General features: G+C 43.2%; 2 protein-coding genes across 5 annotated transcripts in view; one reads left to right on the top strand and one right to left on the bottom strand.

The window, feature by feature from the left end:
• Positions 1-2469: 2469 nt before the first annotated feature.
• On the bottom strand, positions 2470-11452 carry LOC117871455 (dystroglycan-like). The gene is made up of 5 exons (XM_034759343.1): positions 11141-11452; positions 10022-10263; positions 7386-9235; positions 5716-6156; positions 2470-3656 (listed from the first exon to the last, which is right to left on the bottom strand). The coding sequence occupies exons 1-5, from the start codon at positions 11414-11416 to the stop codon at positions 2470-2472; spliced, it is 3996 nt and encodes a 1331-aa protein (XP_034615234.1). The 5' UTR covers positions 11417-11452.
• Positions 11453-48650: 37198 nt separating this feature from the next.
• ITPR2 (inositol 1,4,5-trisphosphate receptor type 2) overlaps positions 48651-60948 on the top strand; it is a 341154-nt gene continuing 328856 nt past the window's right edge. For 2 of the 4 annotated variants that reach the window (XM_034782924.1, XM_034782916.1), the window contains exon 1: positions 48651-49222. In XM_034782924.1, the coding sequence (XP_034638815.1) occupies positions 49131-49222 (92 nt within the window). In that variant the 5' untranslated portion in view covers positions 48651-49130. The remainder of the gene's footprint in view (positions 49223-60948) is intronic. The other 2 variants (XM_034782942.1, XM_034782933.1) reach the window with 1 other exon arrangement.

Raw genomic sequence — 60948 nt, 5'->3', positions numbered from 1 at the left:
ATCGGGGATCGATTTTATCGCCTCTACACTAGATGCGATAAATCGATCCGCGATAGATCGATCGCTACCTGCCGATCCGGCGGGTAGTGAAGACATGCCCTGAGATGAGTGAGTAACAGGTAAAATTTTCAAAAGCACCTAAGTCCCATTTTCAAAAATAACAGGCATTCAGGAGCCTTTGTTCTATTGACTTTAAGTGAGACTTAGGCTCTAGGGCCTGGATCCTCAAAGGTATTTAGGCTCCTAAATTCTAGGAGCCAAAGTACATTTGAGGATCTAGGACAGGGTCGGCAACCTACGGCACGCATGCCAAACATGGCACGCAAGCTGATTCTGAGTGGCACGTGACGCGGTCCCGGCCCCCAGCCCCACTCAGCCCCCCCGCCCACCGCTCTCCCCTGCGGGGGCAGGAGGCAAAAGCTTGGTTCTGCGGCAGCCAAGCTTCCCTCCTCCCCCGCTTCTTCCCCCAGTGGTGCTTTCCTGCTCCACCTCCTCTCCGTCCCTGGCCAATCAGCTGCTGGCCCTAGCGAGGGGGAGGGGAAAGAGCGGCAGCGTGCACACAGCTCCGTAGAGGAGGCAGAGAGAGGTAGGGACGGAGCCTGGGGGAAGCAGGTGGAACAGGGCATATCCCTCCCAGCCCCCTGCCCTGAGCGGCTCAGGGCAGGGGGCTGGGAGCACCCTCACGAGCCGAGCACTCCAGCCCTCTGCCCTGCACCCCCCACATCCCAACACACACCCAGCCTTCTGCCCTGCACCTCCACAGCCCCAGCCCTCTGCCCTGAACCCCCACACACCAGCCTTCTGCCCTGAACCCCCCACACCCCAACACACACCCAGATTTCTGCCCTGATCCCTGAAACACCCACCCCCAGATTTGGGGTCCCGGCCGCAGGCCCTACTCAGCCTGCTGCCGGTCTAGGTGAACAGAACCCCAGGCTGGCAGCGAGCTGAGCAGGCTGGTGGCGTAAGATCAGCATTTTAATTTAATTTAATTTTAAACATTTTGAAAACCTTGTTTACTTTACATACAATAGTTTAGTTATATAATATAGACTTATAGAAAGAGACCTTCTAAAAATGTTAAAATGTATTACTGGCACGCGAAACCTTAAATTAGAGTGAATAAATGAAGACTCGGCACACCACTTCTGAAAGGTTGCCTACCCCTGATCTAGGACAATGTCACTTATGTGCTTTTGAAAAACTTAGCCAATATCTAGAAAAATGTCTGATTACGACCTAATGGTTAGAGAAAGAGACTTGGGTTCTTTTCCTCACTGCCATCACCAACTTGCTGTGTGACTCTGGGGAAGTTATTTAAGCACTCTGTAAAATAGGTTGATATTTCCACTCCAGTTTTCCAAAATGTTCTGAGGTTTGACATTTAAAATATATTCAGATCCTCAGATAAAAGGTGTGAAAGTGAAATATTTGTTATTAATAAAGAGGGAGAAATATTTCATAGAGTTGTAGAAATGCTATTCTGACCTGAAGAGGTCATTTAAATCAAGATATATATTTCTCGGTGTTGTAATTGTAGGGAGTTTGGGGTGGGGGTCGCAAGTCTGTTGTGTGTGTGGGGGGGGGGGGGGGGTGGTACTGCCACCCTTCTGCAGCGCTGCTGGCAGCAGCACTGCCTTCAGCGCTAGGCATCTAGAGAGCAGTGGCTGTTGGTTGGGAGCCCACCTCTGAAGGCAGTGCCACCACGAGCTGCAGGACAGAAGTAAGGGTGGTAATACCATACTTCTGCACTGCTGCCTGCAGAGCTGGGCCCTCAGTCAGCCTCTGCCACTCTCCGGCCACCCAGCTCTGAAGGAAGCAGTGCAGAAGTAAGGATGGCCTGGGATGGTATTGTCACCCTTACTTCTGTGCTGCTGCTGGGGGGACGCTGCCTTCACAGCTGGGTGCCCGGCCAACAGCCACCATTCTCCGGCTGCCCAGCTCTGAAGGCAGCGCAGAAGTGAGAGTGGCAGTGTCACAACGCCACCCTAAAATAACCTTGTGACACCCCCCTGCAACTCCCTTTTGGATCAGGACCCCCAATTTGAGAAACACTGGACTCCTCCATGAAATCTGAATAGTATAGGGTAAAAGCACACAAAAGACCAGATTTCACAGGGGGAAACCAGATTTCATGGTCCGTGACACATTTTTCATGGCCATGAATTTGGTAGGGCCCTATATATAGGCACTGTCTGAGCTGTGTCAGTACTCGCTTCTTGGCAATCCTTCCATATCAACCTGTTGCTACGAAACAAACCACTAACCTTTTGGTTTTGTAACTAAATCTGTTTCTTTTGGCATCTTGCATTAATTGTTAGTTCCAGAATTCTATATTGTGATATCATGTTAACTTTTAGGGTTTAACATCTTTTTCAAATTTAAAACAGAATACAAAGTTAAGACGCTTATCATTTGTGCATTTTCTTCCTGAGTAATAGACAAATGTTCCTCTTTTGAGACAGATTCTTAGTATAATCCAGATTTAGGGTAATCTCTTCTGTGAATATTGCCTTGATCACTGCGGCTAGTAATATCTACTTTGTAATGAGGTGGGAGTTGATATTTTGGAGGCTGGAAAGGCGGTAGAGACTGAGGCAGTCTTGAGGCAACAAAAGTTACATTGGGCCTGCAAGGTTGCTGTTGGGAAGAAGGTGGCACGGGTATCCATAAATGTGGCGAGGGTGAAACCTCCCGTTGAAGTACAGGCGCTTTGCGGGGTTTCAGCATGTCCATTTCCAGGTCAACGTAGTCAAATAAGGGTCTTCCCTGAAAAGTCATAGACCGTGATTCAAGAATATTCTTGTGATATTTACAACGGTGGGCAACAATTATCAGAGCCACCATGATGGTTGCACATAAGCTAATTAGCAAGACATTTCTAATCCAGGAATTGCTCTCTTCATTATATGTAGGGAAGGTACTGTTTAAAGTCAAGGATCCATTAAATGGCTTTGTAGTGGGCAAGCAGATTCCTCCATATGAAACATTCTCAACTATGTCAATTTTGTATTCTGGCAACATTGCCTCAGCAAAGTATGGGCTGACATTCCCATCAGGTACTCTTAGTTTATTCAGCACTTCCTGGATTTCATCTCTTGAGCACAGGCTCAGTGATCTGTTGGTGCTTGTACACAGAGACCTATTGTACCATGAGATTACAGTGGATCCAGGTCTGAGGGCAGTCAGTGTGATGCTCTTAAGACTGCTGGAGTTTAAATATTTAAAAAGCTTGTCAAGGAATAAACCAACCCTTTCTCTCTCTCTCAAGAATGAGTGGTAACTATTTTTCATTCTGATGGTATAAATATGGCATGGAATGTTGGTGGGCCTCAAAAGCTCAATGATGAGAGGTTCCCAAACAGTCAGACCCCCTGAATCTGTGGCAGATAGTACAAACTCCTGAGGTGAATATTGAAAATCAATACTGAGTGGATAGCCATACATGGCTTGGAGAGACGCATTAAACTGAAGCCAGCTTTCTGGCCCTGATGGTGAGCCGTCGACTGGGTTTATTCCAAGGGTCAACTGAGTTGAGTTGCCATCTTCCTGATCATAAAATGTGTCAGCGGGTACTGAAAAATGGAACTTGCATCCAATAGTTGCTGTTATGAATTTAATGGAGTTAACAACTTTAGGGAAAGTGTTTGTTTGACCTACAAAGGATGAAATAATGGGGAGGGAAAGTTACAAGAAACAAACAGCCTGGCTGACAGTGAATGATGATAAAGAAACCATGTAAAACTTATGGCAACTAAGTAGTTTCATAGATTTTTTTATCTGGGGTAAGTATGCCCCTACCCCCTCTCCAGTGCATCCCTTGACCCATCCTTTCTTGAGCACCACAAATGACTCTTTCTTATGAAATAGGTAACTTCTACCACATGCAAAATGATGCTTGTACCTATGCTGAAGATAGCTTGAAGTCCCTTCAGTCACTTCCCCTCTTATTGATTCATCAGGAAGCTATAGCGTTGCACTTGGGTTTCTATAATATCTGTAACAACTACCTTCCCCTTAACTAGGAGGGTCACTTAATCTTACATGGCAAGGTATGATTCAACCTCAAATATCTTCTTAGATGAAGAATGGCTCATGTCCATTAAAGCAATATCAATTTCTGAAAGATCTGGGCATCACATACAGCCTTCATTAAAGATCCCAGACTTGAACTACTTTTCATTGCTTTGAGTCTTCTCTAATTGCTTCTTATTGGTTTCAAGTTTGACTTTTTTTGGTCTACATTCTTTGTTTCCTTTACACTAATGACAGTAGTTCCTCAGATTTTCAACAGGAAAAGAACTATTTCACTTTTTTTAATCTGCGTTACATTGGGTGGCTATACAGGCTGACAACCACCTTGCAGGGCCTTTTGAACTTCCCTTCTGGGATATATGTCCTTGGTGGTTCTCTTTTGGTCAGCAACATAGGGACCAACAACAACTGGAGGCTTTCACTGAGGAAAGGACTTACCTCATTTATGGGTTGATTTGACTGATGCTATAACTTTGATCTGTAATGACACTGAAATTTTGTCGGTAGTATACTTCAGCTAGAATTTTGCATGTGTGTTTTGCCATGTATTTGCATGTAATTTTAAAACCACATCTCTCTCTCCCCCTCTCTCTCCATATATATACATATATAATATAAAATAATTATATGTAGTATATAAATTACTGTTACTTTCTAGTCAATATTACTACCTGGCTACTACAATAAAATGTGTTTTTGTATGAAAGTAGAAGCTGAGTATTGCCACAGTATGCTTTGCAGTGATACCTACATAAGGGATCATCACCAATATGAAGCCCCATTTCTGCAACCATTTTACTCCCATGGTTTCCAGTGCAATTTTGTTTGACCTTTAAGACATTGCCTCTACTAGGTAACCAATTTTGGCTGTTCTCACATATGACTGCTTAGGATAGGTTTCATTTAAATACAATTATGTGACTTCAATATTGTATGCAAGTAGAAGCTAAAGCTATAGTGGGGTACCTAGGGCATGTTGTAGGTGGGATTCTTGTGGATTTGGGCATTTATCAGTGCCAGGGTTAGGCATAAAAAAAAATCAGTGAGTTATGAGCAGAAAGGCCATGAGGTGCTTCCAAATGGTGGGTACAAATGGGAGAAGGGAAGAGGAGGTGGAAAACTGTGTAACACTCCGAGAGGGCAGGGAAGGAAATGGAGATAATATTCCCTTTTCTCCAGCAGTGCAAGTAGGGCACTATGGTTCGGTATGCCGTACCAGCAAGATATTTATAGCTGGTACGACGTACTGGAAAGAGGAGCAGCAGAACATGGAGCCATTGGGCGGCCCCACACCTGCAACTCCTCCGGTGCAGCTGTACCGCCTCCAGCCCTTCCATGCAGGGTCTCCTCCATCTGTACAGCAGCCACACCGGATGACAGGACTGGGGGTAGTACAGCTGTGTCGGAGGAGCTGCGGGCCTGGGGCCGCCCGGTGGCCCCATGTTCTGCTCCTTTCCCCGCTGCGGTTCCTGGGAGAATCCTATGGGGACGGAGCTGGGGTGGTACAGCCACCGGAGGAGCTACTGGCATTCTGCTCCTTTCCCACTACAGTTCCCGGGAGAGCCCTGAACTACAGGGCTCTCCCGGGAACTGCAGCAGGGAAATGAGCAGAACATGGAGCCACCAGGTGACCCCATGCAGGCAGCTCCTCTGGCGCAGCTGTACCGCCCCTAGTCCTACCCCCAGCCTTGTCCTCGAGCGGGACTGCTGTACAGATGGAGGAGACCCTGCATGGGGAAGAGTCAGAGATTAGATCAGAGGGGCAAGAGATTTTAAATTCCATGGTGGAGCATGAAGAAGTAGGAAGGAGATGTCTGAATTCTGGAAAGTGCAGGGAGGCCGAGAGATCTTGCAAGACTAGAAAACTATGTTCCAACTTCTGACTATGGCTGACATTAGAAGGGAGGAACCACTCTGCATTTGGGAGAGACTGAAGTTTGTTATGCTTGTGCTTTCCAAAGTAATTGTGTATATTACCTGGAGTTATGTCCTGAGGCACCTGTGACACAGAAAACAGAGGACGAACCCATGCAACGTGTGTAGATTGCAGTGATTCATATGTGGAGAATGGCAAGCTGCTTGTATCTTGGTAGACCAATGAAGATGACATCTGTACCAGCTCTGTGAAAATGAAATGATTAATATTTATTACCGTATTAGATGAGAGATTCTGGCTTTAAAAAAAATTGTTTTAATAAGTTCCAGTGTTAGTAACACAGAGAAGACTTTTTTTAGCCATGTGATTACAAAAAAAAAAAAAAAAAATAGAGTGGAAAAAGTGTGTGTGAGAGAGGTAGACGCCACAGAAGAATGGAATGTGAATTTCCCCATTTATGAGTGGCATCTACCTGATTCTGCCATTGATTCATTGTGTGGTCTTGGTCAAGTTACTTAACCTCTCCATCTTGATTTCCCATCCTTAAAATGCAGGTGATGCCAAGTGGCAACAGTGGCGTTAAGAATCAAATAATTAGTTAACATTGAATGTGTAAAGCCTTTAGATGTGAGGCATTAATTAATTTTATTATGCAGTGAGTTGATATTAAAGGTCCCTTTGGTCTCAAGTTGAAAATATGTATAGCCAAGCGTTCAATGGGAAGAGGGTAATGGAAGATTTTCTTGACTCCGGAGCACATGCCCTCTCTCCATCTTCCCCCCCCCCCCCCACCCCCCATAAAAACTACTGACTGAACCAGGCACCAGGATGACTGCTATCATTGGATTAGAAAGATACTTTTGAAAAGCACCGAATGGCATATCCTTTCAAACATATTGGCGGAAAAATCTCCCTAGGGTTGTGTTGCTCCCCTGTGGCCTTTGATAAATGACTGAACACTGGCAACCTCAATAGTTAGAGCTACAAATTTTCACTCCTAGTGCATCAAAATAGGGACTGAGCTTTACAAAAACCCTTTTGTGAAGGTCAGTTACTGGGTGGTACATTGAAAATGGCCAGACTGGCATAGGCACACAATTCATTCCCAAATCTATAAATATTTTGACAACCAAAATGCTTCACTTAATTTTTCTAGTATTTAAGATCTGCCACAATTACCACTTGTAGTTTTTTTTACAGACAAATGATTATCCACAAAGGAAGCTGCATGAGCTGTGGCAGTGCAAGCTTCTTCAAATGGCCTCAGAAATGTACCACCTCAAGATCCAAGGTATAGAAGAGTCTGAATCCATTCAATTGCTATTCCCTCTCCTCAGGTTGCTACAGTTAGGTGTTTTGATGGTGGATGTGGGCTTATGTCCGCTAGTATCAGGAAAGAATCCACCAACCCCCTTCACATTAGTCAGCATTTCCATAAATACCATGAATGACAAGACACAAACCTTAAATGTACCTTGTGCATTGTTGTACAGATGAGAAGTAGCATTAAATATAGTTCTCACAGATATTTCTGCAGTGTAGGATGGGATGGTTGACATTTTAGTCAACTCCAGGGTAAACACTGTGACGTTTGGCAAAATCATTCTGGTTCCAAGAGATTTGTCTGAATTTAAATCCTTTGTGCCACTAGGTAAAGCGCTTGGAAAATGATTTTGTGTTCTGAGCTTGCTGCTGTCATAAGAAGTAAATATCTTTGTTGGTCTGGACAGCTCAGAGCTGTCAAAGCCAGCAAAATCTGTAGGCAGAGTAAGCAATGGAGCATTATCAGGATAGGACTGCGCTGTCAGACTTGTTTCATGAGAAGGTCCAGCATCACTGGGGAAAGTGCTACTTAAAATAGAAGAATCCAATATTGAGGTAACATAGCTTAAGTTGGATTCTCTATCCCAAATCAATGTGTCCATGTGGATTATAGAAGGAACTGAGGTTTCTTCTTCAGTAAATGGAAGTCTGTCTGTCTGTGGGATAGTCATAAAAGAATTAGACATGTATTCATAGCCATTAAATAGCTCTTGACTCAGATGGCTACCACCTGACAAAAGTAGAAACATGTCATCAATGGGAGGCGTAAAACCAAATAACGTAGTCAGTTGTCCTGAAGTCAATATGGATGTTGAAGACAGCTTTTCTGGAGAGATGATTGCACTAGATGGTATTCCAAATTCAGGAAAATGGGGATAACCAAAGATGCCATCCTCCTGACGGCTATAAACCGATGTCATTAATATTTCTTCTGGAGAATGTGTTTGAGGTGCTGTCTTAACAAGAGATACTTCTGGAGAGATTAGAGGCCATTCATAATGTGTTTCTGTCATTAAAGTGTAAATGGGTCTTGAAAATTGGCCTTTACCAGTTGGCTCAGTGATGTCAAAAGAAAGGACAGATAGAAAATGATGCCTTGATGGCTCTGATTTGCCAGACTGCAAGAATGCATCCAACTCTTGCACGTGAGATTGTGGTTGCTCTAAGAAGAGTGGCATACTGGAAACTGTATTCTGCAGCCCCTTAAATTCTGTTGAAAGAGAGGTTGCTGTAATTATCAAAGAAGGTGAAAGTTCAGGAAAAGCAAAAGCAGAAAGGTCTTGAAAAATAGTCCTAGACATTGGTCTTTTACTCAGAAAGTTCTGTGATGGGCCCATTTCTAAGGCTTCTAAACTCACTTGGCTTGTTACAAAAAGTGGAATGAGATCAATGTAACTGGTGACAGCTGTGCTTGCTTTGTGGAAGGAAAACCAAGTCTGAATAGGTGATACCACAGTGTCTGTGTGTAAGTAAACAAGTGAATTTGGTGGCAAAGTAGTGAAGACCTCTTCTCCAGTTGGTTTCGCCATGATTTCAGTCATTTTCAGTGTAGGTGTTGGTGTAACCATTAACTGTCTGCGTTGTCTTCCTGAACGTTTTCTTTCAAATCCTTCTCTTTTAATTATTCTCCAGCCTGCAATTTCATATCCTAAGAGCTGTGAGAGATGGTGTGAATCAACATTGTGTCTTAGAACTTGAATTAATTCATAGAGCATTGCAAAAACTCCACATCCAACGGGCCAGTAGAGTCCTATGTAATGGCTTTCCATGAAGCTGACGTGTCTAATATCTTCAGCCAGTATTGTTAGGTTCCTTCCTCTTCTGTGTATCAAACCCTGATATGGATTTAGGGCCAATGAGGTAGGATCCAGATGGAGATATTCTGCCATGGTGCATACCAGAGAGAGACGTTGTTGAACATCCAGCAATTCAGCCGCAGCATGGATGATGATCTCGGCAGAGGTGAGAGAGCTGTCCCTTGTACATCTTTCAGAACTGATACTGAAAGTCCAAAAACGTAGACAGTAAAACTCCTTTTATCTGACCCCCTTTTATGTGAAAAAGCCTAAATTCAAACAACAGGAAATGTCCCCTGACATACATCAATTACATGAGAAAACTCTACCTCTTAGCCAAGCTCCCTCTTATCTGAATAAATGTCAGGTCCCCATTCCATTCAGGCAGTATTTGTATATAATTACAGTTGTTTATATTTAGCTTCATGATCCCCTATTCTGATCTCACAATAGACAGTTTATCAACCATATTTGTCCTTTCCCCCCCCCCCTCCCCGGGTCAGAACAGGTCCTGGCTCCTTTCTGGTCCTACAACAATGTGGTACTCATTTAGTCACCATTTCCTCTCCTCCCTCCCTTCCCTTCCCTTCCCCCCCCCCCCGCCCCCGTATTTGCTGTTTGTTTATCTGTAGGTTAGGAAATGAAAATCTGACAAGTATTTCTTCCCTTCCCACCTCTTAGCTCTCCACCCTGGTGTTGACTTTTTTAGACACTCCTCACCCCATATGTTCCTCTTAGACCCCAGCTTCCTTGATGATTACAGCCCCCAATCCAGTGCCCACTAAAGTCAATGGAAAGACTCCTTTAACTTCAGTGGGTACTAAATCTGGCCCTATGTCTGCCTCCTTCCATTCAACCCACACTTCCTCACCCTTTTCTTCAGTTTCATGTTTCCTTAATAAACAAATCCTGCATCAGGTAGATGCATCCACATTTTTTTGGTGCTTTTGGCCAAATGCATTTGTAAGTTGCTGACATTAAGGATACTCACATATTGCGCTTGGGCGTGTGACTTAAGCCAGTCTTCTTTTCTGGGATCAGAATGCTGTCCTGAACACGAAGGGTAAAATTTACATTGGCTCTTGGTGTTTTCTGAACACACCCATCTTCATGGGCGGCTACATTCAAGTGGTAGTCTCCATTCTCCTCATTCACTGGCAGTCCTTGCAGTGTACTTGTGTTAGGATTGAACTCCAACCATTTTGGCAAATCTGCACCATTAGCCAACGTAATCTATTCCATAATAAGACAGAAGATATACTGAGTTCTAGGAGCAGCACATGGACATCACTATTGTAGCTGAAAATTATACAACAAAAGCTTTGTGCAGAAAAGACTAAGCTAGTCAACGGAATCAGCTGCAGATGTTCCTAAACACAGCTGTAAGCTATCAATAGGGTTTTATTTAATGGCAATTGTTTTTTTGTCATTTTGCTTTGCAACTTTTTATTAAGGCAAAGTTACAATAAAATGTTAACATACTACATCATTTATTGCTTATTCAGGATCAGCTTAATAGTAAAAAAAACTGGCTAAAGATTCTGTTTTGCTGGCTGGGGAGTCCTCCTCCTGTAAGTACAGTAAAAAGGGTAACCAGATTTCTAAAAACCTGTCCTCCTCTTGGCCTATCCCTTGCATACGTTCTTGGTGTGAAAGCTTTTCCATTACAAGGAGAGTCCATATTTTATTATGCCACAGTTCCCTTGGAAGAGAAGTCCCGTTTTTGCAGTAGCGTGCAAGACGAAGTCTTGTTGCTAACAATAAAAAATAAATTTGTCTTTCTGTCTAAAATGTAGATATTGGAGCATTAAATGAGCAGGTCAGGAGATCTCTGGAAAAGCTGATGTTATTAATGTTTTTGAGACTGCAGTCAGCAGCCATGTTTGACATTAAAGACTATTTAGTGCCTAAAATGGGTTTTGGGTGTTTCTTTACTATATAATTAATTTAATTGTTATGCTGAAATCGAAGTTAGGTTTTAAAATAGTCTTATTAAAAATCCCTCTCTATGTAGGTACTCCTGAGCTGTATTGTAATTAACTAGACATTATTGCAAAAATCTCGAGTAAATAATGTATTATACAGAGGAGTGTATTTAACTCAGTATTACCTTGTACTGGGTTATCTTTCCCTGAAAGGCAAATGGTGGTACTGGGTAGTAAAATACTTTCCCCATAAAGGCTATTGTGTCTGGGATGCCTCGAAGGATCTGGATCTCCTCACATTTGTTGTTTGATTCCTTGGCAACCGCAGCAGGCATGATTCCTGAGAGAGATACCAGTGCAAGAAGTAGTAGTGTTGGTAAAACTCGCCTCTCCAGGGGCAGATGGGACCCAGAGACAAGAAGCCTGTCATCAGTACCAATGTGTATCCTCAAGGCATCCATTCTCACATTGTATGTATGTGCCTCTGAGGTAACCAGAGGCTGCTGCTTCATTGCATTTCAGAGCTGTAGGAGGGAAGAAAAAAACACATTTACAGTTAGTCCCCGGCTGCTTGTGAGGAAGCAGAGAGATTTAAAGCTTCCTAAGACTTAAATTGTGTTAATTAGAACCCACTTGTTTAATTCTAGGTAAGCAATAACCAAAATGATTGATTGGTTTACAGACTTCGAGCCACCTTTAAAAAGCCACAATACTCACTGTTACTGCTCAGCTCAGCTCAAAAGTCTTTACTGAAAACACCATAGAGCCACAAACGGCCCCTTATGCTTTTTAACATGGTTTCCTTTAGACACAACGGTGCTCCCATTTCTGCCTCTGTCATGAGAAAAGACCACCTGGTCTCTAGGAGGTGAAATGCTAGACTAGGGCCTCCTGAGGGGGGCCTTCAACATATGGCTTAGAGAAGTGCCTGGGAAACTGCAGTGTAGTAACCTGACCTGGCAGCCTTTTTTTTTTAATGGTAGGAGAGGGAAAGGCATTATTACAGGACCAGAGGCAGTTCAAGGGTTAGCAGGTTGGTCCAGTTTCATCCCTGATGTCACCCCATTGAGGTTACTGGAGTAGCAGTGGAAATAAATTAGATCAGTTGTTTTGAGGTACCTTTTTTCACTGGGGATAAAACTACTACAAGTAACACACAGCATAAAATAGTTCCTGCTGATGCAGATTACCCGGCTAAGGTGGAACTGTCAATGGGTGTAAAAGATGTGCTTTACTTGTCCAGAGAGAGTTACAGTATGTTTGGTCTGTACTGGTGGCCAGGCAAAAAAGCATATTAAAAAAATGGGTACAGGCACCATTCTTAAATGGTGTTTACAATGGTCTGTTAATGCTGTTTTCTCCCCACTGTAGATGAGATCTTTAGAATACCGCTGTGGATGGAAACATTGGTTAAGATCCTATCAGGGCTGACTCAGTCTTTCATCCTTTTAGTAAGTTAAGTAGTTGATTGTGTGGATTGGATGAAGGCTTACAAACTAAGATGTTGTCCCCTCTGCACAGGCATTCTTGCGTCTCTGAAATGCAGCCATGGTGGTCGTGGCCACCAGGGGAGTTTTCCTGCAGCCACTACAGACTACTGGGCAGAGATGAGGGAGGGGGCAAAGCAGCATCCAGGGACTCCAGGGGAGGGCATCCGTCCTTCCCTCCCATCTTCAGTCACGGGACTCAAAGGGTTGGCTTCAGTCCCCCTTCCCTGGTTCAGCCAGAGGTTCCGGTGGTGGGCTTCAGCCTCTCCCTTCCCCCCACCCCCGCTAAGCCGCAGGGCTAAGGGGGTGGGCTTAATCCCCCTTCAGCCTTAGGCTCTGGTGGCAGGATCCGTGCTTCAGCCCCCCACTGCAGGGCTCTGGGCTTCCACCCCCCAGGGTGGCAAGGTTTCAGCACCCCACAGCTCCAGCTACAGCACTCCAAGTTTGGGGCTCCAGGCTTCAGCCTCTTCCCCGGCTCCAGCTGTGGGGCTCCAGCTCTGGGCTTCACCCCAGGGGGGCAGGGCCAGCCTTTCTTGCCAGCATGGTCAAGGGGCAAGGAGCAGGGTGAGCTTGGGGTGCAAGGCTATTGAAGGTAGCTTGGGGTAATGGGGGGCTGGAGGAAGCAGCAGGGCCCGGGAGGGCAATAGGTAGCCTGGGGTGGGGCTGGGGGAGGCAATGAAGGTCAGGGGGAATCCACTGGGGGTCAGGGGAGGCAGCAGGAACCAGAGGCGATGGGTGGGGGGTCAGGGGCACCTAAATACATCAGTACATTATTTTTATTATTGAGTTTCCAAAAAAACCCACCCTACATAAATAAATTACAATGATTTTGGACATGCATATGCACATATCCATTTGTTTTTCCTAAAGTTAATTATATTTTAGGATAATTTGTTAGAGCGGCCACCAGTAAGAGTTGGTGTCCGCACTCTGAGGCCACCAAAAAAATTGTTCAGAGAACCCAACCTACTGGCACTTTTCATGAGAGCACTGATGTGCCCTGTTGTCTTTGGCCAACGTTTTTGGTTTTGCATCGGGCTTTGTATCAATTGCTGGCCTTCCTGCCACCCTCCACTCTACAGGTGCCTGTATTTTAGCAATGGTATTCTCTGAAAAGCTTTGGGATCCTTTGAAAGATCCTGTATAAATATAAATTAATATTCATGCGTAGATAAGACCACCAAATCCTGTGACATGGAAAGGTATGTCCAGCTGCTGGAGCCCACAATGTGTTATATGTGTTATAGGTGACACTCTGTGCAGCAAAGCAATATTTAATTACTCTATTATTTAGCTGTATACGGCTCAGTGAATATGCTTGAGGCTATGTAGAATTACAGGACTCTTTTGGAATTAAAAGGATCTATGATCAAACTAAATGTTGACTGCAAGATTTTTTTTAGTTAAAGCCATGATTGGCTATGACTAAATCTAAAGTTCTCTTCTGTATGATTATGGTTAATTGTTTTGAGAAAGAAGTTGCGACACTGAACTCACTGTTTTTGCCAGTCTCAGCAGCATCCTTCAATAATCCCTTAAAACAATTTACTTTATTAGAAGTGATTGGGGGAGGGTGGAAGTACTAGTTAGACGTGAGACTTTTTATTTAAACCATTTAGCGCTTGTGAAAGTTGCTGGCTTGACAAGTCTGGAAACTGAAACCCTGTTTATTTATAATTAGATATAGCATAAGCAGGTGTCTTCTAGAAGCCCTGACCCAGCAAAACACTTAAGCACATGCTTACCTTTTAAGCGTGTGAATAGTCCCATAGACTTCAGTGGGGCTACTTGCAGGGCAAAAGTTAAGCACGCACATAAGTCTTGCAATTTTATAACGAATCTCGCGATATTGGGTTTGTTTTTTTCTTAAAGTCCCAGCTCCTACAGATGAGATTGCATGAGAATCTCATATTTCATTAAATAAATAAGAGTCCTAGCCCTCCTGATTGGGGAGATCTGCCTGAAAATGTGGAGCAAGCATTTCCTAAAGGACCAGAAAACATAAGGCAACTAAAAAGAACTGAAAATGTATTTATCTTAAAAATTAGATTGTTTTAAAGCATTCTCATGATTCGGGGCAGGGGGCTAACTTATGATTTTTGAATGCTTGGGATTGGTGATTCTTTGAAAGCTTTGCTATGAAAAAATATGCTGTTTGGTCTGTCGGAATGGCAATAAAAACTGATCTACAGCATCACTAGATTTGTAATATTTTAAAACTTTTAATTTTGTTAAATGCCCAACTTTGTTTAGCATTATAAGGCTACTATAGCTATGACATTGTGTTAGTATGGGTGTGGCTATGCAAATGAGATTGTCATCATGTCAGTATAAAAGTGACTTTGCAAACATCTCTCTTAATCCTGATCATGTCCAGTTATGAACTAGATATTTCCAGATGGCTCAGCAGACTCAGAATGAACTGGGTCTTGGCTGTTGCGTAAAAGTGCTGTGCCTCCTTTCTTAACTGATCTGGCTCCTGAGTGTTTAGTAACCGTTATGTAATAACATACTGGTCATCTGTCCCCTCTCAAATGGTGGGAATTTTGTGAGATACCCTGTTGTCACAAGATTTCTGCCATTTTGGGCTGAATCCAAACCAAATCCAGAAAAGAGACCCTTTAGAGTTTTGGACATAAAATCACAGAGTAGAATTCAGATCCAGGGATTCAAATCCAAACCCTGAAATTCAGGGAGGGGGGAGTTGAAACTGGTGTTTTCCCTATTTTGGTCCCTCTTTAATTTCCATCTAATTAGTGACCTGCTAGAGCTGCCTGTAGCAAACAATGCTTATTCTCAATTTCCTTTGTTTGTGGTTTTAAATGCTACCTATCCATTCATCAGGAAATGTATAGACATATATTTACCCACACACCATGCTACCTCAATACTCCAAAGGCAAATATGCCAGTACCTTTGTATGAAGGTGGTAAGGAAGCTGAAAAGACAATCAAATCTCCAGGAGGTTGCCAGCAGTTCCTGCTGCAGTACAATCACTGAGCTCAGTTAGCTCATATTTCATTTTACACTTAAATTGTAACAGTGGCACATAGGCCTGAATTAGGTCAATGCCATTTGATAAAGCAGAAGACAACTTGTACAAAGTGCTATCAAACGCAAAAGGAAAAAAACCCACGTCTGTTCACACTGTCTCCTTCCAAGGCCAGAAGTGACAAAATGTCTCAGGTAAAACTGGCATAACCAGAAGCAAGTTATTTCTGGCCTAACTGGATAATATCAGAAACCTCATGAAATATTCCTATTCTCACAAGACGTCCTGCCCAATTTTGCATACTCAGCCGGCTCAGGTATTTTAGATAAGGATGGCTAAATGTAATCCAAAGCTCTGGGTACTTATCTGAACCAAACTGAATCTTTAGAGTGTTCACCCATAAGTACTTGCAATGAAATAAACAATAAAATTATTTAAAAAACTGGACAAACCCATTGCTCCATTTCTAGATATGAGTATGCACTGTTTTCCTAAGCTGTCAGCTTTACATTTTCATATGTGTGATTCTGAGAGAGTTTTTCACTAGGGATGAATCTTCTCTATCAAATACACTCGAGCTACACCACAATTTTTCCAAAAGCTTACCTAGGATCAAAAACGAGAGACGAAAATAATGGTTTCTATTTTATGGGTCTGTTAAGTTGTTTGTTTCCTGTGCTCCCCCACCTGTCCGGCTGTATCCATCTGTTGTTCTCTCGTCTTACACTTAGATTATGAACTCTTTGGGGGTGGGGACTGTCTTTTTGTGATGCTTGTGCATTGCTTAGCACTATGGGGCTGGAGCCTCTCGGTGCTATCGCAATACAAATAATCCCAAATTGACAACTCTCACAAGTCTCACACTATTTGGTGTCTTTTTGAAAGCCCCAGTGGCTGGAACCAAAAGATTGCTTGAAAATCTTGGCTTTCATTTCAAAGGAAGAGTCTTGTCCTCGTGGCATATAGAGAAAATCTTGAAACTGTGAAGCTAGTGTACCCCCAATACTCAGAAACCAGAAGGTAAATAAAAAAAGAATTCAAAATGTATTATTTAAAAAGAAAAATCCTCGTTTTGGGGGTAAGGAGGGCTGACTCACGATTTTGAAATGCTTTGGCTTGGCAAAACTGATAACCACAGATCCCACAGCTGGATAATTAGGCTGGCCATTTCAAATTGTTTTGCAGTGACGGGACATTTAGGAAGACCAGTGACAATACTTTATTGGATGAATTGCACGGTATAGAAAAGCTGGAAAGTTTGTTCACCTGGTTCCTTCGACTTTCAGCGTGTTCCAGGAGAGGCTCTGCTTGAGTTGCCTGGTAACATATACAAAGGTACCTGCAGGTTGGTTCTCTCATTGCAAGAACTTTCTAAGCACGCTAATTCCTGTGAGAAATATCAGAAACGTTTTTGTTTGGACTGCTGCAATAAACGTAATCCTGCAAGACAGAAACATAGTAACATTGACATAGATACATGAAGCACAGGGGCAGAATTTTATTTGCGTCTATGTACTGAAGATTTTCTTTTGTTTCTGAATTGGATAGAGTTCTCAGTGCTATAGGCTAGCCAGAACTAGCCCTAGTCAACACACTCTATAATGCAAGTACAGGAACCTTCAGGGAACTAGGTACATTAATCTTCCAGTTATTTTTGCTCTACCTCAGTCTCCTTGAAAGTGTTTATTTTTAGCAATTCCTGATGTACATGTATGATTTAGGTCAGTGACTTTCAACCTTTCCAGACTACTGTACCCCTTTCAGGAGTCTGATTTCTGTTGAGTACCCCCAAGTTTCACCTTGCTTAACTACTTGCTTACAAAATCAGACATAAAAATACAAAAGTGTCCCAGCACACTATTACAGAAAAATTGCTGACTTTCTCATTTTTACCACATAATTTATAAAATAAATCAATTGGAGTATAAATATTGTACTTACATTTCAGTGTATAGTACATAGAGCAGTATAAGCAAGTCATTGTGTGTATGAAATTTTAGTTTGTACTGACTTCACTAGTGCTTTTTATGTCACCTGTTGTAAAACTAGGCAAATATCTAGTTGAGTTAGGGTGACCAGATGAGAGGAAGAAAATATCAGGACACCGGGGGGGCAAAAAAAAAAAAAAAAGCAGAGTGCTGCCGACGGAGCGAAATATCGGGACAAACAGCTAAAAATTGGGACGGTCGTCTGGTCACCCTAAGTTGAGTTGATGTAACCCTGGAAGACCTGTGTATACCCCCAACGGTTCACATACCCCTGGCTGAGAACCACTGCTCTAAGGACTTGTCTACATGGGAAAGCTAAGCTAAGATAATAATATAAGCTAGGTATGAATTTAAACTGATACACCGGAATTAACCCTCCACATCATGTGGACACTTATTCTGATATAAGAATGCCTTTTGTTTGGTTTTGCTTCTGTTGCTTCAGAAGCAGTTTAATCTAAACAGATAAAAAAACACTCTTCCTTTGAACTGAGAGCATACACCCGGGGTATTAGGCCATTTTATAACTATAGCATTTTACCTACTCTGATATAATTATACTGATATAACTGGTAAAACTTCCTCATTTTTACCTTTCTCTTCAAACCGTCCCTCTGCCCCTTCACTTTTTGCAGTGTGGTGAATATGGGGGAGGTCTTAAAAATGGAGAGAATTTTTCCAATATTTTGAAATGAGTTTTTTCAAAAATGTCAAACTTTGACAAATATTTCCATTTCAATTTTTTTTAAAAAGAAACAAAAATGTGTTTAAAAAAAAAAGAAATTTTGCATGAAACAAATATTTTATTTTAGATTAAACCCAATTTTTTGGTGGGGAAAAAATCTTTGATAAAATTTCAGCCAGCCTAGAAATTTGGGAGCTAAGCCATCTGGCATTTTCTTGGTTACGATCTTCATTGATTAAATGGTTTACTAAAGTGTATCTGATATGGGAGATGCACACAGTGTTGGGAAGTATTTTATTATATTGTTGCAGCCTGCAAGCTTTTAATTTGGCCCTATCAGTAATAGGGAGAGAGGGTGTATAAACTAGTGGTTAGAGGAGACTGCAACTCAGGTCTTTGGGTTCTATTCCTCACTCTCACTAATTCACTGGCTGACTTTGTAACTCACTTAGTCTCTCCCTGTCTCGATTTATTATATCAATAACCCTTCCAAAAGAATTCTCAGAAACATGTATTTTTTACAATTGTTCTGAGCAGTTCTTCATCACCCACATGGCTGCTAACTGCCAGCTTTTAGCAACATACCCACCCTCCTTGATTTGCCACTTTGTAAAGTTCAGAGGGCTGAACTATACAGAGGTTTGTATAAACACTGCTACAGGATGGGAACCTGTATGCCAAGTTTCAGCCTTATGTGATTTTAAATGGGTGGGGTATGTACGAAACAACTGAAACAGGGCTTATAATGGATATGCTGACAGAACCTTATATATATATTGTCTGGTGCGACAGGGCTCCACTTTATATTCATTTGGCGTTTCTGGCTTCCCACTGCAGACTTTCAAATAGGTTGTTGTAATATCCTAGTTACGTTTCTGTCTCAGTTGGTGTGCAAATTTTAGTCCTGGTGTTAGAGGATGTGACTCCATTGGACAGCACTCCATCCACTGGCACCAGGTCTGAATTTAGTTCAAAACATTTGGTGTAATTTTAGGAGTTTTTTTCCACCCCCCTTCCCAAAGCCAAAGCTGTAATTTTTTCTCCTGAAATATAGAGGCTGCTGTTATTTGCTGTGCCATGGTTCCATTTTCATTTTGACAGTTCCTATCTCCTCTGCTGGGAAGAAGTGAAATCACATTTCCCATGAGCTATTGTTTTCAGACCTTTCTGATGAACAATGTTACTTCTGGATGCTGGCCAATTTCTGAAAACCATGAGAGAAATAAATATCAAACAACAACATTTCCCCAAAGGTGACAGGTTCATGTAGCAGAACAGAGTGAAATGCAGCTCAGTAGCTGACAAATTGCTATAGAGTGACCTGCAAATAGGGATGAGGAAATTGGACTTGTGCCCACTCCTCTTTTGCAGTTGCTTCTTTAAGATGTATAATAAAGTCCTGAAAGAGTTTTTAAAAATATCCCCTGGTTGTCTTACCTTAGAATTGCAGGTCTTTCTGCATTGGCAGAGTTTAGTTAAACTGTAACATTTCAGAAGCCATGAGAGGGGAGGGGAAGACATTTTCAGCTGGACTCTTTAAGTAACTTTATTTTTTGTAAAAAGCAACAAAGAGTCCTGTGGCACCTTATAGACTAACAAACAGACATATATTCACCCACGAAAGCTTATGCTCCAATACGTCTGTTAGTCTATAAGGTGCCACAGGACTCTTTGTTGCTTTTTACAGATCCAGACTAACACGGCTACCCCTCTGATACTTTATTTTTGTATGGTTTGATTAATGCATTTATTCAATCATTAATTTAACATTTGGGATGAAAGAAGCCTTTGTTAAAGGTCCATTCAATTACGGTACAGGCATTCACAATAAAAATCCTTGATTTACTCATAGATCCTTTAGCACAGTGGCTCTCAACCTTTCCAGACTACTGTACCCCTTTCAGGAGTCTGATTTGTCTTGCATACCCCAAGTTTCACCTCGTTTAACTACTTGCTTACAAAATCCGATATAAAAATACACAAGTGTCACAGCTCATTATTACTGAGAAATTGTTGACTTTCTCATTTTTGCCATATAATTATCAAATAAATCAACTGGAATTAAGTATTGCACTTACATTTCAGTGTATAGTACATAGAGCAGTATAGACAAGTCATTGTCTGTATGAAATTGTAGTTTGAACTGACTTTGCTAGTGTTTTTTAATGTAGCCTGTTGTAAAACTAGGCACATATCTAGATGTGCTGATGGTACCCCCTGGAAGAACTCTGCATACCCCCATGGGTACACATACCCCTGGTTGAGAACCACTACTCCAGCAAAACCAGGAACGGCTGAATTTGACATACCTGATTGTGACGGGTTTAGGGTGACCAGACGGCTTGATTTTATCCGGCTTTTTTTTTCTCCGCCCCCCTGCATCCCGATATTTCATCTTTGTCATCTGGTCAGCCTAGACGGGTACCCCCCCCTTTGGGGTGCTGCCTGGAACTGGGGTACCACTGAGCCTGCCTAACTGACAAGTCTGGGTTCCCTTTACACTGTACTGCTATGTAGCCTTTCAAACCCTTCCCCAGGCTTCAGACTGCACTCTTCCAGCACACATACAGGTAAGAAAATAACCAGCTGCAGCTATACACACAGATGCTGACATCAGCTCTGTATGGGAAGGAATTGCCCAGTACTCAACTGCGCACCTCCCTCTAGAGGGTAAACCCAAAATTGTACTGTCTTGCGCTGCACGGAGAACTGAACAGCAGAAACTCATGAAATTCGCCCTTCCCTCACTGTGGAAAGGGATATATGTAGCTTTCTGCCCCAAGTTATGATTTCCACACGCTGGCTTTAGACCAAACAAAACAAGTTTATTAACTACAAATGGTAAGTTTTAAGTGATTATAAGGGATAACAAACAGAACAAAGCAGATTACTTAGATTGTGTGTTTGTTTTATTTGCTAAGCTTAATATACCAAAGAAACTGGTTATAAGTAGCAAATTCTCACCCTAAATGTTGTTTTAGGCAGAGAGTTTTGAAGGCAAGCTGCACTTGCCAGATAAAACACCAGATATTCCTTTCACAGGCTAGTCAACCTTCTAGCCTGGGCTCAGGCCTTCTCCCCTAGCCCAGTCTTTTTGTTCTCGGGTGTTTCCAGCAGTCCTCTTTCTTGGGCAGGGAGTCAATGAAGAACGAACCATGATGTCTCTCCCCTGCCTTAAATAGTTTTTGCATATGGCAGGAATCCTTTGTCTCCTAGTGTGATTTTTCCCTCCACACTCCCCCCCCCCCCCCCCGATCAGTGGAATACTAGTATTATCATGGAGTCCAGTCACATGTCCCTGCAGCCATAACTCAGAGGCTGCTTGTAGTGTCCCCAGGAAGGCTTCCTGGAGATTAGCATCTTCAAAGACCTACTGTTTTCCCTAATGGTCCTTCCCAGGGAGCCATCCAGGCTGATTGCATTCTGTCTCATGGGCATTCCCCAGGTGTAAACACATTTGTAATAGATGCATAGACAATATTCCTAACTTCAGATACAAAAATGATACATGCATACAGATAGGATAATCATATTCAGTGAATCATCACTTGTTCCATGATACCTCACATGACCTATTTGGTATAAAATACATCATAGTTATAGCATAATCATAACAATATCTCTATGAAGAATATGGGGTTAATGCCACAGTGATATTAAAAACTTTATAACAAACATTTCAGACAGTTTTTATCATTAAAAAAGCGCAAGCTCAGTTTTAAAAAAAGTCATTTATAGGCTATCTTGAAATCAAAAATATTGTAAGCTGTTTGTGGTAGGGGTAGACTTTTTGTTGACCATTTATACGAAGATGATTGACATTTATTTTCAACATGGCTTACCTAAGTGCGATGATGGTGGGATTTGGTTCCTGCCTGTAATCACTCTGCTCCCTTGCTCCTACCTAACTCAGCATCCTATTTGCTCCTTGATGATCTGCATCGTTTCCTCTTCCAAAAGTGCATCCCAGTCTCTTCTCAGTTGTGTGTGGCCACACAGATTGCCCAGGTAAGTCATAGTCAAAGAAGTGTTCCTCTTGGTGAGTTAATACAATGGTCTCAGAATTATTGGGGCTTACCAGGAGAGAGAGCCATAGCGGACTGCTTCCATATTATCAAGAAAATGATGCCTTACCTCCTGGCCTAGTTTCATAGTTGGGTTCTGATGAAATAAGAGTATTGCATGAGTAAAGGAGAAAATAATTGTCATATTTCAGAGTAGGCTTGAACTTCTGTTGTAAACAGCAGTGAACAGGTGGATGACTGACGTGGGCTACTCAAGGATCTTTCATCAGGGATCATCCGAACATGAAGGGGACCCTCAACAGTAGACCCATCAGAAAAAGGGCACTGTCTGTGGCCTTTGCTTAACATTGTTTTGGGTGAATCTAGTGCTGATGAAAGTAAGTGACTAACGATGGCCAGAGCCATGTATAACACAAGCTGGTGCTCTGAAAGCTTCCCCGACAGAGCTCTATCAATGCCTCTGTCTTGGCCACTTTCAATAATAGATACTAGCTGTTCTACAGTTGATTTATTCTTGAGCAAAGACTGTGAATTGTGCCCATTTGTGAGGTGTGGTGTTTGTCACGTTCACCAATAGAGACTAAGATGTGGCCCACCAAACGTACTGTGACCTAAGCTACCATTTGCACCCTTTTTTCCACAGGTAAAAGGCTAGTGCTATAACCCATTGCACCTAGCCCTCCAATGGGAATTGTTAGGGGGGAATGACCAGATGAGTTTTGACTTGCATAACTGCTTTTTGTCTGAAGCAGAATAATGGGATAACATCTTTGTTTAGGTCTAGAAAACAATTTCACAAAAGGACAACACTTCCCATATGGGGTCTAGATTTTCAAAAGTGGAAGCCTTAACAGTAGGCTCTTAAATCCACAATGAGGCACCAAATAAGAGGTCTGACTTTTCAGAGAAGCCGAGCATGCAACAATGAGGTCGGCTGGAGCTCTGGCTGCACAGAACTTCTGGAAAGCAAACCATTTATTTAAGGATTTATGGATTTAGAAGCCTAATGTTAAGCTCCTACTTTTGGAAATCTTGCTCTTGATTCTGTGGGACTCTTTTTGCATGGTTGTGGGGGTGTGGTCACTTGAAAAATTAGGTATGGTGCTCTTTGATACAGTGGCCACTATTAAAAAGCCATTTACCAGCAGTTACCACACCACAATAATGCTGTTATTTCCTTCTTAGAATATAGACAAATATTATAGAGGAAGAAGCAATGTGGTCTAGTGGTTGGGGCAGTGGCCTGGCAGTCAGGGGAGCTGGGTTCTATTCCTGGCTCTGCCACTGAGATGCTGGGTGACTTTGGTCAAGTCACTTCACCCCTTTGTGTCTCACTTTCCCTTCCCTGCCCTTTGTCTATCTTGTCTGTATAGATAGTCAGTGCCCTGAAAATTTTATAGTGTGATTAGAACAATAATTGTCTCCAATACCAGTGTGGGCAGCTAGGTAAATTTTGATATTCTATTGGCAGGGACTCCCAACGGCTTTTGAGGAAAAGAGTTTAACTCTAATTGTCCTATCATTCATCCTGGTGCCTACTTTGTGTTCACACTCTGAGCTGTCAAAATGATAATTATCCTCATGTTTAATAAAATGAACAACATGCTTTTTGATAACACCACCATCCCTTTTATACAGTGAGTTCTCTTCACCAGTAGCTCTCCAAGAACTGTACAAAGGAGCTCAATATTATTCTCACTTTTTAAAAATGTGTAAACTGAGGCACAGGGAAGTGAAATGACTTGCTCCAGCAGGCCAGTGGCAGAGCCAAAAATAGAATCCAGGTCTCCTGAGACCCTGTTCAATGCCCTAGCCAGTGAGTCACTCTGCCTCATGTATTGCTATGGCATTAATCCTTACAGGATCAGGCCATTGGAAGTGTCTGTGATAGAGCCTGTATATCCCCAAACTGTGCTTCTATTTCTCTGTGTGACGATCAGACCCAAACTCCTTAGCTCATGGACCCGCTTGGGGCATGACTGACAGATTTATGATAGAACACAGTTTCCTCTGTTTGTCTGGCAGGGACTGATCAGGCTTTGTGATTATGCAGCTGACTTCTTGCTTGGCTAACACTTCCAGCTGGATTCAGAAGACAGGAAATGATTTAGCTAAAGGCTTTCAGTGACAATTAACAGAATTCCTGCTGATAATTTTTCCCTCCAGTGTATTTATTTTTTTTCTAACAGGCTTTCAGTAGCTACAAAGTGCCATTGTGTAGGTGGGTGCAATACAAATATTTGAGTACTTTTATAAACAGCCTTTCATTTATGTTTCTGTTTAAAGCACTTTTTCATCCTCCAACTCCTCGCTATTCCAGTCAGTGGCCACAGCAACACTAACACTTGCATTTGTTACCAGACAGTCATCCTGAAGAGCAGCCCAGCTAGTGCTGACTTCCACGTGTCAGTTTGATATATAGGCTTACTCTTAATTTCTGCTGGGCAGGTCAGCCTCATGCAAGAGGGTAGCTATTGCGAGATGAACCTAAATAAGTGTGTGATCTGGGAATCGCAACCTCTGGCTCATGATCCTGGATGGGGGCCGTTTCATGCCTACATCAGACGTGTGCAGCCCGAGTTGTAAACTGCTGACTTTGGCAGCAGTGGATTTGGGATTCTGATATAGGACTTGTGGTGTCTAAGGAAAGGGGCTTGAGCTAATGGTGTGGGGGTAGCAATGGCATTGTGAACAACTGAAATTGTGTTTTTAAAAAAGATGGATTTCTCTGGCACTGTCTGGGGCGAGGTGTTTGCTCTTGTGAAGAGGGAAAATGAGGCTTGCTATTATGGGCTAGCAATGTATGGCTGTGGTGGAGAAAGCAGCATATGGGTCCTGGATATGCAGGTTAGAAAACTACTGGAGTTGGACTCAGGACACTATGACATTCCGGGGAGCAATCCAGGCCAGGGAGGGACTGTGTCACCACTTGCCCTGCAACTTGGGGTGCCTCACAATGCTTTGCTGCTGCAGCTCCCAACCCGGGCTGCTCACCAACAGCTAAACAGCATGCAGGTCACACCCTGAGTGTGTGTATAGCCACAGCCCTGGTCCAACACACTCTTCATCCCTTATTTCCCCCCTAAAATGTCTGTTCTGCGCTGACCAGCCCTCTCCTGGACAGTCCAGATTTGTTAAGTCTGTTGCCCTTCTAAGGGGATCAATATACAACAGTTTGCTTCCATAAATGGAGTTACTCACGCAGTCTAATGACAACACAGCATTAGTTTTAATTAAAAAATTGTTGATTTAAGTACAAGGAGAGAGATTTTAAGTGAGAATAAGTTATTAAAGTCAGAAGTGGTGACAAGAGAAATAAAGATAAAACACATCCTAGTGCTAAACTTAACAAGCTAGACTTGGTTCAAAGTAAAATTCTTACCACATGCTTCCAGCAACAGGGCTGCCCAAACTTCAGGTCAGGAGCTCTCCCCAGAGTCAAACAGGCTGGTTTCTTTTGTCTTCTTAGGTGAAAGAGCGAGAGATGGGTAGGGAGAGATAACTTGGGGTGGTTTTGCCCCTCATTTTTATAGTTCAGTTACCCTTGTAATGCGTTTTCCTGTGGGTTACCCCTACATAAAGTGCATTCCCGCTGGCAGGACAGAGACGAGGCATCTTGTAGTGAAAGAGGTTTCATGCAGCTGTTTGCTAAGATGTGAATGTTTGTTCCTGCCCACCTTCCTTGCCAAAGCAAGGCCACACAATAGGTGATTGCCCCATCAGTTTTGATGACACCTGGCTAGAGGTGTCAGCTTTGTCTTTGAGAAACAGGTTTACCCACTCCTCAGACTTGTCTGGTAAACACACTTCAGTCATAATTTCAGCTTAAGTTCATGAATTTACATTGGCCACAGAGGCACGGTTGGGATCCAAATCTTTTTAAAGTTTGGGACTTTTCCTATCCAAGGTCTTATTTGACTCTTTAAAAAGAGACTGACCAGCCACAAAGCTTGTATCCCTTATTTGTGTTTTGATTTGGGTTGGGGAGGAAGCCTAAGAAATTATGCAACTGGGGAACTGACTGCAACAGTCCAATTTTTAACAGAACCATTACAATTCTGGAAGTAAGGTACAAGTGACATGGATATTCACAGTAGGGTAAATTTACCCCTGTTTGGAGATCTCTATTTTGAGAGCTTAAGAGGTGCATAGGCTTTGTGCTGGGGGTGTGTTTCACCCAATGATGTTTATTACAATATGGTTCTCTGAATAGGAAATCATTAAATTTTTTTTTTTTTTTTGCAAGCATAATAAAATATTTATTTTAGGCTTGTAATGTGGTTTAATTAATCATAATTTCTTTATTTTGTCATTAACACATTATGAGGAAGTGCTGTATGTAAAAATGACAGGGGCTTTCCTTGTATGTATATGGTGCACAGGAAAACTGTTTTTGCTTACCTTCACACCAATTTGAATATTGAGGGTTCAGATATTCAGCTTCCCTTAACCTGACCATTATGGGATTTGCATTCTGTGTAGAAGGAACTCAGAAATGAAGCAGAGATGGGAGGGGTAGAAGATAGCACAGGCTTCCCTTCAGCTAGGAAAACAAATTATTTAAGTTGAGTTACTGCTGTAAAAAATTACTTTTAGATAGTTGGAGTAGGTGGGCAGGGAGGTGAGAGAGATGCTGGTTTTGAAAATTAAACCATTTTTAAAAAAAGAAACCCAAAATAGCCTGTGCGATTTGCAAACGCTTGACTTCCACAAGGTTCCCCCATCCCTAATTATAAGTGATATCTGGTTCATATTTGTGTTGCTATGTATTACGTTTGTGGCTTTGTATGACACTGTTTTGTGGTTAAATTCTAGCTATTTTTAGGTTTCTGTTTATCTAGAGGTTTTATGGCATCCCTCCCCATGGTATCTGAGCACAAATAGGTAAGCACAACAGTTGTAGCCAGCCCTTATGTGGCAGAAGAGTGGGAGGGCTAGGAGTAAGAAGACCCTGTGCCCCCACCCCCTCTAACATGGCCTACATAACAACTGCCAAGAATCCTAGTTCCTTCACTCAGAGGAGAGGGTAGAAGGCAGAGTTGTGGCAGAGCTGGCCAGCCACACAGAATGAGTTTGCTGATCCCCTTAAAGGGAGTGGAAAAATACTCCCCACCCTGTCCCCCACAGCACAACAGAGATATAATAGGACAGCTTAACCCTTTGTTATTAAAACAATAAAACAGTCTGAAAATACTAGACTGTCCCTGCTTGATGATAACCTGTTTCTCTTTAGTCACTTTGGTGTAAATCCTGTGCTCTTTACTTAGGCCAAACTCCTGTTGGCCCTGTATCAGGGATATGTGCCACATATGCACTACTGAAAAAATTAAATAAAGGTCCAATGATCACAGGATGTTAAAATAACCAGATTCATAACTGAACTGTGTATCCAAATAACTACACGCAGTACAGAACCCACAGGCTGCTGATATGAGAAAACAATGAGGACTAAATCTGTGGAGGTGCCTATGTCAAAGGTCAAGTTTGAAGGAAAAACTGTAATGGCTGAGCTAATTACTCCCAATATTTTAGTCATAACTCTCCATCAAATTCCAGAGGAACCACGACAATTTTTGTCTCTGAGTGCAAAGATTGCTTGGATATCAATGCTTGTTGAGGAGCTACCCAACTGCAGTGCTAAATTTAATAATCCTTTTTAAAAGAAGGCTAATGATGTATCATACTCCCATTTCGCTGGATGCAGCTGGAAGAAGGAGACTAATTGGCAATGCATTCAGCTGTCTGTAGCTCTCCAGGCCTGCCTATACCCATCCTTGCCCTTAAATGCCAGATGCCGTTGGAGTAGAGTGTCTGTCTAAAACTCTGAAAAAAAAACTTTACTTTTTAATCTCTTAATCATACACCAATGCTTCTTCTCTGTGCTTGTATAAATATAGGTGTAATAGAGATACACACGCTATGGAGTGTGTGCGTGCGTGCACGCGAGCGAGTGCTTACATGCTGAAGGGAGGATGTCATTGGAATTTGCACCAGTGTAAATAAGAGAGGAATCTGACACCCTTGTTAGGTTAATCCTCATCTTCTGAAATTATCATCTCGTCTCTCTATAGCTGGTCCCTAAGGCACAGTAGAAGGCAGTGTGGGCTAGCTTGCTCTGCCAGGATATCAGTAATATTTCTTTTATGCAAATAACAAGAAACCAGATCCTGCAGTCCTCACTCAAGCAAAATTCCAATTGAAACAAGTGTGAGAGGTTTTTTGCTTGATTCAGGTCCACAGGGATTGAACCGGATCACAGTATTTTCAGCGCTCTTCCATTTCTGTATGTTGGTCTCTCTTCTCTGGTTCTGATCTTCCAAACCATGACTGGGGTTTCCACCTCAGTTTAGCTGCTGTCAATTTACAGACCTCTTTTATGTCACTTGTGGCATTATGGACGACCTAGTAGAATTCTTCAACATCTCCAGAACGCTTTTTCCTGGAATAGAATGGCTACTGTTTTAGACCCAGAGGTGGCTGAGTGATCCTTGTGTATACCTCGTGAAAATCTATTTTCAGTTAGCCTAGGGCAACACAATTGCAACCAACAGGATTGCACTGGTGTAACAGAGAGTAGAATTTGGCAGACATTTTGTAAACCAGCTTGGAAACTTTCAGGATGAAAGGTGTTCAATAGATGTTGGAGAATTCTATCGGTTTTCCTAGTAAGGATTAGGTAGTGGTAACTGACTACTGAAAAAAAACCTGTAGCTTTTGTAGCAACGAGTCTCTATTCAAGCAACTGTTACTGATTTTTTTTCCAGATAGGCTGAAATAGAAGATGATGGGGACAGATAATTGTTACTTTTGCTTTGTAGCTGTATGCTAAGATTTCTCCAGTTGATCGTGTTACACTTCACAAACTCAACCTGGCCTCACAAGTTAAAATACATTTGAGACCTGATCCTGCCCTCATTTAAGTAAATGGGAGTTTTGCTATTAATCGAAACAGGATTGGAACCGGGGTGTTGTAGGTGGCTTCGTGCCAAGTGATATAAAAAAAGGGAGGGGAGGAGACATCCAACTCCTAGAAGCATCTGCCTGCAATTTTGTGTAGGCAAAAGGCAAACCAGTATGTTTGTTGCTTGAGTTAATGAACCAGTTGTTGGAGCTGTTTATACAAGAGGGTTCTCTAAGCACTTACTTTTGCTTATATATGGATCCCATCTGCTAATCTGGTGGCAGGGCAACAAAGGCTGGAATAAGAAACAAAATGTCTATGTTAGAAATATTCGCTGTGCATTCCTCAGTGCCTCTAGGCAAAGAACTACCTGTGTGGACTTGATTAGAGGACTGAGGTTTACTTGTGGTGTGTATGGAGCTTTAAGAACCATGGTGATTCTGTGCAATGATGGTAGTGCAGGGGATCTGAGCGTGGGATTCAAACTCTCAGCCCCTTGTTCCCAGGTCATCGGGAGGTTGGAGGACTGCACTCTTAGCAGGAAAAGGAGGACCCTTTGCTGCATTCTATTCTCCTGTCTGACTGACACGGGAGTGGCAATGGCCAGCTCCAGAGAGAACTGTGTCCAGGCATCTTTAGCTGGAAGGTTGGCTGTCCGGATGCAATGCTGAGTTGAGAAGGTTGAGTCAAAAGGGCACAAGAAATTATTTTATTTTGACTTTCTGAAGAATGCTTTTAAAGGATGTGTGTCAATCAGATATATACAAGAACGCTTTGCTTTTGAATGATCTTAAATAAATAAATAATGGCACAAAACAAAATATCTTCTTCTTCGAGTGATTGGTCATATCAATTCCAGTTAGGTGTGCGCGTGCACCACGTGGAAGGATGTCAGAAACTTTTACCCTAGCAACTACCCGTCAGGCCAGCTGGGGAGCCACCTGGAGTGGCGCCGAAATGGCGATCTATTAAAGCTGCTGCCGGCCCGACCCCCTTCAGTTCCTTCTTACCGCCTGTGATGGTTGTTGGAACAGTGGTCTCTTGTCTCTTCAAGTGTTCCACTTATCCCTAGTGTTCTTTCTTATCCTCTTTGTAAACAGTTAGTAGTTAGTGTTAATCTTTCTTTTATAGTGTTAAGTGTAGTTTAGCTGTTAAAGGGCGGTTTTGTCAACGACTGCCCTGCGGGGCCCTGGGGCATGCCGTCTCAGGGCTTCAAGCCTTGCAAGTCTTGCAGCAGGCCTATGCCCATGGGTGACCCCCACGACTCCTGTCTTAGGTGTCTGGGGGAGAGCCATCAAGCAGATAAGTGCAAGATTTGTAAAGCGTTCAAACCCCAAACGCGTAAGGAGAGAGAGTTCCGTCTTAGACAACTCCTCATGGAGTTGGCCTTGCGGCCCTCTCAAGACGCAGGCCCGAGCGCCTCAGTGCGGAGCACCCCTCCGGCGGTATCGGCTCTGGCAACGCAGAAGATCCTGCGGTCATCTCGGGACCGGCATTCTCCCGGGCCGCAAAAACGCCCACCTCAGCACCGCTCCCATTTCCCGGTTGCTACCAAGAAGCAAGCTGTGGGAGGACCTTCTCATAGAATCGAGACAGTTGTCACGGGCCCGACGGTGCAAGACCCTGGACAGACCTCTGATCAAGTCACCAGGTCTCGATCTCTTCAGACCACCCCTCCACATGAGACGGTGTAAGTGGAAGAGATCATTCTTCCGTCCACGCCGGACACCTTTGAGGCAGCGAGAGGCCTCATAGAGATGACAGCTCCCGGTGCCTCCGGCCCCAGCACCAGCCCCAATTCGGGTCTCGGTGCCATCCAAGGGCAAGCCAGCGACCTTTCGGCTGTCAGACCCCGGACCAGCATCTCAGCCCTGCTCAGAGTCCCGGCGTCATTCTGAGTCCCGGCACTGCCCCAGGTCTTGGTCTGACTCACGGCACTGGTATGACTCTCGGCACTGGTCCCGCAGTCTCGAACCTTGGAGCCGCTGACGCTCGAGGTCGTTTTCGACTGCTCATACATGGTCCCGCTCGAGGTCCAGATCTCGATCTGTGACCTCGTGGCACCGTTTGGTCTGACGTGCTGCGGGTTCCCGATCCCCGGGTCAGCGATCGCCATGGCGGCACTGCTCTCCGACTCAACACCGATCCCGGTTGCGGCACCTCTCCACATCGCAGCACCACTCACCACGCCGGCACCACTCACCGTCCCGGCACCGCTTACCAGCTCAGCACCGCTCACCGTCACGGCACCGATCGCGGTCACGATCAGCCTCAAGGCGCCGATCACCATGTGACCCACATCTGCCAAGAGACTCGGTGCCTGCGTTGATCCACTCCTGCACTGCCCCTCCTTGGCCGTCGCGGTCTAGATCTCCTTCTGGCAGGTCGGAGAGAGCATCTGGGGTCTCGGACATTCCTCACTCTGGCCCAGGAAGCCTCGGTCAAGTCCCTCCAGCGACCCACTGGCAACCCCAGTGGCAATTTTGGACACCCTGGGCATACCATCAAGCCCAGGGCGCTCCCCCAGTTGCCCGGCCACCGTCTCGCTCGAGCAACAGGCCTCCTGAGGCAACCTTTAGCTGCCCTCCTCCTGACACAGATCAAACTGTGGCTCCAGCGCCTCCGACAGAGGCTACTCCATCTCCCCAGGAGGAGCCTCCCACGTCTGATCAGGATGTTCCAGCCGCATCTGTCCTGCCGGTGGAGTCATCCTCATCCTCTCCTGACGAGGCTGTGGCTGGCACGTCCATGTCTGGACCACCTCCTATGGACTTTAGGATCCTCCAGGAGCTGTTGAGGCATGTGGCCCTCAATATGAACCTCCAAATTGAGGAAGTTGTGGAGTATGAGGACCCCATGGTGGACATTCTAGGCACAGAAGGGCCATCCAGGGTGCCCCTTCCCATGAACAAAACTATACAGAACAATGCAAAGTCCCTCTGGCAGACCCCTGCCTCCATCCCCCCCACAGCTAAAGGGGTGGAGCGAAAGTACTTTGTTCCCACCAGGAGTTATGAGTATCTGTTTACCCACCCTGCCCCATGTTCGCTGGTGGTAGATGCGGTAAATGCCAAGGAGAGACAGGGCCAGCAGGGGCCTGCTCCCAAATCAAAGGACGCGAAACGGCTGGACCTTTTTGGGAGAAAGGTTTATTCTACTGGGGGTCTCTCGCTGCGGATCGCTAACCAGCTGGCGATCCTCAGTAGGTACAATTTTAATTCTTGGTCTGTGGCCCTTAAGTTCCAAGATCTTCTCCCATCAAAGGCTGGTACGGAACTGGGGGCCATTGCTGAGGAGGGTAAGCTGGTTGCTAGGACTTCCCTCCAGGGTTCCCTCGATGCGGCGGACGTGGCTGCGCGTACCCTGGCGTCAGGAATCGCTATGCAGCGGAATGCCTGGCTTCAGTCCTCCAGCCTCCCGCCTGAGGTCCAGCATACCATCCAGGACCTCCCTTTCGATGGCCAGGGCTTGTTTGCAGATCAAACTGAGTCCTGCCTGCATACCTTAAAGGACACCAGAAACACAATTAAGTCCTTAGGTATGCATACCCCGGTTACCCAGAGGAAGCCTTTTAGGCCACAGACCACCCAGCAACGTCCTTTCCCTCTGAGACCGAGGCAGAACCCTTCTCGTCAGAGGAACAGATACTCCCGACATAGGCCGTCTCGTCCTCCCTCTGGACAAGGACAAGGACAATCTAAGCCACCCCCGGGCCCTAAGCACCCATTTTGAAGGTGCGCCAGAGGATGGACTACCAGTTCTCACCCAGGACAGTCATCCCTTTCTCAATCGTCTATCCGGTTTCTACCATGCTTGGTCCCATATTACCTCGGACCGTTGAGTCCTCCACACGGTGCAAACGGGATATTCTATCCAGTTCCAACAATGGAAGGGTTAGTGTTATGTCCAATAGAGCTGTAATTTAAAAGCAATTGTAACCCTTAGCGGAGGGGAGGTTCCCATGGTTCCTACCCTGCTTGCCACCTAATTAATACAGGAGTTTGAAGTGCTGTCCGCTTCTGTCTGCCCCATCACCTTCCACCAGTCCCCTACTGCTGTTGGGTGGAAACCCAAAGTTGGACACTTCTCAGACATCATAGCAGGAAGTTGCACTGTACTGGTGGACAGTCTATTCTGCAAAGCTGAAGGCTCCAGGTTCAAACTCGGATAAAGCATAACAGGAGGGGCTGTTACAATTGCACATGAGATAATTTATTTTGAAGCAGTGTAGCTTAGTGTAAAGGGGACTAGACAAAGCCTCAGGAGTCCTGGTTCTAGTCCTGCCGCTGCCAGTGGCTTGCTGTGTAACCTTGGGCAAATTACTTTATCTCCATGTACCTCCATTTTCTCATCTGTAAACTGGGGATAATGATGCTTTAAAGCATTTTGAGATCAACGGATGATAAATACTGTATAAGAGCTAAATGTTATTGTGAAGAGCCAGAGAGTAGGGCTAGTTTGAAAATCAGGCTCCACGGTTTCCAACCTACCCAAAGGATGTCATGTTTTCAAAAACAAACAGAAAACTCCCCTATATTCTCATGTTGGACAGTTACTAACCCTGACTGGGTTTGGCTGTGGAATTCTTGTTCTGGCCCCTCTGTTTCAGAGGAGTAACAATGCATGATTATATAGCATGAGCTGCAGCTACATCAATGTAAATCACCCAGGCATGTTATCTCTCTTTTTAATCAATTATTTGTTTGTCATTTGGGTACAAGAAGTGCTTGGGTCAGTTTTGTTAGAAATAACTTGGATACACCTCTGTTTAGGAGCATTAGCATGAAGTATTGAATCATTCAGCAGGGGAGCTATGAGCTAAAAAAAAAAAATACATCTAATGTTCTTCATTTCCCCTTAATACTTCATGCACTGAACAACCAGCTAGCTTTGCACAACTGTAATGCAAAATGGTGCATGCTTCTGCACCTCTCCTGTTTATGGCCTTTCCAGTTAAAGATTAACTTTTAGAAACAAATGTACAGTTCTCCTGCTCTTGGTGGGAGTTCACCATGATTTGAATCCTGCTTTTCATTTTTTGGGATGTCTGTTTTTGTTATTAACCCCCATTGTATATTACTGATCATCACAGCTCCTTTTTTGTGGGTCAGAAACTGAATATTGAACAACTGGGGTAAGAACCTCCCACCAAGCTGCTACCGGTCCAAGTGAATTTAAATTGCTCTTGTTATGACTGGTAACCTAGGTACTTTGTGTTCTGAAGGCAAGGCTAGAGAAATCCCTCAGCAGATGAGAATGTGTGTGTGTGCGCGCCGGGGGGTGAGCAGGTGGTATAACTGCGCTATGGAGATGATTCAAAGCCCACTGAAGTTAATGGAGAAACTTCCACTGACTCTGGATTTTGGATCAGGCCTTAGGTGAATACTTCCAATTTCCCACGATTATTTCATAGTATTGGCAAGGAATGCATGAGAGAGTCTTAGATTGCAAGCTCTTTGGGGGCAGGGACCATCTTTTTGTTCTGGTTATACAGTGCCTCAGGGCCTGCTCCAAGACTAACACTCCTAGGCACCCTAGTAATACAAATAAAGAACAATAGTTTTAACTCTCAGGCCTTTCGGTAGGTGATGGTTTTATTCCTCTTGCATGGTAGACAACTAATGTTTAACTATTTTTTCATTCGTGAATGCATTGCAGACCCTATATTTCTGAAATCCTTGACCTCTCATGTATTAATTCCACAATTTGCTGTGTGATGATAGGTGAAAGGAGTAGCTGAGAAGTTTTCCACAATGTAATGAGTGACATAGCAGCTATTTTGCTGTTTGTCAAGGCGGACGTGGTGGCAAACATTTGATTCTGGGTGTAGAAAACTGAACCAATAAGTCTCTTCCACATTCCCTCTCCCTGGCAGCAGGAATTTTAAAATGAACCCTTAGAATACTGGGATGTTACAATATTACAACCAGCTGGTTTCCTAACTGGGAGGAAGGATAGTCCAATGGGTAGGGCTAGGGCACCAACCTGGGACAGAGAGACCTGTGTCCAATTCATGCCCTGCCATGGATTTTTTGTGAATTTGGGCAAGTCATTAAGGCCTAGATTTTTAAAGGTAATTAAATGTTGCTCCACTCCGCATTGTAGCCCCTAATTGACTTAGATTATTAGATTCCAAGGCCAGAAGGGACTATTGTGATCATCTAGCCTGAACTCTGGCATAAAACTTCCCCAGCATTATTCCTAGAGCAGATCTTCTTGAAAAACAATATGTACCCTTAGTGTCATTTTCAAAAGTGACTTAGGCAGTTAGGAACCTGTCTCAATTAAGGCCAATGGGACTTAGGCTCCTAAGTGTCTCAACCACTTTTGAAGATGAGACTTAGGGTTCTAAGTCAGTTAGGCATAGCAATGCCTTACAGCCAGATTTTCAAAGGTATTTAGGCACCTAAAGATTCAGAGAATCCCACTTTTCAAAGTGCCTAAGCAGGTTAGGTGCCTAAGTCCCACTGAAGTTAAGCACCTAACTTGCTTAGGTGTTGTGGGACTTTCAACTAGGTAACTATATGAATTTATAGGTACTTAAATACCTTTGAAAATCTGGTCCTTCGTCTCTCTGCGCCTCAGTTTCCCAGCTCTGTATGTGTGTTAGCTAGCTAGCTACACGCGTGTGCTCACACACACATGTGTAACAGCACTTCCCTACCTCAGAGGGGTATCGAGGTTAAATACATTGATTGTGAGGTGCTCAGGTACTGGTATGGCCCACTTTACTGTGGTATCCTTTATATAGTGCTCCCTTTTAGCTACCTAGGGGGTCACTAAGGGACAGGTATGTCTACACAGCAGCTGGGAAGTATGATTTCCAGCTTGGGTAGCTGTCTATGCATTAGTTCTGCTTGAGCTAGTGCCTAAAAATAGCTGTGTTCCTACAGTGGCTTGGGCTACCTGCCTCAGTACAATCCCGTCTGACCCCAGGTACATACTTTGATGGCTAGTCTGAGCCACTGTGGCCACACTGCTATTTTTAGGCACTAGCTCAAGCAGAGTTAGTGTGTGTGTGTGTGTGTGTGTGTGTGTGTCTACCTGGGCTGGGAATCCTACCTCTCAGGCTGTGTAGGTGTGGCCTAAGAGTCTATGGCTCCTGCAGTGAAGGTTCCTCCTCTCCACCCAGGCTGGAAACCCTCTCTCCTTCTCTGTCCTAGGTGGAAGGTGCCTTTCCCTGATGCCATGACCCATCTTCCGCTTCAACAGTGTTGGAGGAGGGGAAATGGGGCTCAGAATGGCAGCTGGGGACAGAGGCTTCCTGCCACAGAATTATGGAGTGGCCCTGTGGCTCCAAAGGGGAGTTAATTCTAGGAGGTGGAATGAGAATGCGTGTATGGTATTTAAGGATTAGATTCTGGAGCACACTTTTGCAGCAAATTCTACAGCTACGTAATTGCAGAATCTACAGGGCTCTGACCGCTGCAATAGCTTATTCTTCCTTTGGATGCAATAAAAATAGGTTTGTTTTGCTTTTGTATTCAAATGCATACAAAGTTCCTCTAGTGCAATAAAGACCTTTAAGAACCAGAATGTCTGCCACTTCCACAACAACGGAGGTGCTTTAGCAATTGCTTTACTCCCTTCTGCGATGTTATATTCAGATAGATAATTGCTTATCCCTCGCTGCATTATTAGAGAGCCACCAAATAGCCCCATGTGGGAAGGAGAATGTTCTGAGAGTTTCCAGAAGCATACCGTTGCTACGGGAAACTGCCTCGTGTATCTACATCTTAAGTATGTTTGTTTCTGTCTCTTGGATCTCAGAGAGGAAATTGTCATGTTTTAAACAGGAAAATTCAACTTGTCTTTACATCCTTGTCTTTACATTCATATTTTCCCTTAGAAATTAGCATTCTCCCATCCAGCCTGTGGGAGTAATCTCCCATCTAGCCTGTGTTCTGGCATAGACTAGCCCCTGTTCAACATTTGAGATTTATTGAGATCATACCTTGATGTAATATAGCTGCAGGCATTAGGAGTATGCAACGCTGGTTAAATCACCTCCTAAGTGAAATTCTGGGTGTAAAATTATGATCCAGTCACTGAAAAATCATACACTGGCCACAGTCAGAGACATGATACTGAAATAGATGCACAGACTATCTGGGCTGGTGTGGTGAGCCACTGAGTCTTACATTTCCCAAGCGCTGTCATGTGTAACCTTAATATTAAATCACGGTGTCGGTGCTGTAATAATTGAATGTAGCACTGATCAGGAAAGTTCAAGTTCCAACACTAAAGCTATGTCTAAATATATATATATAGCTCTTGTTGTTTTCTTCCTAAAAGCTGATACAGATTCTCCCATATGCAGATGCTTGTAAGTCTTTACTACCATCACTGACTATTTAATGTTTCATTTTCTACCCAGGGATGAATGTCACCTTCTGTATTGAGAAAAAGGAGAAGGAATCATTGATCCTAACTCCTACTGGGTGCAGATATAGCAGAATAAGGATTATTTGTCTTTCTCCACCAGTGGAGTAATTTATCCCCTCTGCTGCTGATTCTTGCTTTTTCTAGATTAATAGATGGGTGGTGATCATTTTACTGTTACCTTCATGTGTTATATAATTATATAAAACTTGTCTCTAAGTGCAACAATGAATAACCCCAAAGCATTTTGCAAGAAAAGTTAAGTCCTCTGGATGATTTATCTTGTACAAATATTGAAAGAGTGGTTTGCTTCTTTAATTCATTAAGTGCACACCTCATTTAATCATTTAAATATTATGTAACTAAAGGAGGTGAGATTACACCTTTCAGTCTGCCAGGGCTCAAATGTGCTATACCAGTGAAGACACCAAAATGAATTTTCAGTTTCTGGGTTTTCAGCTTTTTGACAAAAAATGTTGAGGAAAGCAGACACTTGCTGTAAAAACTTTTGTTTAGTCAAAACCTCAGTTTTCAGTTACCAAATTAAAAAGAAAAAAAAAAAGTTTTGACTGAAGATTTTCACCCAGGCCTAAAGCATGAGGCTTTCATCAACTAGGTTGAATAGGCCTGTATAGTGCTCAATGTGGTGAAGGATAGAGAGTAATAAGGTAGAATTCGCCACTTACAGCTTATTCCAGTGGCTCTCAACCTTTCCAGACTACTGTATCCCTTTCAGGAGTCTGATTTCTCTTGCATACCTCCATGTTTCACCTCACGACTTGCTTACAAAATCAGACATAAAAATACAAAAGTGTCACAGCACACTGTTACTGAAAAATTGCTTACATTCTCATGTTTACCATATAATTATAAAATAAATCAATTGGACTATAAATATTGTACTTACATTTCACTGTATAGTATATAGAGCAGGATAACCAAGTCGTTGTATGAAATTTTAGTTTGTACTGACTTCACTTGTGCTTTTTTATGTAGCATTTTTTAAAACTAGGCAAATATCTAGATGAGTTGATATCCCCTGGAAGTTCTCTGCACACCCCCAGGGTCCATATACCCCTGGTTGAGAACCACTGTCTTATAAGACACTGACTTTAATTATATGGCAGTTGCATTTGAATTACAGTGATTTTACACCACAGTGATTGTTTTGTTCTTTTTGAAAACTAATTACCACTGATTCATATAACTGGAATATTAATTGCATTATGGAACTCATTATTGCTAGAGCTGGTCCAAAAATGGGAATTTTTGTATGAAAAATTTGTCCTTTTTCCCCATTGAAATATTTAATTTCAGTGAAAAAAACTCAGTCAAAATTTGGAAAATTTCAACCAGAATTATTACCCCTTTTGTTTTATATACAATACACTATTTTATTTTATTTTTTGGGGATACATTACAGTGTAGATGTAATGTAGTTAATCACTGTCATAGTTAAATTTTCTTCTACGAATTTAGTAATTACAGGCATCTTAAAGTAATTACTGTCATGGTATTATGAAATGGCTCTGTTCTTTCTGGGTGTGGAAGTGATGGTTGGGGATGGATCAGGACTAGGGAGGAGACTGGTACCCCATAATGAGAAGCTGAAAAATGAGGATATTCCTTTTCTTTCCCTTCTCTGAGGAGGATTCTATTTGTTGCCCTTGTTCTAAGGGTTAAACCTTGCATGTGGTAGCTCCCACTTTTTGAGGGTTTCTAAAATGCTTATAAAAGAGAAAATTAAAACAATGTCTGTATATCTATATCTTATAAAAAATAGTTCATTCTATACAGTCAAGAGATAAGAAAACCTGAAAAAAAATCCCAAACCTCATAGATTGACAAGCCTCTTGCGACTGACAGTGGATTCTATGTGGTTGAATGCAAACTTTAATGTTACTATTGGCCCTCATTCTACAAGGGAATAATAACTTCATTTTGGTTTGCTTCCTGATGCTAGTCCTGCGGTTGTGAGCTGCTAGAAGGCAATGCTTCTACTTCCTGAATCCTCTAAATAAAGTGTGCTTTCTGCACAGATGCTTTTAAAGAAAGGGAACATTGTATTTTCTGCTTTGATAGATGTTTATGTTGGTTCTCTGAATGAACAAGGTTAGTTAAAAAGTAGAAAAATACTTGAACAGGTTTAAATATATTGCACTGGAGCATATCCTCACAGCTGAGAGAAGTTTATTTACATCACTATTGCTTTATTCTACTATTTGAAAGGTTTCCATTTTGTTTTGTCTAAACCCTTTTTATTTAGACACTAAGTTGGCAGTATTTTTCATTATTTCTGGGTTTGCTATTTTCAAGAAAATATTACAGTAAAACAACAAACTTCCAAATCCTAAAATAAAAATGCAAAAATTAGCATGTATAAATTCAATGTTGAGAGGAGCAAGTGAATCTGTCCCATATATTGCATAGACGTTATAATTTAGGCAACTACTGTGCACAGGTAGTGGCAGACAAACTCATCCACACCCTCCTCAGCCCGGAGCAGGAAAGATTCCCTCTGAGTTGAGAGGGTTATTCATTTTCCATGGCCATTCATTACTTAGGCCTATTTGCCTAGAATGACAGTGATACCAGGCAGCCCCAGTTATGGTGGGAACTAGAATGAGCCCTCCAGAGACAATTCACACAGATAACTGAATTGGAGAGCACTGGACCAGGACTGAGGAGATCTGGGTTCCATTCCTGGCTCTGCCTGCTGGGTGACCATGAGCAAGTCACTTCACCTCTCTGTGCCTCAGTTTCCCATCTGGAAAATGAGGATAATGATACCGACTTCCTTGTAAAGAGCTTTGAGACCTAGAGATCATTATATTATCAGGTAGCCATAATTTTGTCACTCCAAAATGGCTTGGATATAAACTGACAAACTAGAGGTAAAAGATTCTATATTCCATTTGTATCTCTTTCTTGATCTGAATTATTTCCAAATAATGATCCTTTAAAAACTCATTAGAGCATTATTTTATGTGTTCCACGGGTTTCTTAATGGAATAGGTTTATACAAATCACATTTACCATGTTAAAATATTTATTTTTTCAGCAAATTAATCTTTCTCTTTATTCATAATTTTCAGTACTAATCAATACCAAGGTGTTGATTAAAAAAAAAGGACAAGTTAACCCCAAAAGGAGAAAAAAGGACAAGAATCAACCCACATAGCTATTTTTTAAATTTATAAACCAAGAGTTGTATTCTGGCGTTAATTGTAAACAAAATAAAAAAAAGCATTGCCAATGATAAATCTATTCATATGCAGGTAGTGCTGAATAATCTATCACATCTTTCTCTGACCCATTCTTAAAACAGGTCCTCTTGGTCATCCCTTCCTTTTATTTGTGCATCCAAAAATTCTGTAGCATTATCATAATCAAGGAGGACATAGATTATTTTTATTGTAACATTCACAATGAGCTAGGCACCATGGGCCTGTATAGGAAGACATAATTGCTTACCCCTAAAAACTAAGACCACCTTGTCTTAAATCATCCTTAATTATACAGAGCTTGAGATAAATCTATTGAAATATTACAACGACAGCTTGGCCCAAGCCACAACATTCAGATCTGGTTTTCAAATATCAAAAAGTTCTGGAGTGTTCAGAGTCTGGTTTTATTCTGACTCATTATGAAGACAGGAAATAGGAGCAAGATTTAGGGTCCAGAATCTAAACTATGCTCCACTTCCCTTCCAAAGCTCAGGGGTGTTTGGATTCAGGATTTTGGTCCTGTCTCATCTCTAGCTGTTAAACTATGCTTCAGCAACTTTCCTTTCCAACTTTTCTCCTGCAGCTGGAAAGCAATATACTCTGTTTCCATTAAACAAACATCAATGCTGCTTATTGTATAAGCCTCTAATTGCCCTGGTCTGCTGTCACTTGAATGCTGCGTTTCTATAGTTTTAAACAAGAGGTGTATTGTGTAGGTGCAGGATGAAAGTCTTTTGAATGAAGTATTTTGCACAGCAATTAAATACCAGGCTTCTCTAAGGAACCTTTTCAGTTTATATAGGATGGAAAGGAAACACAAGCATCTTCCTAAGAGTGAGGAGGAGTTAGAATGTGATATCAGCATATTTAATTTTTGTTTTATAAAGTTTAAAAATAAAATTTTAGAGCTCATATTGCACATTTTTGAACCTAAGTTGAATGCCCAAATCTTACATTTGGATGCTATTATTGACATTTAGGTAATTAAATGCCTATATTTTATGCCTAAAAGCTGATTTAAGCATTCAGATATGGGATTTGGAGATAATGATCAAGCTTCCCTATGGCAAAATTGGATCCATGGTATTGCCATTTCTTTCCCCAGATTTCATATTAGATATCCCTCTAAATATAATCTAAAACTGCTCCTTGTATGAAAATAAATAATAGACTTTGAAAAAAGTTTGAGCAGGAAAAGACACTGACGCATACTTTCTGCAGGGTAGTTGATTCACTGAAGCACAGTTTATCAGCACTACCTGCTGACTTTTTTGCATCTGGGCACTATTTAACAGAGAAGCATGTATCTTTGCAACAAAGGATTATCAAAAGTGAAAAAAATGGAAAACTTGTTATGTCTATTGACTCAGCAGCCTCACCCTCACCTTGAGGCTGATTCCAAGGTTAAGAACTATAACAAAAACAACCCCCCTCTTACTCATATTTTATCAATAAGTTTTGCTTAACTTTCACTGCGGAGAATGCTCTAGGAAGAACATACATAAGAACAGCCATACTGGGTCAGACCCATGGTCCACCTAGCCCGTATCCTGCCTTCCGACAGTGGCCAATGGGAATGAACAGAACAGATAATCACCAAATGATCTGATGGCACAATTCCATCCAGTACTGGGTTTACCATGGGGCCGGGCCCAGAGTCAGAAGGGGCCCCGGCCAGCCCGAACCCCTGGCTAGCTCAGCCAGCCAGGAAAACTGCCCCTGCCCCTGCTCTGCCCCTGGCCCGCCTCTTCCCACCCCTGCTCCGCCCCAGCCCCAATCCAACTCTGCCTCTTCCCCCCCCGCCCCCCGCCAAGCCTCCTCACCTGAGCTACACGTCCCAGGGGACTGCAACAAGGATCGGGCCCACTCTGCACTCACCATGCGGCAGGAAGTGGAGCGACCTGGCCCCAGCCCGCTCCACTAGCTCCCAGCCGCACCTCCCGGTGAGTGCCAGGGGGCAGGCCCACCTCCCCCAAAGTCCGAGAGCCAGGTGAGCAGAGCTGAGCGGACTGGGGCCGGGTCACTCCACCTCCCGCTGCCCCGTGAGTGTGGGGTCGGGCCCACCCTGTAATCACCAGGCGGCAGGAAGTGGAGTGACCCTGACCCGGTCCCAACCCCCTCCACTCTGCCAGCTCGTGCTGGGAGGTGGTTTCCCCTCCTGATCCCCAAGCCTGGGGAGGAGATGGGCACGGGGGAAGCTGGAGCCCAGCATGAAGCATCCCGTTGGCAGAAGCTGGGGCTCCCCTGTTAAGCAGGCCCATCAAATCCTCACCCTAACAAGCTCCACCTCCCCTGCATCTGTACCACCATGATGAGGCCCCCCCAGACACCCTCCCCACTGAGCCCCAGCCACCTGCACCTGGACTCCCACCCAAATGAACCCCCCCTCCCCTGCACCTAGACCCCCCCCTGCTGAGCCCCAAATACCTTCACCTGGATCCCCTGCAGAGTCCTATTGCCCCTGCACCTGGAACCCCCCAATGAGCTTCTGTGCATCCAGATCTCCCACTGAGCCACCCACACCCAGACTGCCCCACAGAGAACTCTCTTACCCCCACCTGGATCCCCCCACACTAAGTCCCTCTGCACTTGCATCCTGCTGCTGGGCTGAGCCTGCTCACCCAAACCTGGTGCGCCTGGCACGGGGGCAGGGCCCCAGGGTGTTTCTGGGGCAGGCCTGGCCCTTGCCCTGACACAGTGCAACCAGTGGCCTGTGCTCCTCACTGTCGTGTTGGAGCCTCCACATTTATTTATTGACAAATAAAATTTGCAGAATTTTAAAATATTGTGCACCAAATTTTTAATTTTTTGGTGCAGAATCCCCTCAGGAATATGGGGTTCTGTGCCGCTGTGATGGTGGGATTGTGAAGAAGGTGGTGGGCAGTGAAGAGGTCTATGGGCAGGGGGCGCTGGGCGAGCGTGCTGTGCAGTTGTGGTGGAAGGCCAGCGGGGGAGGTCTCTGGGGTGGGGTGAAGGCTGGGCATAGAGATCTGTGGTGGAGATCTCTGGACGAGGGTATAAGGGTAGGGCACTGGGCAGGGGGACGGTATGGTGCAGGCCCGCCCTCAAGGAGAAGGGGCATGCTGGCAGCACAGGGCTGGGCAGGCCAGTGTGCGTCTGGCAGCTGCAGGTTTGTAAACAGTGCCCTCCTGCTGGGCTGTGCAGAGCGGGGCTGCTCCCGCCACGCTGTGCCTCATTGCCCCCAGCACCCCCTTCACTCTGGAGACTGACCATCCTGCCCCCCTGCACATTGCCCCGTGGGGGCCCACAAATATGTTTGGCGCTGGGCCCACAAAAAGTTAATCCGGCTCTGATTCCATCATCATCTTGGACCATATTCTCCTTTTTCTTGATAGGCTCGTTATGAAAAACAGGTCAAGTTCAATTATATTTTTTTAGCCACCATCTTCAAAAAATTTACATTCAGAGATGAGCAACCATTTTTAGAAGAGGATTAATGCTTATTAATGGTGCCATATGAGCAACCCTTAAATCTGAAGTTTTCTCGCCATAAATTGGCATTGGCAATGCCAACTTCTGTCAGATTATTTTCCCCAGTCAGCCCTTTGACCAACAGATTTGACCCTATCTTGGAGAGAATCCACCTAGGAATATGAGTAATATAGTCATCATACTGATTTAAGTCCCAATCCAGCAAAGCATTTAAGTGTGTAGTTAACTTTAAGCGTGAGTTGCCCAGTGACTTCAGTGGGGCTATTCATGTGTTACAAGTTAAGCATGTGCTTAAATATTTCCTGGATTGGAGCATTTGCCTTAACTCTTCCCTTTTTAAAGCACCTTTTAAGCAGAGTTAATTAGTGCTAATTATCATTAACTGTGGGCACCCTTTTTGAGGGAGTGGGAGAAGACTGCCAATTCATTTCACATATGTCACTGAACTGCCATGAGAGGGTAACAAGTTTCAGTCACTACCACCTACTAGGCCCAGATTTGAACAGTTGGCCTAGAAATGAAAGGAGATGGGCTCCATGCATTGGCTTTCTTGTTGAAAAAGAGACAATCCAATGTGCCCTCATACTCTGCAAATCAAAACACAGCAGGTGGCACCACTTCTGTCCTATCAGCCTTGACTCTGCCCTAATAAGTAATTCCTTAGTATTAAAAGAAAAAAAAAAAAAGACTAAAATCTTAGTTAGCCCTCGCTCTTGGAATTCTTGAAACTCAAAATAACAGGATACTGTGTATATAAATACTGTGAAAGGGCAATTTACTCCCAGGGCCATTGTATGACAAGTTTTGGCCCAGAATGAACAGTAGTTGAGGTCAGGCCAAATTCTAAAGTTTTTATTCAGGAAAAACTCCCACTGACTTGAGGAACTTCAGAATTTCCTCCGCTATTAATAAACACTGATGCAGGGCCATTTATGTGCATGACACTTCACAGAATAAAGAAAAGATAATCCCTGTCCTGGGGAGTTTACAATCAAATCAAATGTGCAATAATACTTAATTTGTAGCTGAATTATAAATTGGTGACAAACCAGTTTCAGTAGTGTCTAATTCAACGTTGTCCGCATCAGGCTTCATATTTTTATTTTGCTCAATTAGAAGAGCCTCCATAACTCCACTCTTCCAGCTTACTAGTCAGTTCCACAGTGAAGTCTATCTACTTCTGAAGGAATTTCTACATAATCTTGCTCCACCTATGTATCATTTGCCCCTCCTCCTCCAGTTCCCTACACTCTTTTTAACTTCCAAATTTTACTATTCTGCTTTTTTCCCCGTCTTCTATCACTCTTCTCACTATGCCTAAAACACTATCCCAAACATCATCTCTCTCACCAAACGCTCTCTGGACCTGCAATTGGATCTATGTGGGATGGACCTCTCTGCCTGCACAAAGTCCTGTAGTCTTCAATAGGACTCTCTATGGGTACAAACCATGCAGACCCCATTGCAGGCATGGGCTCTGGGTTTGCAAAGAGCTGTGCAAATTTGACTGCACAAATATTTTATAACGACTCTTTGCACACCTTGCATGTATATCATAAGTTTAACCAGTTCCCCATTATATGACATAGTGTGCCTACTGTCGGTTTACTTTTCCAACGTTTTCTTGTCTGTTCCCTAAGGAATGTATGCATTGGATCCTCAGCTGGTATAAGTTGTGATAGCTTCAGATGGAATGAAGACATTTTACACTAGCTGAAGATCTGTCCCATTATCCTTGATTTTTTTTTTTTTAAATCTTTGGTGGAAGGTAGGCCCCATGTAAGAGTCTAACATTTTAAAGTTTCATTACATTAGACTTTGAGACTGTCGCATTTCTTTCCCATACCTGTTCCTATTTGTTTTATATTCCAGACTAGTTCCAAGCCCTTAAATTGTAGATTTGATCCTTTACATTGCGTCTATCTACTGCACATGCAGACAACATACAAACGCCAACTTGTGATAATGGTTTTTAAGTAAGTATTGTTAGGATATAGATATTCAAGCCTGTCTGCAAAAGCCCATACTTTAAGAATTTAGGTGTATTTTTATCACTTATCTAGTTATAGAAGTATAAAAGAGAAAATCAAAATCACTCTCTGTATGTGTAAGGAACAGTCTAAGGCCTGGTTCTTAGGCTAAAACCTTTGGCTAAGCAGCAAAGGCAGCCGTAAACTGGGAAATGTATGGTTACATCCTTACATTCCAAACTAGTCACATTAAAATAAGGTGCTATTGGGCTGTTAATAATACAATCCTGTCCTAATATTCCTATCACCTCCAGAGAAAGGTAAGAGCCTAAACGATGTAAAAATAAACTTAGTTTAATAGCATCCTATCTGGCAAAAACTCACTTATCAATAGCTGGGATGTGAAATCCTCATTTCTGTATTGTTCTATCACTGTAGTCTCCACTTCCCTATTGTTTGTCTGTATAATCTCTGTCTGGTTCTGTAATTGTTTCTGTCTGCTGTATAATTAATTTTGTTGGGTGTAAACCAATTAAGGTGGTGGGATATAATTGGTTAAATAACCACGTTACAGTATTGGTTAGTTAAATTTCAGTAAAATAATTGGTTAAGGTATATCTAAGCAGAACTCAAGTTTTACTATATAGTCTGCAGTCAATCAGGAAGTAAGGGGGGAATGGGAACAGGGACAGGGGTGGGGGAATTGGGATCATGTTTTGCTAAGTGGGGGGATGGAAACAGGGAATGGGAACAGAAACAGGAACACAGGCAAGGCTCTGTGGTGTCAAAGCTAAAAAGAGGGCCACTAAAAAAGAAAACTAAAATCACGCTTGCTAAAAGTTCACCCCAATAAACATTGAATTGTTTGCACCTTCAGACTTCAGGTATTGTTGCTCTCTGTTCATGCAAAAAGGACCAGGAAAGCAAAAGGGTAAAAAAAATAATCCCCCTAACAAATATGCAATGCTAAAAGAAGACACAAAATGAAAAAAACAATGAAAAATTGCAGAGGGAGGAATTTGGAATGTTATAGAATCCATTTCTTAAAATGCTAAATGGGTAAAGCTTTCTCTTGCCCTCATATTGAAGATTCAGCAATTTCCGATATAAACATTTACATTAATAAAGAAGGAGAAAACACTTGGTTTTGTGAAGGTGGGAAGTTAAATGAGTGGAAAATAAAGTTGGCACACTTTCAGTTTGTTACTCATTCCCAAAAGGTTGAAGCCTCTCTCACGCAGATGTACGTTCTTATTATTTTGAAGTAAGTTGTTGATCATGTTATTCATTTGACCACTAGGGTGCATGTCACAGCTTGCATCGAACATGGTCCTGCTTTATACAGGCAAGAGCAAAGGGAAAATAACACAATTTTGGGGCCTTGTGCCCCACTATCAAATTCTCATTGGAAATTTTTGTTTGAGTGGAGACTACAAGATTAGATCTTAAATTACAGTCATCTTTTATTATGCTACAGGTCTTTCTGGAGCTCCTTCTATTTCTTAATCAGAATTTTGACCATCCTTATTAAATCAATGGCAACATTCTAGAGTCAGGTATTGAATTATCTGCTCCAGTAATTCCTCCTAAAGTGATCAGAATGAAGGGTAGAGGTTATTTTCTTTTTAAGGAAAACTTTATTTTTATTGTTTTTATATAAAATACAAACCCAATGAAACAAAACATATATACACACATGCACAACACAGAAATAGCATATAAAAATTCCATGTACATTAGTTGTAAAGCCTGTAAACAAACAAACAATCCTCAGCCTGTATAGGTCATGCAGGGCATCAATTATTAAAATGACTAAATAGATAAATAAATGAGAGCATAACGTATGTGCAGTGGGAACTATACTAAACTGCAAATGTATGCAACAGTTTCATGCGTGACCAAGAAGTTATTTTCAATAAAAATGATTCGGTGCCTGAGGTTTGCATCATATTAAATGGAGGATCAAATTAAGTGCATTGGAAATGCTGACGCGCGAAAACGAGACGCCCTGAAAAATAGCAGAGTAGGAAAAAACTGTACATGACACTCTACATTTCCTCTTTTCCCTCTACTCCACTCTCTCCCCCAGCCTGCCATGTTCTACGAGTTAGAGTGTGGGGTCAATCAGTAGGAAGCGATCCTATCACTGGCAAAGTTCTGCCTGGGCAAAGTGTTGTGGGTAGGGGAACACATGGATAACTGGTGAAGCTAAGGTTTAAGACAGATGAGAGAGAGAGAGAGAAGGGGAAATCCGATGTCTGGGACTGGGGGCAGATGCAAGCAAGGAAATACAGCCCTGCAACCAACTAGGCACAGATCAGGCCACCCCAGCTCGGAAGGGCGCCTGGCACTGATGCCCCGGCAGCCCTGGGTGAATCTCCCCCCAGCTCAGGCACTGGCCGGTGCGACTGGGAAACACACACACCTTGTTGCATTTCGGCCGCTTGTGTCTCCTTGCTCGCCCCCCAACGCTGCCGCGCTCTGATTGGCGGAGACGCCCGCGCGAGCCCCTCCTCCCGGGCGCTCAATGGGAAGCAGCCTTTGCAAAAAGTTCAGTGGGAGAGAAAAACTGCGAGCGCTTTAGGGCAGCGGCGGCAGGAAAGAGACCCGAAGAGGGGCTGAGGGAGGAAGACGAGAAGGGGGAAGGCGGGAGGACGAGGGGAGAAAGCGGAGGCAGGAGGAGGGATCCAGGGGGACAGCCCCCATCCCGCAGGAGAGGGAGAAGGAAATGAGGAGAGGACGGAGGAGTGCAACAGCAGCAGCAACAGCAGCGCGGCGCAGCTTTCCCGCAGCAGCGCGAGCTCCGCGGGCGGCGTGGTGAAAGGAGAAGGACACTGCTAGAGAAAGGAGGCGGCGGCTCAGGATCCAGGCTCGCCCAGCAGCTCATGCCAGGCTGCGGCCGAGGGGAGGCAGCTGCTGCCACTTGGCTGCTCCCCCTTCGCAGCTTTGCAAACAAGCGTCGGGCTTTGATCGCTGCCGGGCGGCCCCTCCCCCTCGCGTGCGCTGCGGCCCCCCCACCCCCAGGCTGTTCTGTGACCGGGGGAATGAACGGAAAATGAGCAAAAATGTCTGACAAAATGTCCAGTTTTCTGTACATCGGGGACATCGTGTCCCTCTACGCGGAAGGCTCAGTCAACGGCTTCATCAGCACCCTAGGGTAAGGAAAGGGCTGGGGGTGTGTGTGTATGTGCTCAGTGTGGGTGGCTGCTCTCTCTGTGCGGCGCATGTAGCTGTTTTCTGGGACACCTCCCCCCCCACCCCCATGTAAATGTCAGGCTAAGACATCTAGCTGCAGGACAGGGACCCGTGAAGAGAGCATTAAACATTGCAGCACAGGAAACAGCGGGGAGAGGAATGTGCTGTGTAGCAGCAACAACTTCACAACCTTCTGTAACGAGAGAGATAAAAGTAGGAAGTGATTTAAAAAAAAAAGTTCTCGAAAAGGCCTGGGGAAGTAGAGCACTTTAGCAGCTTTGCTGGCAAAAGGCTGTTGCACAGCGACACTTTCTTTTATTTATTCTCACACCAGCCCTTCCCTCCTCAACTTGATTTGCTAGCTAGAGCAGAAGCTGATCATGTTAGAGAATAAGATTAGCCCTCTCTGAAGTTCAAAATCAGTACATGGAAAGAAAGAAGAAAAAGCTTCCATGGATTTTTTTTTTTTTTTTTTAAACAAGTTAGGCCTATTTTTTTTTTTTATTTATTTTTTTAAAGCAGCATATCCTTCTTGGGGCTGTTGTTACTGAGCCAAACCTGCTAATCACATACATTTGGCCAGTCCTGGGAGCATTCAAACTTCTGGAAGACGTATTCCCTAGCAGCTGTTTGTCACCCTTTTAATAATTAAACCACCAGCACCTGGAATCCAACAATCTATTATATTTAAATACCTCAGGGCAATGGAACTCACCATCATAGAGTCTTCAGGATTCTAGAACCAAGAAGCATTTAGAACCTTCTGGTTTTAGTCTGTGTGAGTGAAATCCTGGACCGATTGAAATGGCAAAACTCCTGTGGACTTCAGTGGGGCGAGGATTTTATTGTGTGCCTATGCAAAACTTCATAGACCCTGGATTCCTCTTGACCCACCTCTGAGAGCACCCTGAAGAAGTTGGTCAGATAACATGGTAGTAGGAAAGAATAGAAATAGAAGAAGTTATAGGTTCTAAACTCTAACAACTTGAATGTTCAGGTTCTGTTGCAAAATGGAAAAGAGTAATTTCTTACTAAAACCTTATGCTTAAAATATTAATGTAGGCATCACAAAATATGGAACTTGGCTAGGTTTTCTGGTATCTCTTAATAAATAATGCCATTAACATTTGTATCAAGTTGGTGTACAACAACAAGTTGATCCTGAAAACACTTATTCACTGCTTAATATTAGGCACCTGACTAGACCCATTAACTTCAGTGGAGCTATTCAGTTGCCTAGATTTAAGCATGTGTTAGTGTTTGCAGGATGAAGACCCGCGGGCCTCACTTGGATGGTGCTGAGCACTTACAACTTCTGTTGAATCCAGTTGAAATATTGTCTGATGACTACAGACTCATGTACCAAAATTGCTCTGTCCTGTAAGGAGTGCAAGCATGGGGGCTCTTTAAGACCATATTTTAAAAAAACCCAAACAATACGCTTACATTTTGCAAGAACTTAGTTCATGGAGAAATCTAATTCTTTAAAACAAACACATTAGGAAAAAGAAATATGTTCATTATTTTTTATCTGAAGCTACTAAACTTGTTCTAAACTACTTCATACATCATACTTTTCACCCAAATGCTTTTATTAACAATTGTAAACTTTGAATTTCTTGCTCCCCTTTGTAACCAACTTGTTAAAAATTCTTGTTTGTTTAGGCAAATCAAATCCATCACCAAATGGATAAAGTCTTTTCTGTTTTTAACATTGATCAGACATTTAATTCCTTGTGGATGATTTTTCCTGAATCTCTCTCTCTCTCTTTCTTTAAAAAATGACTTACTGAAGTAGCTTTTTCTTCAGGATTTGTCATTAACCTGAATGTTTTGGATCATCCTTTCAGTTTTATTTTGAAAAATATCCACTACTGAAAAATTCTATTGTTGATACATATAAAATGACATTATTATAAAACCAACATTGTTACAGTGACATGCCCAAAGGCTTTGGTAGTCCACACTGATGTCAGTGCGAGAGTCAAAACAGTGCCAGTGATATTTTTTTTGTAGCAAGTCCAAAGCAAATGTGTCCTTCCTTAATGATGTGTCGTTAGAAATGTCTTATGGATTGTATGAACCTCAATGATTCCATTGGCACATATTGGAACAAAGCAGCTCCAAACCTAAGAGTTCCAGTGTGGGTTGTTTTTTAAATAGTGGCTATTAAACACCAAGCACTATATTCAAACTAATAGTTAAGGTCTAATCTATACCAACGGAAGATAAAATTCACTGTTAAGGCTGTGACTTCATCCTCTGCTAATTAACCCTCTTGTACCTAAGTGTTGCAGAACATATGTAAGATTGCTTATATTCTGAGACTCCTACACCAGGAAAATTTGTGGTGAAATAAGGATGGAGTGGAAGCTTTAACAATGAATTTCTGTGGTTTTTGTCTGTCATTTAGATGTTTAATGTTATTGGAAGGCAGTTGGTGTTCAATGTCTTTCGTACCTTTCATCTTACTTCCTGTTCGCTCACTTAATCTGTTTGCAAACATCTTTCCATGATGTATTCCTCCATGTCTAAATTTTGTCTTTCTCCTTCCACTTACAACTCTGGTATTCATTTCACATCTCTATTTTGCGGACTCTTGGAATTTTAAATCCCATCTCAAAACTTTCCCTGCTTTCTGCACCTTCAAATAATTGGATGGCTCTGCCAGTTTTTTGCAAGCTCTGTATTTCTTCTCAGTTAGGACCTATTGTTGTTGAATTGTTTGTTTTATTTATTTGTGTCATACAGCTAGGGCTGCAGGTTTGTCACAGTGGTAAAAATGTCACAGATAGGATGATTTTTCTGTTTGTGACTTTAATAAAGCAAATGGTGCCTCGCTAGGTGAGGTTTGGTGGAGGAGGGGTCAGATCAAATTTGAGTGAGTGGCATTGGGATGTTGGGCGGACCTAGGAGTGTTGAAGTTATGCTATACCCTGTAATATGTTCTGTGGCAGTGGTTGCAATCATTCCCTTTAGGTTGGTAGCAGCTATGCAGGGATAGTTTCACCAGTAGTAGTTTCTGGGAAGAATTCTGCTAGGAAATCTGTCCCGCTGAAAGGGGAGCATGCTGTGAAGTGTGATTGTTCCTGAGTTCCTTTCCCTATTTACCCTCAGATCTTTCTTCCATTATCCAGAGCAACAGAGCCTCTTTCATATACAGGTGCTTCTTATGTGTCTGGAGGAAGTGGGGAGCAGGCAGTGGAATTGCTGCTCTCTTTCCCTGACTGATTTAGGCCCTCATTTCCACAATTTGCTACCATTCGGACTGCATAGTAAATGGTAGCCACATAGCCCAGTATTTTCAGAGGCAGTAGGAGAGGGAGATAACCTAGACACTGGGTGACGAGGTAATTTATTATTTAGTTCACCAGGTAGCCTAACACAGTTGCAGTAACTTTAAATCCAGCTCAAGTATACTGATCGTGAAGAAAAGACTTAGTTCTGTTTTATTTTAAGCTGCCAAAGGCTAATTGTTCCTTAAACAAAGCATGAGGGAGGCAGCTCTATAAATAAGATGTAAATGTGCACAATACCTCTCTAAGCAGGGAGGTCTGTCACGTAAACGGACATCACTCCTTACGGAGTTGAATGAGCCAAGTAAGTTTGTTTGAGGAATGGAAGTTTTAAGTGGATGCCTAATTCCACAGGTTTGTCCTTTTTTTTTTTTGGCGGAGGCAGCACTTTCCACACTCCCATTTCCTCTGGGAAACTTTAATTTAAAAAAAAAAATTATAAATCCAAGGATGAGCGATTTAAGGTCAAGTTTGGGATCAGTTTAGTGCCTGGTACATCCTAGGACCTAAAAAAAAATTTATTCTGTGTGGATGGAGCTGATAAGCTAATGATCATGTAGGAGCTCTGGCACTCAGATGCAAATGATTGGTACAGTATAAGAACCTAAATAGACAGCTAGTTGTTTCTACCTTATGATTTTATTGTTACTTTAAAAATAAAAAGGAAGCCCTCCTATGCATAAACAAGAAGATAACATTGCAATGTAGTGAAGCTGGCCATGAACCAGAATTTTCATTGCATGGGAAAATCTAGCATTTTGATTGTATTTTTTTTCATTCCAGACCAGAACAAAAGGCTGAAATTTCCCACAAAATGAAAATTCTGAACCATTTCAATTTGGGACCATCAAAATGTTTTGTTTCAATAATATTTCAATTCATTTTGTTTCCACTTTTATTTTAAGTACAATATATGTTAGACATATAGGTATAAATATAATGTTGAAATTAATATTTAAATATAAAAGTGGAAATTAAATGAATTGAACCAAAAGTTTTGAGTTTGTCAAAATGAAATGTTTTGACTTTTCCTACTGAAATTTTGTTTAAATTGATACATTCCCATGACACATTTTGATTCTGATGAAACTGTTTTTTTCCATCAACATTTTTTTTCCAACCAGCTCTATAATTTAGATGGAAAAAATCAGGAAATTTTTTTTTTCCTTTTTTGTATTCCAGTGCTGCTTGGTGGCTTCTACAAAGATTGTGGCCCCCTTGTGCTAGGTGCTGTACAGACATATAATAAGAGACAGTCCCTGTCATGAAGAGCTTATAATGCAAGTAGCTAAGACACACAGAGGGGGGGAGAAAAGAAGTATTGTTGTCTATAGTTTTGGAAAGGGAGAATGGAGGCCCAGAGAGACTGAGGCCCAGATCCTCAAAGGAATTGATTTCAATGGGTATTGGGTGCTGGTCACACAGGAAGTCTTTGATAGAGCTGGGAAATGAGCCCCTGTCTCCTAGGTCCTAGTCCAGTGCCTTAACCATGAGACCAGTTTTCAGTGTTTTAAGAGTAAAATTGGAATAGTATATTATGAACATTTTTATGAATGGCGAATTAAATTTCTGTAGTCTTCTGGTACCATGAGAAGAAAAAGTGTGTGTGTGTGTGTGTGTGTTAGACAGACACTAACGTGGCTGGGGGGGGAAAAAAAAGTAATGCCAGCTCCCAGCCTCCTGGATGGGAGATTTGGCTGATCGATCCACTAGTCAGAAATCCAATGGCTACATGCCTTGTCTCGCCTCAGTAATGCTGCTCTGTGCAACTGCAGACGGAAACCTCGTGGAACATCGCTATGGAGTGTACTGCCCAAAAGGCAGCTCTTGGTGGGGAGGGACAGGGTTTACACCATTTTTGCTCTTCTTTAGGGGGTAACATTTCAGCATATGCATATTTTTTTCCTTTAGTTTGCTGTTCTGTGTTGTCTTTACCTGCTTCTGTTAGCCCCTTGGGACAGATACCATACCTTTCTACATCTTTCATGAAGTCCCTAGCACAATTTCAGCCTAGGCTTTGTAAGACCCACATTTAGCATGATGTGGCTTTATTGAACCCAAGCTTCGTGCATAGACTGTATTTGTTGGACTCTGTGAGGCAAAAAGGTCAAGTAGAAAACTGAATGTTAGTGGAAGAGTGCTAGTTTGAGTACTACAAAGACCATGCAAATTAAAATTAGCATCGCTGGTGGCCTGAGAGGAGTTATGGTAAAGAGTTATAGTGACCTGGGGTGCTTAACAATTGATGTAGCATACATGCTGTTCCCACTCTCTGCAATCATACTGCCTGAAAATGTGTGATTGGTGAGGCACATGTTGCACTGGCTTCTTTATTCATGAAGTTTTATTCTGCTTTTATGAACTAGAGAAATGTTAATACTTGGGGTAGGTCTACACTTACCTCCTGGTTCGGCGGCAGGCAATCGATCTTCTGGGATCGATCCCGGAAGTGCTCGCTGTTGACGCTGGTACTTCAGCTCGGCGAGAGGAGTACGTGGCATCGACGGGGGAGCCTGCCTGCCGCATCTGGACCCGCGGTAAGTTCGGACTAAGGTACTTCGAATTCAGCTACGTTATTAACGTAGCTGAATTTGCGTACCTTAGTCCGAAGTGGGGGGTTAGTGTGGACCAGGCCTTAGGATGAATGACAAATCAGTATCAGGTGCAAGTCTGGTAGTTAGTGATGTCAAGCTGTCTAGAGTGGCTCACAAGCAAGCCTGTGTGCCAATCTCAGGGCAAAGTGGGTGAGGTAAACCTCTACCCCGATATAATGCGACCCAATATAACACGAATTCGGATATAACGTGGTAAAGCAGTGCTCCGGGGGGGTGGCAGGGCTGCGCACTCCGGCGGATCAAAGCAAGTTCGATATAAAGCGGTTTCACCTATAACACAGTAAGATTTTTTGGCTCCCGAGGACAGTGTTATATCAAGGTAGAGGTGTAATATCTTTTATTGGACCAGCTTCTGTTGGTGAGAGAGACAAGCTTTCGCACTTACACAGAGCTCTTCTGGGAACCTAACTCAGACTGTTAACAGATCCCAAACTGGTTGTGTATTCTGTACTTAGATTTCACCAACTAAGCAGCAAGTGTGAACTCCTCAGGCACTATAGCAGCCTTAACATGGAGTCACAGTCAGTCCTCTTGGGCACTCCTTTATCTTGCCACCCAGGCAACCCTGCCTTTGTGATAGATGGGCCCTTACACCAAAAAAATCACAACAGTATTTAGGTTACTTCCAGTTCCAAAGGACCAGTCACTTATCCCAGGTCAATTGCACTTCAGATCTCAAACCAAAGACAATGCTTGTAGCCAATCATATAATACTAAACTAAAGATTTATTAACTAAGGTCAGGTCTACGCTATAAACTTACATTGGTATTACTCTGTTGCCCAGGGGTGTGAAAAATCTACAGTCCTAAGTGTAGACCAACCGAACTCCCAGGGTAGACAGCACTATCTCCATGGGAGAGCATCTCCCATTGATATAGCTATCACCTCTTTTGGAGATTAACTACACCAATGGGAGAAGCTCTCCTGTTGGCATAGTAGCGTCTTCACTGAACTGTTACAGTAGACCTGCCTTAAGAAAAAGAAATATTTACAAGGTGAAAGCAGGTAAACATTCTCACACAAATGAGATACAATCGTAGGTTCCAAAAGATAATAGTAGCTGCTATAATATGCAAGGTATTACAAGTAAGAGTAATACATGTAGCTTCCTACAAGCATTTCATAAAGTCTAAATACATTCTTATAACTCTAATACCTATTTTAACAATATCAAGACACAGGTGAGCCAGACTGGTTTCCAGCCATGCATTTGTCAGTGTTCAGTGAGGCCTAGGGGCTTGGCGTAAGCTGGCACCTGGTCTGCCAGTGTCACAAATGGTACAAATACTCAGAATTGCACCCATAATTTATTTTGCAGGCACAGATTTATCAAGACAAACAGCAGCCCCAAAAAAGGAGGATGAGCCTCAACCCTGCTGAAAACATGAGTCTGGGGTCAGAGGGTGTTTTATTCTCCAGGCCCTTTGAGTCACTGCCCTCCATGCTGATGGTGCCAATAGGGGTGCTGGTTCTGAGGGTGCATTTTGTGATGCAGATACTTGTTTGCTAACAGCTTTCTTCTCGTCAGGGCCGGCCTTAGTGAAAATGGTGCCCTGGGTGAACTTGTGTTTTTTGGCACTCCTCCTCCCACCATCACCCCTGGCTCCTATGGTCTCCACCCTTCTCCTCTTCTCCCCCCCCCCCGGGGCGGTTATCTATACTTCATATGGAATGTCCACAGGAAAGTCCATTCAATGTAGATGGGCATCTCCTAGGGTGACCAGTCAGCAAATGTGAAAAATTGGGATGGGGTGGGGGGTAATAGGAGCCTGTATAAGAAAAAGACCCAAAAATCGGGAGTGTCCCTATAAAATTGGGACATCTGGTCACCCTAGCATCTCCCGTGGTCTATTGTGAGTTAAGTGTCCCTTGATGAGCCATGTACTTTGACTAATAAGTGAGATGTGCTGGATAACTACCTTGTGGGCATTGCCCTAGGAGCAAACATTTGAAATACAGGTATAGAGCCAATACTTATAACTTCAAATACAAAAATGATATATGCATACAAATAGCATAAACATATTCCACAAATCATAACCTTTTCATAGACTTCTTATGCCACATTTTGTACAAGATTTGTTGCAAATATATAACAGTAATTGCAACAATGATCTATGTGGTCATGTTTTAATCAGATAACATCACAACGAGTAACTGCTACAACTAGCAAATTCCTAGGCCACTGTCAGCAGAAGTAAGAGTGGCATGGTATATGGTGTATTGCCACACTTACCTCTGTGCTGCTGCGGTGGCTTGTGGTGCCTGGCGCTTGGCCTGCGGCTCAAGGCAGGCTTCGTGCAGTCATGTGGGGGCTGCATCTTGCCAGAGCCCACAGCTCTCCTGCAGCCCTCTGGCCACTCCTGGCTCACCACGAGCAGTTTGACAGGAAGTACCAAGCAGTAATAATAATAATACAAATGTGTGTGCATGTGAGAGAGACAGAGAATGAGCCTGTGTGTGCGTGTGAGAGACTTTGTTGGGGGGATTGTGTGACAGTGTGTGTGTTGGGGAGTGTGAGACTGTGTGTCACACACAATCTGTGTTGCGGGCAGAGCCGTAACAAGGAATTTTTGCGCCCGTGGCAAGTGCCGGCTCCAGGCCCTTTGGCGGCAATTTGGCGGCGGGTCCCTGAGTCCCTCTCAGAGGGAAGGACCCGCTACTGAAGAAATGGCAGCGGTAGAGCTGCCACCGAAGTGCCACCGGTCGCGGCTTTTTTTTTTTTTTCTCCCCCTCTGCCCCGCTTGGGTGGTAGAGCTGCGCCCCTCCGCTTTGCGCGCCCGAGGCAAGTGCCTCACTCACCTCGCCCTTGTTACGGCACTGGTTGGGGGACTGTGAGAGACAGAATGTATGTGTGTGTGTGTGTGTGTGTGTGTGTGTGTGTGTGTGTGTGTGTGTGTGTGTTAGGGAAGTTTGAGACCGTAAGCGCACTGTCACTTTAAGTCCTCCCTCTTCCCCCCCCCCCCCACCCCATGTGGAAGTTTCCCTCCTCCTGGCCCGGCCGCCCCCGCTGGAGACCAAGCAGCGCAGGGCCACAGGCAGGGAGAGGCTCGGCTCCGCTCTGGGCAGCGAGCGGTGGGCTGTGCCACCAGTGACCGACCCCAGCTGCGCCACTCTGGGCTCCTGAGGCTGGGGCAGAGCCAGAGCCCTCAGCTGGCCAGCTGAAGAGTGAGGGAGGGAGGAGCCAGGGTGGGGGTTTGGAGAAGCCTGAGGGCCCAGTGCACGGGAGGGGCTGGAGAAGAGAGGAGTCTGGCCACAGCCAGCCAGGGGAAGCCTGAGCCCCATGTGGCGCCCTCTGGCTATGGCGCCCTGGGCGTGCGCCCCGTTTGCCCAGCCCTGCGTCTCGCTGATATATTAAAGGTTCTAGAAATGTGTTGCTCTGCATGTCTTCCTACTGTAAAATGACTGGTCTGAATTCTGCTGTGATCAGTGGAGTTACTCTAAATTTACATCATGTAACTGAGAACAGAATTTGGCTCATTAAGTATTGTTTTTCAGCTACCTGGTACATTGCATTTCTGATAAGTAACTATTCCTACTTAAACACAGCCCATAATATATACTGTACTAGATATTTGTATTGATTTTACAATAATCTCAACACACACAGATGTAAATATATAAATAAAACTCAGTGGCGTCCGTTCCCTGCAATACAACACATTAATCAAAACCTATATCCATTTTAATGCTCCCACTTGAAGTAACAGCTATAGAACACTCTATTTTAACTTAGCCATCCATAATGAATTTCTTTAAATGCCTATCTGAAATATTCTATTAGTGGTGCCATCTGTAGTTAAACTGTAACAAAAAGCTTCACCTAAAACTCTCTTATGAGAGCTGCGCAGGTGGTAAACTCCAGAGCTGGATTGTCTGTATCGGAGGTTTTTGCTCCCATACACTTTCAATGTATGGGAGCAAAGTATCAGACTTAAACAATAATTCTTATTTGTGAGAGCACCCACTATGTGTGGATGCTTTCTAAATATTTAAGTAGTACCATCCCTGCTCTGAGGTGCTCACAACCTAAGGAAAGACAGACAAGCCTACAGACAGTAGGGGAAGGGGAGAAAAAAGGCAGTTGATTTATATACAAGTTGATTCAAATAACCATAAGCAGAATGGAAACTGTGGTAAGAGGGACTTAAATGAGGATAAGAGAAAGGGTCTTACCAACGCTTATAATTCTCAATAAGGTTACAGGAGATAGGGGGCCATAATCAACCTCTCCTTAGTCTTAGGACTAAGGCCCAGATTTTTAAAGGTATTTAGGGGTTGCTGTGTTCAACGTTGCAATGCGTAACTGATTTAAGCACCTAAGTCTTGTTTTCAAAAGGGATTTAGGCACTTGGGAGCCTATATCCCATTGACAGTCAATACCTAACTACTTCTAAAAATCAGGACCTAGCTGCATTGTGCCTCTACCTTTCCCACACACAGGGGGAAGAGATTTATATAAAACACTTCTTATTCTCATAGGTACTGTCTCTCCAGCAGGACCACTTACAGGTGCCAACCTCATTGGGAGTCAAAGGTGATATGTAGAAGATTAGATCCCAGGGAAGGGTGGATTAATTACAAACCAAGTTCTACTTCTCAGTGTGGGACTCATTACCAACTTTATCTAAGGATTTAAAATCCTTAGATGCATATAAAAGCTCTTTTTTTTTTTTTTTCTTCTTCCGTTTTCTTGCTGTTATATGGAAGTTTGTGTTTGTGTCATGACTGCCATCTAGGTGGAGAGCAGAGATTGACCCACTGATCTGTAGTGTTAAAAGGATGATCTTGACCTGTTGAGTTAGTCATGCTTATCACCAGAATCTGTTAGGCTTCTATCCTCTGTTGATTTGTCGCAGATGGGGAGATAAGTAACACATTGAGCAGAAAGTTACATTTGCTTTGAAAAATTAATTATTTCTTGCAGGGAAAAAACTCAGATGCACTGGTCTATATAAACATTACTATTATTTTATTATTTGTATTGCTATAGAACCTGGGACCTTAGTCAAGGCCCAGGAACAGATTATGGTAGGGGCTGTACAAAGACAAACAAAAAGACCATCCTGTGACGTTGCACTCTATATGATTTTATGAAAGTATGCTGATGTGTGTGAATATAATGTAACTAAAATATGCTTCATGCAAAAGGTCTCCTGTAAGGTATCATTACAAAGCCTATAATCTACTGAGTGTGGTCATCCTATTTATATAAATGTATCATTCTTGTATCTGAAACTAGAAATATGAAATACAACCGAGGGCCTATTGTTATCATGCAAAATGTGGGCCATTAATGATGGTTTGGAATCTTTATGGCTCCCATCAACCAGGACAATTGACTGTGGATGGTTCTGTTTGCAAGCAGGCATTCCTGTGAGTCAGGCTGGGAGGAATGAAGGCTTGGGGTCTTAGTGACATGTGATCATGTCACCTGAACTGGAATCCATCTTTAACCTGGTGTTCTTCCATTGAGAAGGAGGGGTGGGAATCCAGAGGGACAAAGGATTCCCGCCTTATGCAAAAGATATATAAGTGGGTGGAACAGAACAAAGGGGGCTCCAATCATGAGAAATCCCTTAGCTACCACCTAAGCTGGAAGAAGGGCTGTACCAGGGGAAAGAATTGTGCCCAGACTAGGAAGGCATCCAGTCTGTGAAAGAAACTTATTAAAACATCTGAGAGTCAGATTTTTATCTGTATTCAGTTTTATTACTGTACGAGGCTTAGACTTGCGTGTTTTATTTGATTTTGCATGGTGATTCACTTTGTTCTG

The sequence above is a fragment of the Trachemys scripta genome, chromosome 1, assembly GCF_013100865.1.
Source record: "Trachemys scripta elegans isolate TJP31775 chromosome 1, CAS_Tse_1.0, whole genome shotgun sequence".
NCBI classification, from domain to species: Eukaryota; Metazoa; Chordata; order Testudines; family Emydidae; genus Trachemys; species Trachemys scripta.
The sequence above is the reverse complement of the archived record's forward strand: the minus strand, read 5'-3'. Positions and strand labels throughout refer to the sequence as shown.

Coding starts and splice junctions, on each gene's coding strand:
- LOC117871455 (XM_034759343.1), bottom strand. CDS start 11,416: ATGGATGCCTTGAGGATACACATTGGTACTGATGACAGGCTTCTTGTC. Junction 9,236..10,021: donor CACACGCCCAAGCGCAATAT/GTGAGTATCCTT, acceptor TTGGACTTTCAG/TATCAGTTCTGAAAGATGTA. Junction 3,657..5,715: donor GCTCGAGGACAAGGCTGGGG/GTAGGACTAGGG, acceptor CATCCTTTGTAG/GTCAAACAAACACTTTCCCT.